At 32.6% G+C, this 72,089-nt stretch overlaps 3 protein-coding genes across 3 annotated transcripts; all 3 read left to right on the forward strand.

Annotated features, from left to right (window-relative positions):
• Nucleotides 1-7,994: 7,994 nt before the first annotated feature.
• LOC114735203 (TMV resistance protein N-like) lies at nt 7,995-36,166 on the forward strand (the record flags this gene model as incomplete). Its single annotated transcript, XM_028922879.1, has 5 exons — nt 7,995-8,031; nt 11,056-11,608; nt 14,456-14,657; nt 14,735-15,026; nt 35,793-36,166. Coding segments are annotated over exons 2-5 (1,380 nt in total), but the record flags the coding sequence as incomplete, so codon positions are not given.
• An 878-nt stretch (nt 36,167-37,044) lies between these two features.
• LOC114735204 (TMV resistance protein N-like) lies at nt 37,045-38,652 on the forward strand. The gene is made up of 2 exons (XM_028922880.1): nt 37,045-37,638; nt 37,882-38,652. Exons 1-2 carry the CDS (start codon nt 37,045-37,047, stop codon nt 38,458-38,460), a joined length of 1,173 nt encoding a protein of 390 aa, XP_028778713.1. The 3' UTR covers nt 38,461-38,652.
• Nucleotides 38,653-56,133: 17,481 nt separating this feature from the next.
• On the forward strand, nt 56,134-57,757 carry LOC114735205 (disease resistance protein RPP2B-like). Its single transcript, XM_028922881.1, has 3 exons — nt 56,134-56,892; nt 56,980-57,060; nt 57,152-57,757. The coding sequence occupies exons 1-3, from the start codon at nt 56,134-56,136 to the stop codon at nt 57,755-57,757; spliced, it is 1,446 nt and encodes a 481-aa protein (XP_028778714.1).
• The last annotated feature ends 14,332 nt before the right edge of the window (nt 57,758-72,089 follow it).

A 72,089-nucleotide genomic window follows, 5' to 3' on the forward strand; every position in this document is an offset into this window, starting at 1 on the left:
GGGCTATTTTGGTCCTTGTATTTTTATACTTATTTAATTAAATATAAAATTACTCATTCCTAGTTAACATACCAAACAAACTTGTGGTAATAAATATTACATTGCATAGCATGACATCTAATTGCATTGTATTATCAGACTGGTCTGTAATTGAACCAAACGGGCCCTTATTTTTTCTTCATAAGTCAATTAGAAAAGAAGTCTATCCAAACAACCTTCTGAGCCACAATAAGTCATAAAAGTCAGTTGTACATTTTTCCATATGCTTTTTTCATCTCCAATAGAGATCCAAACGTGGCCAACATCTCTAACCTTCCTCTTCCCATTGACTGAAAAGTAAAAACCTACTTTAATGTGACTTCCTGATATCTCCATTTTATTTACCAGGAAAAAAAAGCCATTTTCTTAGTAAATAAATTTGCTTCGACTTTGTACAGAGTTGGGCTTTTGCTAATGGTTATTAGTTGAAGAGAAAAAGGCATTTCAATTTAATAAAACTTCTATTTATAAGGTAAAAAAATTTTAAATCTTATTTATAAATCACTTTATTAAATTTTTAACATAAATATATTATTTTATTCTCAATTTATTATTGTATAAATTTTTATTTTTCTTTACAAGTGTACATAAAGAAATAAAGTTATAAAGTTATTAAATTTCAAGGCAAAGGTAATAAGGTTTAAGATTTCTTTTTTTAATTTCAACTTATAAATAGAGTTAAAAGAATATTACAGTGCTTTTTCTCCACGTGTGAAATTCAATTGATTCCTAAATCTTGTAAGTTTGATTCGGGACTAATAATTGGATCACCTTCTTATTCAATTTCTACTTCACAGCTTATGTAGATAACCTTTGCATGGTTCAACAATTCAAAGAAAAGCTAATAAATGGCTTAAAGTTGACTAAAAGGTAATAATACTTTTTTTGTTCTTATTTTTAATATAGAACTTGATAAGTTTTTTACAACAGACTAAGTGATAAGTGTACTTTTGTCTTATTTTCCATTTTTATCAAATTTTCCCATCCTTATTAATATTTTGTCAACAATAATTATACTCCTCTGTTTTTAAATATAAAACTCATCTTGTAGTCCACTTGATATTATAAAATAAGTTTTATATTTAAAATAGAATGACTATCTTACAGTGAGCCTAGTCCATTGCTGAGTTGTTTTGGATTAAACCCTACAAACTCCAGGAACCTCTGGCTTTCTTTTTTAGAGTAAAGGTCCTTAATATTATTTCTCAGATGTAATTTTATTTTTGATTTTTTTAATGATGTAATTTTACCTATTATTTTTTTCCAATAATCAAGGGTAAAATCGCATTAGAAAATCAGGATAAAACTATCAGTAGAGTTGCAACCAAATATAAGGTCAGGATAAAATTGTACTTTTACCCCTTTTTCTGATATAATTCGTTTAATCTTATAATAAAATTGTCCTTTAATAAAAAATGAATTTGTCTTACGCACCAAGGCAAGCAAGTGGACGCATTCGAAGAAACGATGCGCTTTCCGCTTAACACAAGTTTGTACAGAATACCGGCCTGATCGATATTAATTAACACTACATAATTTGAATGGGAAACATTGAATCAACTCATTAATCACATTAAAAAGAAGGATGTTGTTAGGAAAATGAAGAATACTTTATACTCCTCCAGTTCTTAATATAAGACCTAATTATTGAGTTAATTTTGATTTTAAATATAAAACTCATTTCTCGTATTTATTAATTTTTTCTAAATGAACCATATTGATAAGGAAGATTATTATGGTGTTTTAGAAAAAAAATATCATATTTTTTATAATTAACTAATTTATTTATCTTTTTTAATCTAATCAAATTAGTTAAATAGGTCTTATATTAAGGATTGAATGAGTATCAATTAATCAACTCATCAACACTAGTGATTACAATATAAACTCTTCCAAAGGGTAATCTACGCTAAACTCTGGGTTAATGCTTCAGGTGATGAGAACCATTTTTAATAGCTTCTTGACGAGGAGACGACCTTCTTGCATGATATAGTTATGCATGTTCTACATGATATGAAGGAAAGACAATATGAAGAAAATCATTTTGTTTAAAAAGGTCCTTCCAATAGTTTGATTAAAATCGATCGGGAGATCATCAGACAAATACTCATATTTTAATTTTTAGTTTATAATTCATTTTGACATGTATAAGAAGTGTTAGGGAGTTCGTGTGATAATCATGATTTTGAATTCATAATTGATTTTAGCATGTATTAGGGGCATTTGGACATTTCTTGAGAAAATTATAATTTTAGCTTTTCTATTACCCAAAATCAATCTTATAAATCAATTACAACTAATTTTATTCTTAAAATCATAATCATAAATCAATTTTATTTGAAATCTATTTTTATTCTTAATCTTTAAACAGATATGTCACTCCAACCAAACTCACTAATTGATAGTGTTTTCCATTCAAATTTGCTCATAGTACGAGCCTTGGGTTTAAAAAAGAAAAAGAAAAAAAGAAACGGTACCCGCTTTCTATTTATGAAATAAGTAAAACGACATATTTTTTGATTATATATTTTTGGCTTTATTTAATAGTTAAAAATTAACCCGTCAAGTATACTGGAGTGATTCAAACTTGGGAAAATAAAAAAAATATCTCATGAATCTTAAAATCCCAATTAAAAAATTATTATGAAAATGTATTATCATTTATTGTTCAAATATAACCAGTGCTATTAAAACTTAGTAATTGAGGCTGATTCAGAATTTTGAAATTTAAGAAGTGAGCATTAGGATTTTCTTTTCAAACTTTGGGCCAATACTTGACCCTTTTTTACTGTCAATTTCTTTATATTTGTCGCTTTAATCTTATAACCGTAAAATATTTATATATAATTTTTTTTCAAATATATATATATGGGAAAGCTGTTTTTATAAACAGCTCCTCATATTAAAGTTATATGCTTTAACCAAAAAAACATATGCAGTTGGAGCAGCAAAACTAGGAACAACAAATCAGTAGGAAAACAATTGCAAACATCCAAAATTCATATATTATGCAACCAATATTAGCAAATCTTGTCATCTTAAGAGTTAGTAAGTATTGCGAAGTAAAGGTTATAGTAAGATAATTAGTAAATAATAATAAATCCCATTTTATATCTAGTATATTTTCTTAACAATAATAAATATAATACCTTTAGATGTAAAGGAGTGAGGATAATAAGGTTGAGCTGTTCTCTCATTTTGATATTCTTTTTGTATAATATTTTTATTGATTGTAAGAAATTTCTAATAAGGGATAGTTTTAACTTCCAATAGATATGGTTAAAGATGATAGCTTAGCAAAATCTATTTGCTATAAATATTAGGCTTAATTATTTTTTTTAAAATTTTTAAGTTAGCTATCTACTACCTCCGGTCCTTAATATAAGACCCAATTTGAATTTTATTTTGGTCTTAAATATAAGATCCCAATCCACTTTGTTTATCATATTTATACATTTTTTTCAAAGTAGCCTTTTTAATAATGATAGTTCTAGTCAATACACTTGATTAGCAAGGATATTTTAGGAAAGACAACACTTATTTAGGAGAAATAACTAACTCAACTTACTTTCTTAATCTCCTCAAATTAGTCAACTGGCTCTTATAATTATGACCGGGGGTAGTACTTTTTATATTAAGGACTAATATATACCACCATAGTGTATTATACTACTCAAAACTGGATTTGGTGCTCATCATAATGATAAGCCTTATGACATTCATCGTGGGTGAAATCTTATCATTAAAATACAATTTTAATGGTCTAGAAGTAAAAGTTTTAGCTATAATATTTAAATAGACAAATCATATTTTTAAACACTAACAAATAACATATTATTTTTATTTTAGATTTTATGTATGTTAAATTTATCATAATCTTGTTTGTTAGGTATGTTCGATATCTTTTTTTAGTGATATAATTTTAATCATGACTTTTTGGGTACAATTTTACCCATATTTTTTAGGATAAAATTTTACTTTTAATCTTTATATGCAATTTTATCCTTCAAGAGTAAAATTAAGGTATTAGGTATACTTAAAAAAAAAAGATCATGAGTAAATTTATATCCTTATACCTTTATTTTTCACATGAAAAGGGATAAAACTGTAATTTTACTCATAGTCTTGTTTTCTTACATAATTTTATTTAAAATATTTTTAGTAGTGTAATTTTATCTATAATGTTTTTTATGCAATTTTACCCATAATGTTTTGTGGTGTGTACGAGGTAACATGCGCTAAACAAAACATAAGTAAAATTATACTATTAAAAATATTAGAGATAAAATTACATTTAAAAAATAAGATTAAAAGTAAAATTATATTTTTACTCTGAAAAAATCAACTCAGTCATACTGCCGTACATTACTTGGTCTAGATATGCATACTTCTTGTAATTATTACTGTGTGAACGTGGAAAAAGCGATTCAGATTTCAGAGTAGTTCTCTTTCTGTCTTCTTTTGCTGGGGCTTTGCCTGTCCTTTTTGGGCTCGAAACAGTGTTGAATAAAAATAAAAAGGAGAAATTCTTACATGCTCCCAGTGCACCACCGTGTCCATGCTCTGACAAATAAAATCATGACAACTCAACAACTTTTATCTTATGTGTCAGCCTATGTGTCAACCATTCTCTTCCTATTATTTTAATCATTTATTTTTGAGAAACGTGCTGCTAATCTCTTCTCTCCTCTCTCTCATGCGTCACTTTACTTTTACAAAAACTCTCACCCCTCTTTCTTACTTGCCATCTGGTCCCAGCTACACACCTCGGTCTCTCTCTGCCCACCCACAAGCACACCACTCTCTCTCCTCCTTCCTCCCTATCTCTGTCATTCTCATATTCTGTATTCCTTCGTTCCTACTGTTTCCCACACATTTCAAGTCTGATTTTTTTTTTCAATCATAATATTTTATTTACTTTTTCTTTTTTTTAAAAAAAATAGAATTGATGTTTCGTTCACCTCTTATTTTTTATAATATACTCTTGATTCTTTTATAATATCTCTACTTAACTTTAATTTTTTTTATTCACACTTTTTGAACTCCTGATTTTTTTAATAATATCTAGATTTAACTCCAATTTTTTCATTCATATTTTTCTGATCCTATTTATAAATCACTTCTAACATGTTTTATATAAATCAAGAAAAACTTTGAACTTTATTAACTATCATTTAAAATTTAATAATATTTCAACTTTATCCCTATCTAATACTATCCTCAATCCTAATTATAAGACCATATTTATAGTCTATAAATATAAATAGAACCGGAGATAGTATATAATATACCTTATGTAAACAAAATCAATACAATAATAAATTAAAGGTAAAATTATATATCAATATATAAATTTTTTCTCAGTATCCTGTAAATAGGATCAAAAAATATTTTCTTTTTTTGCTTTATAAATAGGACCAAAGAAGTAATATATTGGGAGAATCATCAGGGGTACCAAAACAAATTTAATTATTAAAAAATTCTACTGATAGGTAATCAAGCATGAATCTGTTGTTATTTTTTACTCTGAAATTTGTCATTTTATGCTCTTTAGTTATTAATTATTTTAATTCTATTCCTTAAAAGAAAACGTGTGAATAAAAAAACAGAATTATATATTACTTATACATATTTACCTTTCAATTATATTTTTTTAAAGAAAAAGATCAATAAAATATTATGATTGAAAAAGAAATCAGACTTGAAATGTTTAAGAAATGAAGAAATACAAAATATAAGAATGAGAGAGACAGGGAGGAAGGAGCGGAGAGAGTGGTGTACTTGTGGGTGGGCAGAGAGAAATCGAGTCAGGGAGCTGGTAGCAGATGGCAAGTGAGAAAAGATGAGGGTTTTTGTAAAAGTAAAGTGACGCATGAGAGAGAGGAGGGAGGTGATAACAGCACGCTTTTCAAAAATAAATGATTAAAATAATAGGAAGAGAATGGTTGACATAGGCTGACACAAAAGATAAAAGCTGTTGAGTTGTCATGATCTTATTTGTCAGAGCATGGATACGGTGGTGCACTGGGAGCATGTAAGAATTTCTCAATAAAAAGTATTGCAGATTGTTATTCAACTTTCCCATTTAAATTGATTATTAAATTTAGGAACGGCCCTTGTGTGTGGATTTCCTCTGTATTGCTCCTAATCATTTTCTGGAGAATTTCAGTAAACTAATTAATATTAATCAACTCCAAAAGATTTCAAAATTTTAGTCTGTCCTTTTAAACAAAAATAAAAATAAAATCTAAGAATAAAAATATAATAATACCCCTATATTTATTTTTTTTAAAATGATTAACTGTTAGGGGAGCTTTGGTGTCCAGAGGATTTTTTTTTTTTAATCAAATAAGGTGGCTAGAGAGGAGATTGAATCCCAGATCTCTTGGCAGATTAAAAAAAAGTGACTATCAAACCAATTAAATCACTTAATTATATAACACAAAGAAATATATATATATATATAATACAAGTACCTAAGTATGAATAAATAAGTGAAATTTGACAATTCGCATAAAAAATGAGCAATTCAGGTGTGAATGAGTAAGTAAAATTCGATAATTTACAACCCAAATTCAACTATTTACAAGAAATATAAGTAAATTCACAATCTCAAAATTTAAGCATGTGGGTGTGAAGAAATAAATGAAATTTTATAATTTACAATAAAAATTCGGTGATTTATAACCAAAATCTGGCTATTTGTAAGAAATATAAGTGAATTGAAAATCTTAACTATAAGTATTTAGTTGTGAGTGAACAAGTAAAATTTAGCGGTTTATAATAAAAATTCAGTTATTTACAACAAAAATTTGATTATTTATAAGAAAAATAAGTAAATTTACAACTTCAAAAACAAGTATTTAGGTGTAACTAAGTAAGTAATAATATAATATAATATAATATAATCAAACTTAAAATATTTAGAAATAAAGTGAATTCCACACATGCAGAAGAAACAACTTTATAATATTCCTCGTATCTTATTTATAAGTTACTTTTAACATATTTTATAAAAATAAAAAAGTCTTAAACCTTATTAACTTTATCTTAGAGTTTAACAACTTTATAATTTTATCCTTATGTAATATATTTTTTATAAAAATAATAATTTGTATAATAATAAATAAAAAATAAAATAGTAAATTCATATTAAAATTTGAATAAAATACCTATAGGCAAGACAAAAACAGTTTTTTCTTCATGTTTTATAAATGAGACTCCAGTGAAATTGAAATTCCCTTTTCTCTTAAACATAAACCATTACCAAAAGCCAAACTCCGCACAAAGTCCAAGTAAATTTGTTCACGTTAAAAATCTCTTCTTTTTTTAATTTGTGAAATAAAAATTTGAAAGTATGTACCGGATTTAAATGTTTTCTGGTTTGCATTTTTTTTTTTTTGGTAAAATGTTTGAAGCACACATATGACATATCTGGGGAGGCTCGTAAATTTAGAAAAAGACATTGGTCGTAAATAAGAAGGAAAAGTCATGAAGCCTCATCTAAATTTCATATGTTTGGCCGTTTGGGAAAGAAGTAATTAAAAAAAAAAAAATCAAAGAAAGAGACAAAGGAACACAGGGATTGGGGAGGGACCCACAACCGACAGTTATGGGAAGGAGAGCCCTTCCTGCTAATTCACGCGGGGCAATCTCTTTTTGCAATGTCGGTTAGATAATGTGATGATTTGTGAAATAAAAATTTGAAAGTGTACTAAATTTTTTTCGGTAAAATGTTTGAAGCACACATATTTGTAGAGGCTTGTAAGTAAATAAGAAGGAAAAGTAACGAAGCCTCACTAAAGTAAGTCTTTACCTCTCGTAGGGTGATTTTACGGTATACAAAATAAACATACAGAGGAATTTATCTTTATTTGTAGATACAAACACCCTCTCAGTCAATGTCTCTACTTTTATTGCAGGTCGGCGTCTGTAGATCACAACAACGCATGTGGAGAAGAAAGCAAGATTGCTTCAACAACTTTCTAAGCAGTATGGATCTCTGCGAAATAAGAATTTTTTTGTTTAGATAAAACATATTGAAAGTGGCTAATAAATAAATCTAGAGAAATATTATATTCCCTTTGATCCTTATTATAAGATGTTACTAAAAACAGTTAAAAGTATTAAATTTGTTATAAAATTCAAGTAATTTCTAATATTATCTTCATTAACTATACCAAATTTCAATATCATATTAATTTATACTCTTCTACAACCCTTATTAGATTTGGCTATATGGCTCAAAGTTTACTAAAATACCATAATACTTTCCATATGGTTAGCGTGCACCAACGAGACTACCACCCTATAGCATGTTGCCGACATTTTTAAAATGATTAAAAATATTCAAAATAATGTCTAAACCCAATGACTCAAGAAAAACCTCATTATCTTAGTTTTATTTTCTATTCTTGTTAATACTCTCTTAATAGTAATTATATCCTATAGCGGGCCTAATCCATTGCTAAATTGTTTTGGGTTAGAACCTACATACTCCGATAATCTCGGGCATTTCTTTTTAGGTTAAAGCTGCAATTTTACTCCTAAATTTGTCATATAAAGAGTTAATAAATATTAGCAAGACTTATCTTTAGATTTAAACAAAAAGGAATAAGGATAATAAATAGGGGGAATTGTAATATGATCGGATTTAATTATTATAAAGTTTGTTGACAATTAAAGAACATGTAATGACAAATTCTTATTGAGATTTTTTGATAATTAAATTCTATCTTTGAGATCTCATAATAATTCTTCCTAATAAATAAGGTTGAGGTGTTCTCTCATTGATATTTTTTCCAAAAATATTTCTATTTATTGTAGAGTTTTTACTAAGAAATAATTCCAATATACATGTTTAAAGAGAGTAATTTAGTAAAGTCTATTTGTTATAAATAACTAATTTAACTAAATTTTTTTATTAATTTTTAATTAATTATTTAAGTTTTATATTAAGAATTAGTATATATCACAATACTACTTTCAGTCTTAATTATAAAATCTTATTTATATAATATGAATAAAATCTCACAATTAAAACCGGAAGCAATAATACATTGGACTCAATCGGATTTCGTACTCATTGCGCTATGGTATTCATGGTGGGGCGAAATCTATAGTTAAAACACAATTTCAATAGTCTAAAGGTAAAATTTTTAACTATAATGTTCAAATAAAATTAAACCCAAACCATCTCATTAAATTAGATCCATATAATGCACAATAACAATGCTTTATTACCGAAACTAAATCTGCCAGCAAGACTTATGCCACTCTTGAAAAGCTGGGGTCAATGCGTCTCCCCTCGTTAGTCGAAATTTCCTTTTTGGATTAAGATAAAAATTTAGAGCCGTTTAGATTAAAAATATTTATAAAGATATTTTAAATAAGTTGAGATAAATTTTTTTTTATAATCATACGTCATAAATCATGACTAAAAAAACTGTTTATAAACTATTTTAAATGTCACTTAAAAGTTTTTACTTACAAGATTTGGATTTTGAATACTTGAAAGTTTTTTCTCTCACAGATTTATTTCTAAAGTTTAAAATCATGACATTTTTTTATCATAAACTATCATTAATAATACTCATCTGATCCTATTTATAAGGTAAAAAGAAACAATATTTTTTAGTATTATTTATAGGATATTGATAATTTTTTTTTGTATCAACGTATAATTTCATCATTTATTTATTATTGTATTAGTTTTATTTATATAAGATATAATACATATTAAATAGGAATAAAATTAAAAAATTAAAAAATTTTACTTTAATTTTTTTTTTACATAAAAAAAAATCGGTTCAGTCATATAACTGCCCATTAGTTGGCGTAGTTCAGCTCTACACGTCTGTATATATGTAACTTCTCTAATTATTACCGTGGGAATGTGGAAAAAGCTATTCAAAAAATCTAAATTTCCGAAGTGTTTGAATGAAAATCAAACTATGGTTTCAGAAATGATTTTAAAGTCTACGAGGTAAACATGTGAAATAATTTATTTTGATTTGCAGAAAAATACCTCAGAACTGTTTTTTAGGATATCTAAACACCCTTTCAAGTTGGCTCCCCTATCTCTTCCTCTGTCTCCCCTGTCTCTTCCTCTGTCTCCTTTAGCTGACACTTTTGCCTTTTTGGGATTCCAAAAGCATGTGAAAAAAATAAAGTGTCACGGATGATTCCATTTTCCCCTTTAAATTGACTGCTAGACTTGGTTTTAAATTTTAAATTTTTAAATAAATATAATTCATTTTACAAGCTTTAAATTACATTTGTTCTTAAATCTAATAATTTTTAATTTTGTCTTTAATAATTTTTTTCTTTTATCATATCCTCTCTCATAACAATCCTCATACATTATACTACCTCCTATCATATTTATAAAACCTCGTTTATAGACAACTGGTAGTATTTCATTCTTTTTTTCAATCATTACAAGATGACATATTTAAAAATAAAATATATTTCTAATCTAATTATTATTTTAACTAATTTTTTATTATTTACAAATTAATTATTTAAAGTTTATAATTAATATATCAATTTAGCTTCTACAAACACATCAAGCAATCCTCTTAACCAAGAAAGTAATAATATAATCAGATGTAAAGAGAATTTCACACATGCAGAAAATATAGCTTCACAATATTTCTCATAGCATGTGAAAATAAAAGATAAAGAATTAAAGAATTAAAGCTCATCCCGCTACTAAAGTCAGTATTTGCTTTTCAGTCAATGGCAGTAGAAAGTTGGGCAAAGAGAATGGAAAAAGGTTGGTTCTTTCGTCCTCCACATCTCTCCTTTTATTGCAGTTCGACTTCTGTAGATCAAAGCAGTGAGTGTGGACAAGAAAGTGAGATTGCTTCAACAACTGTCTAAGCAGTATGGATCTCTGCATAATAAGTTTTATATATCTGCACAAAAACTTCTCTTTATTTTACCCCGCTCGTTTTAATTTCATACCTTTGATTCATTTTCTTGTTTTCCTAATATGATTATATGTTGTTACAGATTGTTACTCTTTGGTCAAAACGAAAAGACTGAACCCTGCAATGGCACATGGTGCTAGAGGAGAATCTTCTTCCAGCTCTGATCCTTGTAATTCAACTCATAACTGGAAATATGATGTGTTCTTGAGTTTTAGAGGGAAAGACATTCGCTTGAAGTTTCTGGATCACTTAGATAAAGCTTTGGAAAGAAGTGGCATCAAAACGTTTAAGGATGATAAAGATCTTGAGAGAGGGGGAGTTATAAAACAAGATTTGTTTCAAGCAATCGAGGATTCTCTCTGTGCAGTTGTTGTTGTCTCTGAAAATTATGCAAAATCTACGTGGTGTTTAGAGGAGCTTCAAAAGATCCTTGAAGCTTCAAAAATATTGGATCGACGGGTTTTTCCCATATTCTATGATGTTGATCCAGCCGATGTAAGACACCAACGAAAACGCTTTCGGGAAGCCATGGATGAACATGAAGACAGATTCAGAGAGGACAATGTGAAAGTGCAGACTTGGAGAAGTGCATTGTGTGAAATTGCCAACTTGTCTGGTTGGGACACTAGGGGCAGGTAAGTTTTCTTTTACAATCGTTTAATCATATTTTCTATATTTATTTGAGGCACAGATTCGTTTTGGTTTAAATTGTGTATAATCATTTTAGGCAGAGATGATGATAACATGAAAGTAGCATCCATTATCGGCACAGATGATGGATTTGCATTGGGTGCTCATTATCGTCCAGATCAGATATGGACGGTCCATATTTGATTTTAATTTTATTTTTATTTTTTTAAAATAATTATTTTAATAGGTATAGGATAAAAAATAAAGATAATCTCTTAACTATCATTCTTTAAAAATATAATTTTTTTATTTTAAAATAATTATTTAAAAATATTAAATCTGAACCATCCAGATTAAATCTGGACGGTTCAGATTGCTCATTAGGTTATGAGCACCAAATGCGAACCCCACAGATGATAATCTTCCATTAATAATAAAGTATAGATTTCTCAAATTTCTTAAATTTACATCAAGTTTCACTTTACTCTCCTTAATAAAATTAATTTTAATCATTTGCTTGACAGAAAAAATTTTAGTCCTTTGAACTTAACACTAATAAAAAATATTAACTCAATCATTTTAAAATAATAACATAGTTTTGAAATGCTGGCATATTAATTTTTAATTTAAAATATCTAAATAATATTTAAAATAAAAATTTATTTTTATCAATCATTTTGCAATTTTATAATTATGAAATAAAAAAAATTTTCCTTACTTTTTATCGTGGAAAACATTATCTAATTAATCTTAAAATTTAAATTGAAAAGTTATAATTATTTTAAAGATTAGTGTTAACTTTTATACTAACTCTAATATCATAATTTAAAAAGCTACATAAAAATTAATAAGTTGTAATTTAAGATATTTTTAGATTAATAATTTTATGAAAATTTAAAAGTAAATCTTATAGAACTATGTTAGAAAATTTGATCACAGGAAATAATTATGTTTGAAGGCATCTTTAATTAGGTTTTATTATAAATATTTTTTAATTTACATATTTTAAATTAAAAATTAATATGTCAATATTTAAATGCTGAATCATCATTTTGAAACTGTTGAGTTAGCATTTTATGTTAACAAGGTTAACAGTATTAAATTTAATGGACAAAAAATACACATTTTAAACTTGTAATACTAAACTGAAACTTGAAATAAACTTAAAGAAGTAAATATATACTTTAAGCCTTTTGCCAATATATTTATTATGTTATACTTCAACAAACGTTGTATAATTGGTTCATTGAAGTATGGATTACTGATTGTGTTAATTTTAATTAATTTTTAATGTATTGATTATAAGTAATATTCGTTTACATGCATTTACGTTATATATAATAATTCTTTTATAGCTTACATACATGAGGATGAGAAAATTATGTTGAAGAACCTTGTTCAAAATTTACGTTTTTGGCCAAAAGCTCAAAATTTATTTTCAGGCACCATAAAAACTATAATTATATTGAACGAACAAAATAAACTAACTAACTTTCTTATCGTTATAAAAACTGGTGGCACTTTCATATCCCTTCCCCTATAGTTGTCACTCTGAAATTTAAATCTATTCATCAACAACATAATCAATTGCGTTTAGAACTGCTCATGAAATGGGATCGGGACAGGCTTGGGAACAGGGATGGACGTCCTATGTCTTGTGGGATTGAGATAGTATGGGACGTCCCATTTCTTTTCTTTTGTTTTTTTTTAACTATTGTAATTCTGGGGTTGAATATTTTTATGTTACAATGTTTGCTTTTTCGTTAAGCTTCTAAAGATGAAAGCATTATAAAAAATATTATACAGAAAGCTCAATTATATAATGTAATAAAGGTATAAAAACAATACGGCAAAAAAAACTGTAAAAAAAATTATATAATGACTTTATAAATTATTTTATTGAGAAAGAAGATTTTGTGGAGGTAACATTACAAGTTAAAAGTGAAAATCAAGACAAAAAATAATTATTATTAATAAGTGATTTGAATAATCTAATAATAATTATTAATAAATAATTTTTTGAAAAAAGGTTTTAGAATAGGATAGGACGAGTTGAACACCCCAATTGTGTTATTCCATGCCTAATATACAATTTTTTTTTCTTCCCCCTAAACACCTGTAATATTTATAGCAAAATTGGGCACCCAAATCCCTAATACCACGCTGCTAACATTTCAGTCCTTCAAAATTATAAATTTAATCAAACCCAACAATAATTATCAGTCATCGTTCTTAGTGTAATTTTTTCTATTGTTTATTTGAAATTTCTATAAGCATTTCCCCTAACTTTCAGTTATTTTTATGAGAAATATATTCTCTATAGTGAAATTCCCTGCAGCGCACTATTTAATTATCTTCTCGGTAATATATGAAGTTTCCTAATGATAAGTTTTCTTTTTCATTTGTTTTCTTTATGAAGATTTTTTTTTTGACTTTATATTAGAAGTCCCTTTATTTGTGAACAATATCATTTAAGTTTGTGAGGAGCGCTATTTCCATTGTGACAACAGAAAATTGGAAGGCATTCATTTTGATCTTTTAAGAGAAAAATCAAATTATTAAATGATGAATGGATGAACCGAATGACAGTGCACATTGATAATTAATACGTTGATGAATACAGACACAACAAAATTATGAATAATTCGATTGTCTTTTGGGTAAAATGATCACATTTCTAATTTTAATGAGCAGAACGATCAACTCTTAGATGCTCAAAAATTTACTGTTATATCAAAAAATGTATTGTAGCTTTAGTAAACAATATACGTGAAAAGTCACATTTATTATTATTTTAATTTATTGTGACTATATAACTCGTTAAACAATTTTGTATATATTTTTTTGGATAGGCCTGAAGCAGATCTTATAGAAAAAATAGTCACAGATGTACGGGCTTACATAATTCCTAAATTACCATCTCATGTTGACAATCTAGTTGGGATTGAGTCAAGAGCACGTGATATAATGTCTCTCTTGGAGATTGGGTTGGATGACAGACGTTTTGTAGGGATATGGGGTATGGGCGGGGTGGGTAAAACAACTCTTGCTAGAGTTGTTTTTAAAAACTATCCCACGAGTTTGAAGTGTGTTGCTTTCTTGAAAATGTTAGAGAAACATTCAAAAAGAAGGCAACGTCGTCTCTTTGCAAAAAAGCTTCTTTCTCATCTCCAAATAAAAGACAAGATGATGATGAATACGAAGGAATGAAGATGATAAGAAAGCTTCTCTGCAGTAAAAAGGTTCTTCTAGTCATTGATGATGTAGATAATGAGGATCAATTAACTAATTTGGCCGAAAGTCCAGATTGGTTTGGTAAAGGAAGCAGAATAATTTTTACAACAAGAGATAAGCACTTGCTCACCTCATGTGGAGTAGATGAGCAAAGAATATATGAGATGAAAACCATGAAGAAAGATGAATCTCTTGAACTCTTTTCAAACAAAGCATTCAACAAAGGCCATCCTCCTGATGAGGATTATTGAAGTTATCTAAATCTGTAGTTGAACATGCAGCTGGTCTTCCTTTGGCACTTAAAGTTTTGGGTTCTTTTCTTCACGGAAGAAAAAAATGAGTGGATAGATACTTTAGATAAATTAAAGAAAAGTTATATTGATAAAGATATTTATCAAGTACTTAAAATAAGTTATGATGGATTGGATGAGCAACAACAGGCAATATTTTTAGATATTGCTTGTTTATTCAAGGGTTGGCGGAAAAAAAAAGTGATTCGAATTTTGAAAAGTTGTGGTCTTAACCCAATCATTGAAATAGAGGTCTTGATTGAAAGAACTTTAGTAGTTGAAACAAAAGGCGGCAAATTAGAGATGCATGATTTACTTCAGGATTTGGGTAGGAATATAGTTAAGCAAGAATCTCCCAAGAATGTTGGCAAGCGTAGCAGGTTGTGGGAGTTTGAGGAAATTAAGGAAGTATTGGAAAATAACAAGGTGAGTGCCATATTTTCTAAATATCTCATTTTCTTGACATACATTTAATGTTTTTAATGTTCTTTATTTTCTTATCATTCTCATGTTATTTTTCTTGCAAATGACATTTTTTTAGGGATCTGACGCAATAGAAGCTATTTCTATGCAATTGCAAGGTTGGTTTCGGTACGGGCACGATAAAATAGAAGTACATCCTGAAGCTTTTTCAAAGATGAGTAACCTTAGGCTCTTCTTATGTACGACACGTAACAATCCGTTCATCTTCCCAAGTGAATGGAAATTTTTGGCTGGTGCATTAAAAGTTGTTTTTTGGCCATTTTCTCCTTTGGAAGCTCTTCCACTTGAAACTCAATTGAATGGACTTGTTGAAATGGATATGTCATTTAGCAAAATAAAACAACTTTGGAACAACAAACAGGTAAGATTGATGCTTCATGCATGATTGTTTATCTTAAAATTATATCTTTGTGTTCATGTTTTATTGATGTACTGCTTAGTTAGACTGACTCTACCATCTTTTGTTTGATTCTAGCGCATGACAAAGTTGAAATCTATCGTATTGGAAGACTCTATCAATTTGACTGAAACTCCAGACTTCTCAGGTGCTCCAAATTTAGAACATTTATGTCTTGGTGGATGCACATCTCTTGTCAAGGTTCATTCCTCCCTTGGACAATTGAAAAAGCTTGTTAAGGTGGACATGAATCATTGTTCAAACCTTGAAATCCTACCAGAAAAATTGGAAACAAATTCTTTGGTGAAGTTAAACCTTAGGGGGTGTGAAGAAGTTGCAAAGCTCCCGGAGTTTGGAGAAGGTATGAAAAAACTATCATATCTTAATGTGAATGCTACTTCTATAACTAGACTTCCTGAATCAATTGGATCCTTGACGGGTCTTGAATATTTAAATTTGAGCGGTTGTAAAATTGAAAATCTTGACAAGTTGTTGAAGACTCACATAAGTCACCAAATTTCCGGCTGGAATATAAGGTCCTTAACAGAGTTATATTTAAGCCAGTGTGGCTTAGATGATGGATCGATTCCTGATTTTGACAGTTTATCATTGCTCACTGTATTGGATCTAAGCTTTAATGATTTTGAGAATCTACCTGACTTGTCTAGTCTTTCTCGACTTGTCTTCCTTTCATTGAATTACTGCAAAAGGCTTAAGTCGTTGCCAAGGCTCCCACCGCGATTAATTCGATTACACGCCGCCGGTTGTGATTTAATGAAACCATTATCATCAGATCAACAATTATGGGATTTGGTTGCTTCACTTAACCATGAGGTATGCGTTTCTCTTCCTACAACCTCTAATGTGTATTTTTCCCCCTTAAAACTGCAATTACATAACATGACTAATTTTTTATTTCAGTGTCGTGGCCAAACTATCGATGATGATTGGGATGAAGATGGGCTGGAAGCTGTTCCTTCTGTGCTATATGAGGTACGTGTGTCTTATTTTTGTGTTTTTTTTTTTTTCACATATATGCTCCCTTCATGGGTAATTAATATTAATAACATATTATTTGATATGTTTGCAGGGAGTTAAATGGCCTTCCAGAGATTTCTGTGCAAGTCTTCCAGGATACAAAATACCATCATGGTTTCTAAAGAGAGAATATTGCCCTTTGGATAAGCGGAATAGGAAATATAAGATTGAAGTGGACATGCCTCCATATTTTCGTGACAGTGAATGGTGCGGAATTGTTGTGTGCTTCCGTATGTCAAGTTACAATGATGGTTCTTGGGACGTTGGTTGGAGTGTTAAAGCTGCAGAAGGTGATGATGATTATATACTCGAAGAGTGGGAGTGTGCTATTCCTTATCCCATTCGCGGAGAGCAGTGCATAATAATGGTGTTGGAATTAAATGAGGAAACATGTTGGCGGCACCTAAGAGCTCTTAACAATTCCCTTCACATTCTATTTTCTTTTGCATCACTTGATCAAGATTATTGGGAAGCAGAGGAATGTGGGTGGAGAGTGATACGTAAAGAAGAGATACAAGATTGGCGCCATCTAAATGGTTTCTTCAACCAAGCCAACCAACCCAAGCTTGCTTCTTCTGATGAGGTCAAGCTTCCGCTGAGAGCACTTGTAGAGTTCTTTTTGGGGGAGTGGTTTTTGACTCGCTGATTCAAGAACCAGAGAAAAATGGACGAGAATAGGTAACAATGACTCATCGTCTTCCTGCTCCTTCCATTCTAATATGATAGTTGTCACTCCAGGATATTTGTCTTTGTTTCAAAAAATTTTGTCATTTGATGAGGTTTTCAGAAAGAAACGGAATTTAATTAATTACATCATCATAAATGAAAACTGAGCGCTTGTTAACATGAATAAAGGCATTTAATGAAGTGATATACCATTGCATTTCGGTAAAATTTAAATCTTTTGTTATTTTCGTCAACACAAATCGAAAGTGACAATTCACCAGTAAAGAAAATCATTTTCTCTATAAAAAAGAATATGTCAAGCTCCATGTGCTTTACACGATGAGGTAGCAATGGATTTCATGAGAACAGTAACTAAATTGTAAGCGACATGCATGAATCATTCCTCTCATATACTTGTGGGAATGCAAACACAAGTGTCAATAACATAATCATATCACTTACCATAATAAACTAGAAAAAAGAGGACAATAAAAAGAACCAGATTTACGAAACAGAATGAAGCTTGGAAATTTTCAATTTGGCTGGAAACACCCTCCCCTATTTCCAATTTTGAAAGAGAATAGGATCCAAGTTCCATGCATAACTACAAATTTAAGTTAGTACATAAAAATATATGACTTGGCTAGACAAATTAGATAAATTGATTTAATATTGATCATATCAAATGGCAATAAAATATTTTGGTATATAACGTGTTGATGTATCACTTGCAAAGAAACAGAGTATTTAAAAATAAAGTGAAGTAAAAAGACACGCCTCAATGCAACAGAGTATTTAAAAATAAAGTGAAGTAAAAAGACACGCCTCAATGTGCATGAGCAATTTGTTCGCAAAATTAATTATGTGTTGATATTAAAACCCAAAAAAAAAGAAGAAAAATTCTATCATATGGATATGTTTATTTCAGGAAGAAGAAAAGAACAAATAAATAATAAACAGTTCAAGAAGAAGAGATAAGTAGCTCATAGTTAGACAAACATAAACATATGTTTGGCATGAATTATATTTTTATGATGAAATCAAATTACAATAAGAATATATAAATATATTTATGTATGTATGCATGCACATAAAATTGGTGGAAGCCATTTAGTTTACGATGAGTAATTAAGTGGCTCACCTATTGATTACTTGTTCTATTTGTTTATTGTGTATATAATATAATAGGAAGTATATCATAAATAAAATTCTATTCTTGATCACAGTGAAACAAAGGGATGTGGGTGGGGAGTGATGTGTAAAGAAGAGATACAAGAGTGGTGCCATCTCAATCATTTCAGCCAACTTCCTTCTCTTGATACTGACGACGTCAAGCTTCCTAGAAGAGTGCTTGGCAAGTTCGCTGAAGCAATTCATTTGTTTGACCAAGACGAGGACTTTTGACCTCAAAATCATTTATAAATTAATCGTTGAAAAGATGATTTTCAATTTCACATTCTAAAATATTTATGTAATTCGATATGTTGCCTAAATTTCTTGCAAACAACCAAAAGAATAAACAACTTTAGGGACAGTAATCAATCAAGAGAATTCTAGACATACTTAATTGGTGGAGGAAATTTTTCAAAATAATTAAGGGTTAAATCTAACAAAATATTTTTTTCAACAACATTCAAAATATTTTAAGATGTTGAATACACTAAATATTACTAAAAAATTAAGATTCTTAGTGATACTGAAAAAATAATTTAGGTTGTTGAATGAAAATTTTATGATGCTGAATGTATTTTAACCCAACAATTAATTTAATTTTCCTTGAAGAGATTTCAACACTTTTGCAGATGCATACGTTTGCTTAGACAACTTTTTTAATATATATATATATGCATATAGGGAAAAGAAAAAATAATAATAGATGAATAAAATACAAGCACTAGTTAATTAATACTACCTCAAATCCTTAATGTAAGATCTCATTTGACTTTTATTTTGGTCTTAAATATAAGACTTCAATCTACTTTGTCTATCATATTTATGCATTTTTTTCCTAAAATAATCCTTCTAATAATGGTAGTTAGTTATAGCCAACATATTTGATTAGTAAGGATATTTTAGGAAAGATAACCCTTATTTATTACAAATTACTAAGTTAACTTATTTTCTTAATCTCATCAAATTAGTCAACTAGCTTTTATATTTAGGACTGGAGGTAGTTCTTTGTTTACAAAAGTTAACAAAGAACTTACTACATCTAAATAGACAAAAAATCTAAAAAATGTTAGATTAATTTAACCAAAAGTAAATTCCTTAACCAATTCAAATAAGAGATTGAACTGTTCTTAGTAGATTACTTAAATTTCATCTGAACCACCAAAATAACCAATAAATGAAGGATTAATTGGTTAAGTAAGATTTGTAAGAAAAGTGAAGGAAGTTTAAAATTATCTATGCTGTTAAAACAAAAATTTGGCTAGGTCAATCATAATTATCTCCAACAAAAATATAGATTTCATTTGCATATGTCCACTAGCTAGTTCTGCGAAGCTAATTCATAATGACACGAACTAAAAAGACCGCTAATCATCATCATAATGAAGGGAATAATAATAATAAACTCAAGTTCTCCTCATCAAAATTATATCAACTGCGACAATCCACTGAGTATAGTATCTAATTCGTTTCACTCAGCTTTGACATATATATTTTAATTAATTTCACACCCACACACACACACACATTTTAATTACACAAGTGTTTCCACTCACTTTTCATATCACTCATCAATAACGTTATTAGATAGGCAGACTATACTTATCCTGAAGCATCGGTGATCAAATGACAATCCTCTATTATCCCTCCTACTATTCTGCTCATAATGTTTCAACTGGAAGATTAGATTGGCCACCAAGCTAACAATAATGGATCCCTCCTTCGTTGGTTCTGTCTATCACGGTTACTGCTGCTACTGACATTCCTTCTTCCATGGGTTCTACCATGGAAATTACCGTGTCTTAGAGGTGGCAGCTCAGGACAAGAGTTATGCTGAACCAACAAATTAAAGGAACAACACAATCAAAGTGATAAATATGGTTATCGCACCAGATACCTTCAAAAATTACGGAGTATGGAATTACAGTTAAAAAACAACAGGGGCATCACAATGACAAAAGTAAATAGTCATATCAGATTACGTGCATCAAATTAATACTCATCACAAGTTAAAAACTCAGTTATCAAATGGTTGAGAAAGATTAATTAAAATTAATATCAGAAGGACCAACCTCTGCTTGTGTTAACTTGTTGAAATCAATGATGGGATTGCCCGAGTCTTTAGATAGCACCCGTTACCCACATTTTAATCGTGGGCTTTTAGAATATTGACAAGTGACGCTAAGTTTGATGTGAAGACAGTTACCATTTCCTCTTAAATGTTGCCAACATGTTTTCTCATTGAAATCCAAAAGCATTAGGCAGAGGTGAGGCCGCCAGCTGTACATAAGTGAAATTTCATTCTCCCATTCCTTGCAAATATAATAATCTTCACGAGCTTTACAACTCCATGAAATGATAAGTTCATCATAGGTTGACCTGTCTTTTATCTCTAGGCATACAGCAAGTCCAGACCATTTACTTGCACGGAAATATGGAGGGACGTCCACCACTAATTCATATTTCGAAGTACCACTTTCATCTGAAGGAATAGTACCCCTATTTGGAAACCATGATGGTATCTCAGATTTTGGCATTATTGCAAGAAAATCTGCCTCAGGTGCATATCTCGACTGTAACAAAATTAATATAACTTTAATTGCCAGTAATTGCTTTAAAAATGGGAATGAAGAATACAAAGGAAGACATCACAAACATTTATACCTGAATCGACTGGAGCATTCTTTTCTCATAATTAGTTTGATAGCGATACGAAAACAAGGAATAAAAAATCATGTTATATGTATGTAGTTAAAAGAAAAGGATAAATAAATTGATATATTTATCAGTTATAGTTAAACATACCTCATGGTCAAGTGATGAAAGTAGATTCCACATTCCATCTAATGATAAAGGCTCCATTGAGTCACAACCAGTTGCATATAATTGAATTAACCTTGGTGGGAGTTTTGGCAGCAACTTAAGCCTCTCACAGTTTTTCAAATAAAGATGAAGTAGTTGAAAAAGATTTGAGAAGCAACCAATGGGTAAATTAGCAAAATCATTTCCTTCCAGGCGTAAAGTAATTAATGATGACAAACTACCTAAATCATCAGGAATTGATCCATCACTAATGCCACAGTAGCTCAAGTCTAACGTGGTTAATGATGTTGGATTAAAGCTAGACATTTGAAGAACAAGTTTTCGGGGGCCTCTTAGATTCAAATCTCTAAGACCAGACAAGAATCCAAGTGATTCTGGAAGTTTGGTTATAGCAGTTTTCCTTGCATCAAGCACTGTTAATTTTTTCATACATTCCCCAAATTGTGGAAGAGTTGAAAGTTTATCACACCAACTAATATCTAACTTTATCAAAGAGTTCGTGTCCAATGTTTTTGGAACGATTTGAAGATGGTACAACACAAGTTCACTTCAACAAGCTTTTTCAACTCTCCAAGTGAATGATGAACCGTAATGAGAGATAAGAACCCTTCAAGATTCAATTTTTCGAGGTTCGGAACTTCTGAGAAGTCTGGGGTTTCAACCAAATGTTTGGAATTGCTTAGATCAATAAACTTCAACTTCTTCATAAGCTGATCAAATGAATAAAAATGTAGGAGAATTAGTCTCACAAAACAATTGTATCGGTATCAATACAAATATGCAAGAAAACAATGACGTATGAAGTGTTTCACCTGCATGCCATCATAAAGTTTTATTTTGCTGAAAGGCATTTGAATGTGGATTTCACGAGAACAGTGAATAAATTGTAAGCAACATGAATCATTCCTCTCATATACCTGCGGCAAACACAGGTGTCAATAACATAATCATATTACTTACCATAATAAACTAGAAAAAAGAGGACAACGAAAAGAACCAATAAATAAAAAGAACCAGAGTTATGAAATAGATTGAAGCTTGGAAACCTTCAATTTAGCTGAAAACTCCCTCCCCTGTTTCCAATTTTGAAAGAGAATAGTATCCAAGTTCCATGCAAAATTACAAGTTTAAGTTAGTACATAAAACTATACGACTTGGCTAAACAAATTAGGTAAATTGATTTAATATTGATGATATCAAATGGGAATAGAATATTTTGGTATATCACATATTGACGTATCACTTGCAAAGAAACAGAGCATTTAAAACTAAAGTGAAATAAAAAGACACGCCTCCTTGTGCGTGAGCAATTTGTTCGCAAATTTAGCTGTGTTTATACTAAAACCAAAAAAAACAAAAAAAAGTCTATCATAGGGATAGGATTATCTCAAGAAGCAGAAAAGAACAAATAAATAATAAATAGTTCAAGAAGAAGAGATAAGTAGTTCATAGTTAGGCAAACATAAACATATGTTTGGCATGAGTTATACTTTTATGATGAAATCAAATTGCAATAAGAATATATAAATATATTTATGCAGGCTTGCACGCACGCACATGAAATTGGTGGAAGCCATTTGGTTTACGATGAGCAATTAAGTGGCTCATCTATTGGTTACTTATTCTATTTGTTTTTTTGTGTATATAACATAATAGGAAATTTATTATAAATAAAATTTTAGTTTCTCTGAAAAAATAATTGAAATTTAATTGGAAAATATGAGAGAAATTTGGAATATGATAATGTGAAAAAATTAAGGAAAAATGACAAATAAAGACCCTTGAATTACCAAAATTACAAGAAAGTCACCTGAATAAGTCAAATTACTAAGAGGGACTTGGTCTCAAATTGCAATTAGCAAATCACACCTAAAAGACTAAAACACCCTTCAGTTACTCAAATTCAATAACGAAAGCAGACACTGGCAAGAGACCTCTTCTTTCCTTCTTCTCATTGGACTTTCTCTCCCTCTCTTCTTCTTTCTCTTTCTTCCTTGGGTCGAAGCGGCGTCTTCGTTGGGTCTCCTCCATGGCGAATCGTCTCGTGAGAGGCGAAGAGGGCTTTCGCAACTCCTTGCATAGGATATTGGAGGGTGGAGACAGGAAGGTGGTCGGTGATAGAGGAATGGAAGACTGGGGACAGTTTTCTGCAATTCTGAAACAGGGAGTAATTGCGATCTTTTTGTTGAATAATGGCGGTCAACCTTATGGATCGTTTTCTCTGTTAGCACAGAAGAAGAAGGATGAGTTCTCTAAGCTGTTGATAGAAGCTACAGGGTTCGTTGGTTTGAATATTTTAAAGATTTTGAAGATGGTCTGGGTGAATACTGTCTTTCTTTTGTTTACTTGTATCTGGGAATCGATAATCTCCTCATTTGATTTAGAGTTGCTGGTTGCTGTCAAAACCCCTATGATTTTTTGTTATTTGACTTACTATTGTTGTAACTTTACTTAGTAGTGTTGTAACTACAGATTGGTTAGTTTGATCACAGCAACATGGCATGACAATATGAAAAATGTTGGTATTTTGTTTATAGGTAGAGTAATGTTAACATTTAGTATTTATAATTGTAAATGGTATCAATGTAGATCCATTTAATGTTCTAAAATTCATGGCTGACCTCCTCACTGACTTATAATTTCATTTACCACAGTTGTTATTTGGCTTTCCACTCTTGTCAATTAATTTTCATAACTTGTCGTTCGCCTTACTCAACTTGTCATAAATTCTGTTATCTGCTAAAGAAATATGAAAATTCTGTCATTTGAAAAGAGAAAATTAAATTTTTATAAATTGTTTATCATAAGTTGTTATTCATCTTACTAAACTTGTCATTCGTCTTACTCAACTTGTCATTCGCCAAAGAAATTTGGAAATAAATGAAGTTATAATTTGATATACTTAACTTGTCATATATTATACTTAAGTTGTGATTTTCTAAAGTCAAAAACAATCATCTTGTGATGATAGAAATGCAATGATAAAAACATAGAATTTGTTACATTACGTCCATGTTGGTGGACATTCTGAAGCAAGTGATGAAGGGGGAGTTAAATATATTGGAGGGAGTATAATGATCACTATTGTTATAATTTTGCTTGCTAGTGTTGTTAATGCAGACTTTTAACTATTATGACAATAATGCAGTGATAGAAACACATGACAATCTGATAATGATGGTCTTTTTATATTGTGTAGAGGAATGTTAATATTTTTTGTTAATCAGTTCTATATTGTAATAATGTAGAGCTATTTAATATTGTCTACTTAAGTAAAAATGTGGTGACAGAAATGCAGTGACAGAAACACAAAAATTCTATCATTTACTTTACTGAACTCGTCATCTACTAAAGAAATCTGGAAATTCTGTCATTTGAACAGAGAAAATTAAATTTGGATGAAATGCTTATTAGAAGTTGTCATTTGCCTTACTAAAATTGTTATTTGCCTAACTAAACTTGTCATAAATTGTTTATTAGAACTTGTCATCTGCTAAATAAAACTAAAATTGTCATTCGCCAAGGAATTGTGCAAATTGTCATTTTAACTCAGAATCTTAAATTTTTATGAGTTGCTTATCAGAAGTTGTCATACATCTTGCTAAACGTTCTTGGCAAATGACAAGTTGAGTAAGATGAATGACAAGTTTAGTAAGGTGAATGACAACTTCTGATAAGCAATTCATAAAAATTTAATTTTCTCTTTTCAAATGACAGGATTTTCATATTTCTTTAGCAGATGATAAGTTCTGATAAGTAATTTATGACAAGTTGAGTAAGGCGAATGACAAGTTATGAAAATAAATTGACAAGAGTGGAAAACCAAATAACAACTGTGGTAAGTGAAATTATAAGTCAATGAGAAGGTTTGTCATGAATTCAGAACATTAAATGGATCTATATTGATACCATTAACAACTATAACTACTAAATGTTAACATTGCTCTGTCCATAAACAAAATACTAACATTTTCATATTATCATGTGATGTTGCTGTGATCAAACTAAACAATCTGTAGCTACAACACTACTAAGTAAAATTACAACAATAGTAAGTTAAATAACAAAAAACCAAAGGTGTTTTGACAACAACTAGTTTTTACAAGATTCAGTTACAAGTGTATCTCAAACTAATTATAACATCCTCCAACTAACATTTTCCATCATTAACTTCACGTTTCATTCTCTTCCACCATATAACCCAGTGACCACACTACAACTCACCAAGATGATGCCACGCCAATCATGAAGTATATATACCTGTAGTGTCTTAGGTAGCTTGAGTCTCATCCTCTCCAATATTGATTATGTATACCATCTCCAGAATACTATTGCTATTAACTTGAATCTGATTACTTCTGCTAACCACCATTAACGATGGGTCACCATATTTTTTGTAATAGGAATCGATGGGAATGGCCACAACCTTAATCATATTGATAAATGCATAGGTGGGAGATGAATGTTTTTGAGAGGGAGAGGAATAGAAGGAAGAAGAGAGAGAGGGAGATGAAGAGGGAGAAAAGGACGAAGACGGAGAAAAAGAGAAGAAGGAAAGAAAAAGAGATGGGGTGATGGAAGAAAGAGAAGAAGGGCATTTCTGTCTTTTTAGCCTGATTTCATAATTACAATTTGAGACCAGGTCCTTCTTAGTAATTTAGCTTATTCAGGTGATCTTCTTGTAATTTTGGTAATTCAGGGGTCTCTATTTGTCATTTTCCCAAAAATTAAAATGAAGAAGCAATAATTTGAGCCTTTTTAAATCATTTAATTTATTAAATATAATAATCCCATTTTATCCGATGAATTCGCAATTTTAATGTTATTAACATTAGTTAAAATATTAAATATTAGATACGATTCATAAATCATGGGTTACATATTCTCCTTCTAATTAATCCGTATTATTACTCTATTGTTTGAAGTTGGTTACAGCAAAGCACGGAGGCAAAAGAAAATATTATATATAAAGTTTAGCTTTTAAATCTTTCTTCCAATAACTGCTGGTATCCCAACCCGATAATTTGCCAAGTTGCAACAAAGCATCTCTCCATCTTTGAACCTTGTCTTTGCTTTTTTTGAACTTTCTTCATGTTTTGCTAAAGCTTTTCCATAACTTCCTTCTTGATATCTTGCATTAGAAGGATTTAAATCAAAGATTGGAAACACCTGTTGGCCCAAATTATTTTTACATTTAATAATCTCTTGAATTTCATCCAAACACCAAGTAGAATTTGCATATGATTTTTAGGAAGAACGACTATGGCAGAAAGAGAATTTTCAGTTGCCTGAAAAAAGTTGTTATATAACTTCCCCTCTCATTTCTTTTCCTTCGTTATCTATAAAAACTCTAAGGATGTGAAGGAAATAGTGGGGAGAAGAAGAGAAGGGAAATTTTAATAATTTGATTGAAAAAATTGAAAAAGTAAGATTAAAAGCTTTTAATTAATTTTTCTTACTCTTCTATTTTACTTATTCTTTTTATTAAAATTTTATAACCTCATTTTTCTAATTTTTTAAATCAAACTCATTAAAATTTTTCCTCATATTTCCTATCATCGGTTTTCCTCTTACCAAATATGGGGTTATGCCACTTCTAAATAAACGAGCGTGTAATATATATATTCCACTAACAACCACCCCTTCATCTTATTATTAAACTCTTCCGGTCTTTAATATAAAATTTATTTAATTAATCTGATTAAATTAAGAAAATTATGTAAGTTATTTAATTATAAAAAAATATGGTATTTTTTTCTCTAAAACACTATAATCATCTTTCTTAATATTATTTTTTCTTTTCCTACTTGATTATGGTTGAGAGAGTATCAATAATGATAATTTAAAAAAAATATTAAATATGATAAATAAGTCTTATATTTAGAACAAAGATTAGCCTAACAATTATGTCAAGTCTTATATTTAGGATTAAGATTAACTCAACAATTATGTTTTTGATTAAGGATAGGAGGAATAAATATTTTTGCTTTTTATTTTTTTAATTTTCTCTCCACGGCTTCCCTTTTCCTAGCTCCACTTTCTCTTCCCAGCTCTTAATTAAAACCTTAACATTTGGGATATTGGGAAAGGTCAGGTCACTGCCAAATCTTCCACCTCTGCTAAACCCGTTAGATCATGCAATGGGTTGTGATTTATTTGTGTGTATATCTTTAAACTATGCATCCTCCCTAGTCCCACCACTCCTAATTCTAACACACCCTTTAAGAGAAATAAGTTTTCCTTGTCATAACTTATAAATCACTTGACAGGATATTGATTAAGTTTTTCAATTACTATGTATACATTTAAAGTGATTAACTATAAAAGAAAATGTAATGCAAATTTGAAAATTTTCTATGTTAATATGAGCGAGTGAAATCAAAAATGTATTTCATCTTCAAATAATTTGAATAATTTAACTATAGTTTCTTGGTTCTAATGAAATGATAAGGAAGTAATAATATAGTAAAATAAAACTCAAAATGTTAAGGAGTAATAATGGTCAGCAAAAAATAAAAAAGAAAAAATGACAGAAAAATGATTGTCCAATTAAAAAATTTCTAAATAATCATCTGAATAAGGAAAATTCCATTTCAGTCAAACACGACCTAATAGGAATATACTTGTAATTTGATAGAATGATTATATTGTCCTTATGAATTAGAAAACCAATTGTAAAAAATGGCTCTTCTTTATTTTTCTGTAGATAACTAAGTCTTTTCCTCTTAATTTTCCATCAACGAAGCTCACTAAATACAACCTATTTATCTATGTCTTCACATTAATTCAATCTAATCATTTTTATAAATCGAGCTTATATCAAGATATATTTATCTAAACATTCACAATCTTATTATCCGTTAATTTAACCTTATTTTATGGTAAACTTTTACAATTTTATTAATTTACTGACTCATGAACTAGATTAGAAGTGGATTTTGTTTAATTTAATTTAGGAAAAGTAATATTCGTTGTGAAACGTGAGAACCAAGGAGGAGGATGAAGAAGAGAATAATGGAGCTCGAAAACCTTCAATAATTTAGATTAATTAACCCTCGTCCACCTGAAGACAACTATCCTGTTTTGACGTTTAAAGAAGATACCGCCTGAGAAGAAGAAATTGCTAGTCAATAATAAAGAAAAGTCATGAAGCCATGCTAAAGTAGGCCTTTGCCTTTCACTTTACAACTACACAAAGCCAAATAGAAAAGAAAGTTAAATAAAGAAAATAGGTTTTGGTGGTTCTTTCGTCCACATCCCTTCACATCAAAGCGGTGAGCTTCGAGGAGAAAGCAGAAGACCGTTTCAACAACTTTCGTAACAGTATATATTAATAATTGTATAATGAGCTTTATGTGATTATTTTACCCACTAGTTTTAATTTCATACCTCTAATTCCTTTTCTTTGTTTTCCTGGGCTATCAGTTATATGATTATTTTGTTGCAGATGACGCTTTGGACAAAGATGAATTTTTTTATATCAAATATAACATTTTTCCTCTTGACTTCTGACCTCAAAATCATTTATAAATTAATTATTGAAAGACTGTGTTCAATAACAAATGATTTAAAAGTTAATTATCGAAGGACTATGTTCAATAACACATTCTAAAAAAAAATTATGTCATTCGAAGTATAGCTTAAATTTCATGCGAACACCCAAAAGAATATGCAACATATAGGAAAGTAACTAATCAACAGAATTCATTACATACTTAATTGGTTGAGGAAATTTTCCAAATTCTAGGAAGAAAAAAAAATTTCCCTCGGCATTCGCTATCTTAAATCACTCCTATTTTTTGGTCAAATAATTAAGGGTTAAAATGTATATAGCAAAATGTTATTAAAAAAAATGTATACAGCAAAATATTGTTTTCAATAACGTTTAATATTCTAAACTAAATTGTGGATTATCCGGTGCTCTAAAATATATTTCAACAGTATTCAGTATTCTAAAATATTTTTTTGTGTAATTTTGTCCTTAAAGATTTTTCTTGTGAGTAATGAGCACCCTAAATTTAAGATTTTTCAACTCCGCGCATGAAATGACAAGTTTATCACCGGTTGACCGGTCTTTTATTTCTAGCTAGGCATTCAGCAAGTCCGGACCATTTACTTGCACGAAAGTACAAAGTGATAGAAATGTTTTATATGAAATTAATAATATTTTCAAGATTTAGTTAGGATTAGTATTTTTTTTAAAATTTGGTTTAAATTTTTATAATGAATTTTTCCTTTCCTCTCGTTTTTTGTTTAGATACATATAAATCATACATATACATTTAAACCATTGGTCACTTATTTATTGTTTTGATAGGATACGATTATTATTCGAAAATTCTGCTAAACCTTTATCCTGACTTTCAGTTACTTTCAAGAAAAATATATTCACCATAATATATTCCTTTATGCCATATAATCTCCCAAGGACGCTAAATGCCATTATTGCAGGTTTTTGACCTCTTGCTTTGTCGGTCCCAATGCTGATTTTCAACAACATGATCATCTATATTACTTACCATAATAAACTTCAGAAAGGGGGAAAATAAAAGGAACCCAGTTATGAAATAAAACCATGCAGGATCTAAAATAATATACAATGAACAAAATTAATTATAAATAAGGATGACAAAGGATGTTAAATTTATGATATTGATGACTTTGGTATTTTTTTCAAAAAAAAACAAAAAAAGACGTTTCACAGCCAAAATACTCCTTTGCATCAACAGCTGAATTTGGATGTGTCATTTGGTCGTAACTTTTTTGTGCGACTTGTAAACCCCTTTTAGAGAAAAAAGTTCGTTAATAAATTAATTTAAAGAACTCTGAATTGTGCAAAATAAAATTTCTTATCTTTTTCCTCCCCTTTAACGGGGAAGCATGCATGCCATGCATTATCTTTACAATGAGCTTCAGTACATAATCACATGCGAAACGGAGCTCCAATATCCGAAAATCTTATCCAAATTTCATGTATTTAGGAATAAGGTTTTTTTTTTCACTAATACTTAATATTTTAAAGTAATTTTTAGCGTAATTTTACTTTGGAAATATTTTCAGATTAATTTTTTTTATCACTTATTTTCCTTTTCCACATCTTTAGTATCAATTTTCCATATTTTTTGTACTGAGTTTTTTAATTTTTTCATTTGTCATCTTGAAACTTTTTTAGACTTATCTTTCATATTTTCAACTATAATATTTAATTGTTTTCATTGCTTAGTAAAGACTTCCCAATTTTTCAATAGTCATCTTAAATTTTTTCAATATTTATCTTCCATATTTTCAATGCAAAAATAATTAAAAATTATGATTAAAAACATAGAAGATATGTTTAGAAAATATTTAAGATGATGACCAAAAATTAAAAAACTTAATTCTTAAAAATACTATAAAATAGAAGTCTAGTATTAGAAATATGAGAAAAATGTGGTAAAAATTAATTAAAAAGTACTTTAAAAGTAAAATTGCACCAAAAATATTATTTTAAGGTGTTGAGTGCTACTAAAAGAAACTCAACGGTGTTAGATGTATTTTTACTTATTGAATTTTTGGGAAGTTAACGGTAAAGTTAAAATTGCTGTTTTGGAAATATAATTAAAATTAATAATAAATAAATAAAAATAGATTCTATTCTATATTCATATTCATTTATATAGGGTTAAGGTGTAATTTTGATCTTGATTTTATTTCTTAGGTATAACTTTACCTCTGATCTTTTTAGTGATGCAATTTTAATCCTGATCTTTTTTTTTTTGCACCCAAAGATTAGGGATAAGATTGTACTTTAAAAAAAAAGATCTGCACCAAAGATCAGGGTCAAAATTGCACCAAAGATTAGGGATAAAATTGCATCCAAAAAAAATATTAGAGACGAAATTGCACTTAAAAAAATAAGATCAAGGGCAAAATTGCACCATTGAAAGACCAGGAGCAAAATTGCATCTGAGAAATAAAATCAGGATTAAAATTGCATCTTAACGCATTTATATATTTTATATTTAGATATTTTTATTCCAGTATCTTGAAGTTTTTTTTAAATGTGTTCAGTACCTTGAAGTATTTTTTAGTGCATCTAGCATTCTAAAATATTTTTTTGGGTGCATCCAGCACCAAGGCAAAAAAAAAAAAATTCGGAGTGCTAGATGCATCTGAAAAATACTTTAGAATATTTAATGTATCACAAAATATTTTAGGATGTTGAATGCACCTAAGAAAGTACTTCGGCGTGTTGGATGCAACTTAACCCAATATAATTTAAGGACAAAATCAAACCACAAAATATTTTATGATACTGAAGAAAAATGCTTTCGGCTACTATAATTAATATATCAATTTAGCAATTTTTTCCCACGAACACACAGAATCAATCCTCTTAATCAAGTCTTTAGCCTACTGCGTGGAGCGAACGCTATGCTTTTTGGAATATTGTGAAGGGTTTAAGTCCACTGAAATGGGTTGTGATCTTTCATTTTCCATTTTTTATTTTTTGCCATCAAGAATATGCTTTCATATTGATTTTTTTTATTGATTTATGCGTGCGTGAATTATACTGTATAATCTTCCCGGTCCTAATTATAAAACACCTTTTAAAAAGAGATAAATAGTCTTTTCTTTATCATAAATCACTATAGGATATTAATTAGATTCTGTCAATATGTTACCCCGAATTAGAGCTATTAATTACGAAAAAGAATGTAATAAATTTTAAAAAAATTTCTTTAGACACGAGTAAAATAGAAAATTTATTTTATTTTTAAATAATTTTAATGACTTATAGTTACCTTTTATTCATCTTAGAAATGTTCAGAGGCAACTTATAATGGTAATGGAAAATGATCAGAGAAGTATTTCCTCCTGTTCCCATACAAAATATAAGTTATTTTCAACCATTTTCTAATAACTTCAGAAGATCAGTGGTTAACTCATTAAATTTACTATATATTAAAAAATTCAACTTTATCTTTATTCAAATTTATTTCACCTTTGTTTTCTCTCTTTCTCGATATTACCATCAATAATTTTTCTTTGCTTTTCGGATAAATATTTTTGAGAGCTCTTCCTCAGAAGAAACCTTACGATTGTTCCCATTTTTGCCTTAGAAAAAATAATGAATTTCAATTTTCACACAAGGAAATAAGCAGTAATATAATATCTCTGAAATTGGAATCCTCGTTTCTCTCTCCAACATCTTATAAAGTCCAAGTAAATTTGTTTATAAAAAAACACCCTTTTTTGGTTATATCGGTTAGATGATGTGGTGATGCTTTGTGAACTAAAAATTTAAAATTTGGCCAAAAAAGTTAAAAATATATACCAGATTTAACTGGTTGCTTCTTCTTTATTTTGTTTTTGGGAAAATGTTTGAAGCACCAGTATTTGTATAGGCTTGTAAATTAAACGAGAACATTGCTCGTAAAAAAAGAAGGAAAAATCATGAAGCCACACTAAAGCAAGTATTTGCTTTTAACTCAATGGAAAAAGCAGGTTAGGAAAAGAGAAAGGAAAAAGGTTAATTGGTTCTTTATTCGCCCACATCTCTCGTTTTATGGTAGCTTGGGGTCTTCAGATCGTAGCAGTGAGTGTCCAGAAGCAAGCAAGCTCAATAACTTCAATAACTTTCGTAACAGTACAGTATCGATCTCTGCACAATGACTTTTATGGATCTGCACAAAAGCCTCTCTCTGCTTTCCTCTATTTCTAATTTCATACATCTGATTCCTTTTCTTGTTTTCCTGCGTTATTACTGATATGATTATGTTGTTGCAGATTACTCTTTGGCCAAAACGAAAAGATTGGACCCCTGCAATGGCATATACTGTCGGAGGAGAATCTTCTTCCAGTTCTGATCCTTTTAATTCAACTCCTAACTGGAAATATCATGTTTTCTTGAGTTTTGCAGGAAAAGACACTCGCTTGAAGTTTACAGATCACTTGGATGAAGCTTTCAATAGAAGTGGGATCAAAACTTTCAGAGATGATGTAGATCTTGAGAGAGGGGGAGACATAAAACAAGATCTGTTTCAAGCAATCCAGGATTCTCTCTGTGCAGTAGTTGTTATCTCCGAAGATTATGGAAATTCTACATGGTGTTTGGATGAACTTCAAAAGATCCTTGAATCCCGAAAAACATTGAATCGACAGGTTTTTCCAGTCTTCTATGATGTTGATCCAGCCGATGTAAGACACCAACGAAACAGTTTTGGGAAATCCTTGGCTGCATATGAAAAGAAGTTCATAGAAGATGGGACCAAAGTGCAGAATTGGAAAGATGCTTTGTGTGAAATTGGCAACTTGTCTGGTTGGGACACCAGGGGCAAGTAAGTTATTTTTTTTTTAACAATCTTTTAGTCATATTTTCCATATTTATTTACATTTTATATTTTCCCCCTATGATCTTTTTAATTTTGGTTTAAATAGTTTATCAGGATTTTTATTGTCTTCCTTTTCCTTTCCTCGAGCTTGTTTGCCAGCCTCGGAATAATTACATGCAATATAATGTCTCGTGGATAATAATTCATTTATAGCTTATTTTATGTTTTTATATATTATCATGAGAAAATTATTACCATGAAACAATTATATTGAAGAACTTCTATCTGAGTCAAGAAAAAAAAAAAAATCTTTGACCTGACCCAAAATTTATTTTTAAGGTTCCTGGATTTGGTGGCACTTTTATATCCCTTCACCTAGCAGTTGTCACTCTGCAATTTAAACTTACTCATCAACAAAATACCAATCAAACTTTTATTTCTTTTTAAATCTTTTAACGGCGTAATCAATTGTGTTCCATACCTAATATAAAAACTCTTTTTTTTTTCGTTCCTTTTTTATTATAACTAACAATCATAATATATCACTCGCCCTTCGTTGTGAATTTTCTATTATTTATTTGAAACTTCTATAAGCGTTTCCCCTAACTGCAGTTAGTTAATTTTACGAAAATATATTTCAATAATAAAATCCCCTATAGCCCACTATTTAATTATTTTCTCCGTAATATATGAAGTGTCTTAACCATAAATTTTCTTTTTCATTTTTTTATTTCCCGGAGATTTCGTATAGCTTGAAATTAAAAGTCCATTTATGTTTTGTGTGCGAGATCATTTAAGATTGTGAGGACCCCTTCCACTGTGGCAACGTAAGGAAAATTGAAAGGCATCCATTTTGATCTCTTAACCCCCGGGGGGGGGGGGATCAAATTTTCAATGATGAACGGCTTAACTGAACAACAGTACACATTGATAATTAATAGGTGATGAATTTATATCTATCAATAAAACGAACTTGTGAATAAGTTGAATTTTTTGGTATAAAATGATCACGTTTCTAATTTTAACATAATGAGCAGATGGATAAATTCTTATTTACTCAACAATTCCCTGTTATATAAAAAATGTATTGTAGCTTTAGTAAACAATACTCGTTAAATGTCACATTTTTCATTATTATTTTAATTTATCAGAACTATGTATAAATCATGCATGTTAAACAACGATATTTTTTCTTTTGGTAGGCACGAAGCAGATGTTATAAAAAAAATAGTTGGAGATGTGTGGACTTATTTAGGTTCTAAATTACCATCTTACGATGACAATCAGCTGATTGGGATTGAGTCAAGAGTGCTTGATATGATGGCAATCTTGGAGATTGGGTTGGATGACAAACGTTTTGCAGGGATATGGGGTATGGGCGGTGTCGGCAAAACAACTCTTGCTAAAGTTGTTTTTGAAAAACTATTTCACAAGTTCGAAATGTGTTGCTTTCTTGCCAATGTTAAAGAAACCATGCAAAGAGAAGGCCTAGTTTCTTTGCAAAAAAGGCTTCTTTCTCATCTCAAAATAAACAACATGGAAATTTGTGATGACTATGAAGGGATGAAGATGATAAGAAAGTTTCTCTGCAATAAAAAGGTTTTTCTTGTTCTTGATGATTTGGATGATTCGAGTCAATTAAAGAGTTTGGCTAAAAGTCCGAATTGGTTCGGCAATGGAAGCAGAATAATAATCACAACAAGAGATAGTCAGTTGCTTAGATCATCTAGAGTGCAAAGAATATATGAGATGAAAACAATGAATAAAGATGAATCTCTTCAACTCTTTTCAAACAAAGCATTCAACAAAGATCATCCTCCTGATGAGGATTATTTGAAGTTGTCTGAGTCCGTAGTTGAATATACAGGAGGTCTTCCTTTGGCACTTGAAGTTTTGGGCTCTTTTCTTTGTGGGAGGAGTAAAGCTGAGTGCATGGATGCTTTAGATAGGTTGAAGCAAATTCCTGATAATGATATCCTTCAAGTACTTAAAATAAGTTACGATGGATTAAGGAATGAGGAAGAAAAGACAATATTTTTAGATATTGCTTGTTTCTTTAAGGGCTGGCAGAAAGAATATGTGACTCAAATTTTGGAAAGATGTGGTCTTCATGCAACAATAGGAATAAATGTCTTGATCCAGAAAACTTTATTAGTTGAATCGGAAGATTGCAGATTAGAGATGCATGATTTATTTCAAGAGTTGGGTAGGAATATAGTTAAGCAAGAATCTCCCAATAATGTTGGCAAGCGTAGTAGGTTGTGGAAGTTTGAGGACATTAAGGAAGTACTGGAAAAAAACAAGGTGAGTGCCTTATTTTCTAAATATATCATTGACATACATTGACTGTTTTCAATATTATTATTTACTCTGTTACCATTCTCACGCTATTTTTCTTTAAAATGACATTTTTATTAGGGATCTGAGGCAATACAAGCTATTGTTATGAAAGATGATTGTTATGGGGAGCCAGAAGTAGAAGTACATCCTGAAGCCTTTTCAAAGATGAATAACATTAGGTTATTCTACTTGTCCATCTTGTTCGCGGAGATGTTAGGTCACTTTTCAAATCCTAGATGGTTCATCTTACCAAGCGGATTGAAATCTTTATCTGGTGCATTAAAAGTTTTTCGATGGCCATCATTTCCTTTGGAAGCTCTTCCACTTGAAACTCCATTGCATAAAATTGTTGAAATTGAAATGCATCATAGCAAAATAAAGCAACTTTGGAATGACAAACAGGTGCAATTGATGCTTCATGCATCATTGTTTATCTTGAAAATATATTTGTGTCATTGTTTTATTGATACATTGTTTAGTGACATTAACTCTATAATATTTTGTTTGATTCTAGTTTATGGCAGAGTTGAAATTTATCGACTTGAGAAATTCTCTCAATTTTACGGAAACTCCAGACTTCTCAACAGTTCCAAATTTAGAACATTTACGTCTTAGTGGCTGCAAATCTCTTGTCAAGGTTCATCCCTCACTTGGACAGTTAAAAGAACTTGTTGAAGTGTACTTGGATGGTTGTGAAAATCTTGAAAACCCTACCAGAAAAATTGGAAACAAATTCCTTGATGAAGTTAGATCTTAGTGGGTGTAGAAAAGTTACAGTGCTCCCAGAGTTTGGGAAAGGTATGAAAAAATTATCATATCTTGATGCAAGTAATACTGCTATACGTACACTTCCTGTATCACTCGGATCCTTGATGGGTCTTGGATATTTAGATTTACGGTGTTGCAAAATTCTTCATCTTGACGAGTTCTTGAAGACTCACATAACTCGTCAAATTGCTGGCTTGAATGTAACGTCATTAACAGAGTTATATTTAGAGTGGTGTGGCATAAATGATGGATCGATTCCTGATGATTTTCACAGTTTATCATCACTCATTGTATTGGATCTATCAGGTAATGATTTTGTTAATCTACCCACTGGTTGCTTCTCTGGTCTTTCCCGACTTGTCTTTCTTTCATTGGATTTTTGCGTGATGCTTAAGTCATTGCCAAGGCTTCCACCACGGTTAATTCGATTAAATGCCTCCAATTGTGATTCGATGGAACCATTATCATCAGATGGACAAGTATGGAATTTGGTTGCTTCACTTGACCATGAGGTATATGTTTCTCTTCCTACAACCTATAATGTGTATCCCCCCTCTTAAAACTACAATTACATAACATAACTATTTCTTTATTTCAGTGTCGTGGGCTAACTAAATATGTAATCCCTTATGATGAGGAAGAAGAGGCTGGTATATATATGTTCAATGTATGTATGTATGTATGTCTCATTTTTGTGTCACATATGCTCCCTTCATGGGGTAATTAATGTTAATAACAATTTGGTATGTTTGCAGCTGTTTGAATGTGTTGCCCCGAGAGATTTCTATGCAATTATTCCCGGATGCAAAATGCCATCATGGTTTCAAAATAAAGAAGATTATCCTTTGTCTGAGAAGAGAGGGGAATATGAATATGTGATAAAAGTGGACATACCTCAGCGTTGTTTCGATAGTAAATGGTGCGGAATTGTTGTATGTTTCCTTATCTCAGGTTGTGGTGACATGGAGATTGATTGGAGTAGTAAAGCTGCAGAAGATGATGATGATTATATACACAACTTGGGGAGGCATTCGATTTTCGTCTTTAATTATCCTATGGCTAACCAGTGCATAATGGTGTTGGAATTAAATGAGGAAACATGTTGGCAGCACCTAAGAGCTCATGATAGCAATTCCCTTCACATTAAACTTTCGACGTACGTCGGTGAGATGGAAATAAAGGGAAGTGGGTGGAGAGTGATATGTAAAGAAGACATACAAGAGTGGTGCAATCTCAGGGATTCCGACCAACTCACCCGACCACAACTTGCTGCTCCTGATGATGAACTCAAGCTTTCTTGGAGAATGCTTCGCAAGTTCATTATGAAGTTGTAAAATTAGCTAGATTATATTTGCAAAATCCTCAATTGCTTTAGAATTGTTGTGTCACAACTTATCCTCTCTTTTTCTTTCATCACTGAACACTACGATACCACTCTACCTACTTACAGCTAGATTATATTTGCATACAAGTGATTTGTAAAATAAAACTGATAAGATGGAAATAAAGGGTATGCCATTGTAGATTTTTGACCTCTTGGTCTATCCCAGTAGTGATTTTCAGCAGCATAATCATATCACTTACCATAGTAAACAGAGAAGAAAAAAGGATAATAAAAAGAACTAGTTATATGAAATTAGACTTATATGAAATTAGACTAAGGGACATACTGAGTTGGTTTTTTTTTTCAAAAAAAAAAAGTGCAGGGTCTCTAATTACTTATATAGAAGCTTACAGGGAAATGGTGAAAAGAAATATCTGAATTCAGTGGGCAAGATTGAAAGTGTATTTCGCTTTTGTTTAAATTAATGTAGGAAAAGCAACCAGGCAACTGTGAAATATAGGAGCTAGAGAGGAGGATGAAGCAGAGAATATCAGATAGAATGAAGCTCGAAAACCTTCAATTAATTTGGATCAATCCTTCAGCAGAACACAATTCCCCTGTTTCGAATTTTGGAAGAGAATAGGATCCAGGTTTCATACATAATTACAAGTTTAAGTTAGCACATAAGACTATACAACCTCGCTGAACAAATTAGATAAATTGATTTAGTAATGATTATATAGAGAATTAAAGAGACATAACTCAACGTGCGTGAGCAATTTAATCACATATTTAGTTCTACGTTGATACTAAATCAGGAAAACAATTAAACCATAAGGATATGGTTATTTCAAGAAGACAAAGAGACAAATAAATATATATAGTTGATAGTTAGACAAACATACCTCATGGTCAATTAATTCGGATTAAGACATTTGCAAGAATCCAGAAACAGATCACAGTGTAGATGAAAAAGTTTAGAAGAAGCAACTAGAATGTAATAACGAATGCCACATTAGCTTAAGTCTAACTCTGTTAATGATATTAGGTTACCAAAGATATTGAATGAAGTTGTCAAAAGCTTCTACAAGCCCAGATGTTTGTTCAGAAACTCTTTGAGAGCGTTACATGTGACACCAACCATATATGAAATTACAACTAAAAAAAGACAATGGAATTATCACAATTCACAATGACAGAAGTAAAGAAAATAAAATGAATATGAGAAACATATTTCCTATTATTCCGTGCATCAAATTAATACTCATCACAAGTTATCAAATGGTTGAGAAAGATTAATTAAAATTAATAACACAAGCAGCAACCTCTGCTTGTGGTAACCCATTCGCCCGCCATCCGCATTTCAACTGTGGGCCCTTAGAATACTGACAAGGGACTCTAAGTTTGGTTTTTATAATGAATTTTTTCCTTTCTTCTCGTTTTTTGTTCAGATACACGTACATTATACATATATATATATATATATATATAAACCATCAATCATCACCTATATTCTTAAAATCTTGTAATATCCAGTTCATTTGAAAATGAGTTAGATATAATAATATAGGATCTGAATATATTCAATTAATAAGATTTGAATAATATCTTGATTGGGATTTAAATGTATTGAATTAAATGGGAAGCACTATAATTGAATAGGATTTCAACTAGAGGCTCAGATGAAAAAATTAATAATTAATTTTGGATTTGAATAATATCTTAATAGAAATTTAAATATATTAAATTAAAAGTAAATATTGTTTAATTTCATATCTAATTAAATATAGTAGTCTGTTCATCACACGAGAAATTTCTAGTTGGTCACTTATTTTACGCGGTGATATAATGCAATTATTATTCGAAAATTCTATAAACCTTTATCCCTGACTTTCAGTTACTTTCAAGAAAAATATATTCTCTACAATATATTCTTCATAACTTCTCTTTATTTCATCACTCCTAAAGTGAAAATTGTGATACCACTTCTACGTACCTAAGATTGACTCAAGTGTCTTGCCTTGTAAAACTCAAGAAAAGATCATATTTCCACTTAGGAGAGCTTGAGGACTCCTTGATATGCCATTATTGCACGTTTTTGACCTCTTGGTTTGTCAGTCCCAATAGTGATTTTCAACAACTTACATAATCATATTACTTATCATAATAAACTAGAAAAAAGGGGAAAATAGAAAGAAACAGTTATGAAATTAAACTATAATCAGGATCTCTATATACTTATATGCAAGCTTAGAGGGAAATGGCGAAAAGAAAGAGTTGAATTCAATGTAGGAAAGTTAACCATTGTGAAATGAAGGAGCTAGAGAGGAGGATGAAGCAAGAGATCGTTAAACATAATGAAGCCCGAAAACCTTCACTTTGGCTCAACCATCTAGCAGAACGCCCCTCCCCTGTTTCAAATTTTGAAAGAGAATTGGATAACGAAGTTTCATAAAACTATACGACTTGACTGAACAAATTAGCTAGATGGATTGATTTAATATCGATGATATCAAATAGCAATAGAAGATTTAGGCAAGTAACATATTGATGTATGGATTCCAATGAAACAGAGCATATAAAAATATGGAGAACTAAAGAGACATAACTCAATTTGCATGAGCAATTTAATCTTATATTTATTTCTACGTTGATACTAAATCAAGAAAACAATTACTGCATCTAGCTCTTAATACAAGACACAATTGACTAATTCAAAAAAATTAAGAAAGTTAATAAAGTACTTTAAACTATTTATATTTATCATTTTTATTTAAATTAATTTGTCTCACTTATAAATTGATATATAATATAATGGTCCGGATAAATATTTTAGAGAGATCATGTAATATGTGCTATAATTAAATAATTTACTAACTTTCCTGATATCTCTAAACTAGTCAACTAGGTCTTAACTAGAGAACTAGAGGTAGGTGATACATCACAAGGATATGGTTATTTCAAGAAGATGAAGAAGACAAATAAATGTAGTTGATACTTGGACAAATATATACCCCATGGTCAATTCATTCAGATTAAGCCATTTGCAAGAATCCAGAAACAGATTAGTGTAGATGACTGTATGATGTTCCTCAAGAAGGGCAATGGTTTACTTGGTCTAATAATAGAGGTGGTCGCCAGCGGGTTTGGGCCAGATTGGATAACGCCTTATATAATCACCTTTGGTTTTCCATGCACTAAAATACCAGAATTGTTGTTTTCCTTAGAGCTGGTTCTGACGATACACCTATTTTACTTACTTCAGAAGAAAAGAATGGTATGAAACGAAGACCTTATTCTAAGTATGAAGTTATTTGGGAATCTTTTCAGCAGGCTCATGATATTATTCCTCAATGCTTGAATACTCACATAACGGGTTCTGCGGCCTTCCGACTTAAGACTAAACTAGCCAGAACTATGAGGTCTTTGGTTAAATGGAGTGGAACAGAGCTTTTACGATGACAGATTTTCTAAACCATCAAGAGGAGGAGATTCAATTGAGGCACAATTTCGAATTTCTCTATGTATGTCTGGAAACTTTATGGGGACAACGTGCATAAATGTCATGGTTTAATCATGGTGATGGAAATACGAAATATTTTCATTCCCGTGTTAAACGAAGGCAGGCCGCCAAGAGTCTCATTCGAGTTAAGGATAATCAGGGGAATTGGATTGAGGATGAGCAAATCTTCATTGAGCAAGCAGTTACCTATTTTTCCTCTATTTTTGCAGTGCCTGTTCCTTGGCTACAAAATATTCCTATTCCTGTTTTATCTTAATCTCATAAGAATTTTCTGCCAAAAGAATTTACGATGGATGAAATTCAGGAAGCGGTTTTTCAATTGCCAGCAGAGAGTGCTTCGGGAGTAGAAGGTTTTTATGCTCGTTTCGTTCAAAGGAACTGGGAAACTGGGATTTGTTGAAAAAAGATATTTGTTCTATGGTTCAGCATCTGGTTTTTTGTTGAAGGAGCTAAATCGGTCCATTATCACTTTAATTCCCAAATGTTTGAGTGCTGTCTTTTAGGGACCAGAGGCTTATAAGCTTATGCAATGTCAGTTATAAGATCATTGCAAAGCTACCCGTAACGGTTTGCAATCTTTTTCGGGGATTATATTGCTCCATAGCAAAGTGCGTTTTCAAATGGGCGTTTGATCTCTGATAACTTTTTTATTGTTTCTCGAGTTCTTCATAAAATTCACTGCATGAGGAGAGGGAACACTTGCTGGGCTGCTTCAAAAGTTGATTTCACTAAGGCATATGATTCCATGGCTTGGGATTTTCTTGAATATACTTTAAAGAGAATGCAATTTCCTGAGGTATGGGTACGTTTAATCATGCAGTGTGTGACGTCTGTATCCTATCAAGCGAATTTAAATGGTGTGTTTTCTAAACATTTTCTCCCACAAAGAAGTCTATGGCAAGGGGACCCGTCGTCGCCTCATCTTTTTATTATTTGCGCAAATGCTCTTTCGTGGACTTCAATCACTACAGAACCAAGGCAAATGGAAGGGTATTAAAGTAGCCAGGGATTCGTTGGCATTGTCTCATTTGATGTATGCAGATGATACAATTCTCTTCTTTCAAGCTAACTCCAGTCAGGTTGAGCAAGTTTCTCAAATTTTAGATGACTTTGGAAGGGTATCGGGTCTTACGATTAATCGGGCAAAATCAAACTTAATTTTTAGCGCCAATACTTCTGCTGTTTTGAAGTATCACTATTCACAATTATTAGGGGTTAAGCATTCCACTCGAATGGGAAAAAATCTGGGAGCATCTTTGCCGTCTCTTAGAAGGAAATGGTAGTCGGTTATTACAAGATATAATGGGTCCCAAGATTATTTCTTCAAAGGCTGGGGTCGACGCCGACGCGTCTCCCCTCGTAAGACGTAATTTCCTTTTTGGGTTAAAGATGAAAATTTAGAGCCTTTTAGATTAAAAATATTTATAAGTAGAGACAAATTTTTTCTTATATATTTATTTTTTACGTTAAGTCATGATTAAAAAGCTGTATATAAATCATTTCAAAAGTTTTCTTAAAAGTTTTTACTTACAAGATTTGGATTTTGGACACTTTGAAATTGTTTTTTTTACAGATTTATCTCTAAAGCTTAAAATCATAACAAATTTTTTAATCATAAATGATCATTAATAGTACTCCTCTGGTCTTATTTATAGAACAGAGAGAGAAAATATTTTTGGTCCTATTTATAGAGCATTGAGAGAAATTTTATGTAGATGTGCAATTTCACTATTTATTTATTATTATATTGGTTTTGTTTAAATGGGGTATAATGTATATTAAATAAGAATAAAATTTAAAATTTATTAAATTTTAAATTATAATTAATGAAATTTAAAATTTTTTTAATCTGTATAAAATATATTAAAAATAATTTATAAATAGGACGGTTATTACCGTGTGAATAAGGAAAAAGCTATTCAAAAAATCAAAATTTCAAATTCGTTCTCCTGTCTCGTCTTCCGTCTGCTTTAGCTGACACCATCGCCTTTCTCTCTTGGATTCTAAAACCGTGTTGGAAAAAATAAAGTGTTGCAGATTATTATTATTATTATTATTGTTGTTGTTATTATTATTTTTGAAATAATACTGAATAACATTACTTAACAAAGGCAAACACCAATACAAAAGAACTAAACTTAATCAAGACCCACCCCTTCGATCCAAGGTAGAGATTGATTAAAGATATAAAAGTTTTCTTCTAACCTAGCAGCTTTCGCTAAACTCTCATCATCAAATAAATGACTCCTGTCCATATGTCTAATTAAGACTTGGCAGTTCATATTGAATATGGCCCTGTGTCATATATAATATCTCTAAACGGGTGTCCAACGCCACAGCTACGAATACAAAAATTAATGGCCTCTATGCAATCCGACAACACTAGGATTTTCCTATACCCTCTGTTCCAGTATATTTGCAATCCATTAATGATCCCAATTAGTTCTGCTATTGCCGGCGGGACTGAGGTTAATTTGCAAGAAAACCCACAAGTCCACCTTCCTTCCTCACCTTTTATAACTCCTCCACAGCTACTTCTTCCGTCCATGAGCACCGAACCATCTACCTTCAGTGTGACGTGGTTTTCCAGAGTGTGAATGGCATTACTCCCCTGCAAGGTAGAATTAGATGGCTATTGACTGTGCTCAACAATTTCTTTATCCCAACAAGCTCTATGGAAGGAGTCTTGAGCGTTTGTTGGAGCATTGATAGTCTCTGTCTCAAAAACTTTATCGCAACAAGAAGACCATATATCCCAGCAAATATATCCAAACAAGATAGCCCATTGAATTTTCTTTGTGTTTGCAGCTCCTGCTTCACGCTTGAGGTTCCAACCGATCCACTCTCGTCCTTGAAGTGTGAAGAAATATGGCCACTCATCAAGTGAGACCACTGATCTCCATCTGTTCACAGCATTCTTACAATTTCGCATTAAATGCATTGCTGTTTCTTCGCCATTGCATCCAAATGGGCAAGCATCATCTTCTTGAATGCTCCTTCGCTTCCAGAGTTCAGCCGTATGGAGCCTACCATGTGTAAACAACCACATGATTGACTTAATCTTCTCTGGAACCTGCCATCTCCATAAACTTTTCCAGATGTTGTCCCCTTCTCGTCCATTCCCTCCAAAAAGGAAAGAATAAGTAGATTTGATGTTAAAGGACCCATCAGTAGATGGTTTCCAAATAAAGTTATCCTCTCCTCTCTCCTCACAGGATGGGTGTGCACTCATGATACGCTCCACCTCTGTACGAGACAACCAGGCACTTAGTTTCTCATGGCTCCAATTCCCACAAGAATCCACATAATCCACTACTCTCTCATTACAGTCTACTAGTCCTTCCCTTCCTGGAATGAGATTGATTATAGGGGTATTCATTTCAGACTAATTCTCAAACCAAAAGGAGGTTGTTTCACCATTGCCAATTTTCTTTCATACCCCCGCTTTGAAAGAGTCCCAAACAGCACAAATACCTCTCCAAGTCAAAGATGCATTCTGTTTTTTCTTCACTTCCAATTTGTGCAGGCTTTCACAATTATATTTACTTCTCAACACTTTAGGCCACAAAGCTTCCTTATCAGTAAGGAGCTTCTAGCACAGCTTGAAAATGAAGGGCTCATTTTCTCTTCTTAGATTCTTGATACTAATCCTACTCCCACGAAATGAGGTGTAACTTCTTCCTATCTTCCTTCTCCCCCATAGAAATTTTCTGCTTTGCTTTTCAAGTTCTTTGATAAGACCCTTCAGGAGCAACATTGTTTGCATGTGATAAGCAGGCATACTATTCAAAACTGCTCTGATAAGCGTGGCACGGCCAGCCATTGTAAGATAGTTCCTTTTCCACCCTTTGAGTTTTTTCTGTGTTTTTCCAGGATAGGGGCAAAGCTTGCAGATTATTCCACTTTCCCCTTTAAATTGACTCCCCTTTAAATTAAATTAACTACTGAATTTGGTTATAAGTTTTAAATTTTAAAATAAATGTAATTCATTTCATAAGCTTTAAATTAAATTTGTTCTAAAATCTATTAATTTTTAATTTTTTTTAATTTTTTAATGATACCCTCTTTTATGACATTCTTCATATGTTATACTACCTCCGGTTCTATTTATAAGACATTATTTATAGACAACCAGAGGTAGCATTTCATTCTTTTTTTCAATTATTACAAGATGGCATACTTAAAAATAAAAGTATATTTCTAATCTAATTATTTTAACTAATTTTTTATTATTTACAAATTAGTTATTTAAAGTTTATAATTAATACCTCTCCGGTCCTAAATATAAGACCCTTATATACGAGAGTATATAAGGGCTCGTATATAAGGGTCTTATATTTAGGACCAGAGGAGTATATCAATTTAGCTTCTCCAAACACATCAAACAATCCTCTTAACCAAGAAAATAATAATATAATCAGATGTAAAGAGAATTTCACACATGCAGAAAATATAGCTTCATAATATTTCTTAGTATGTGAAAATAAAAGAATTAAAGAATTAAAGCTCATCCCGCATTCCTTGCTCATCAATTAACGCGCACTTGGACACTCGCTGTCGTGATCTGAGGACACGGAACTAGATGATTCTCGTAAATAAGAAGGAAAAGTCATGGAAGCCACGCTACTAAAGTCAGTCTTTGCCTTGCAGTCAATGGCAGTAGCAAGTTAGGTAAAGAGAAAGGAAAAAGGTTGGCTCTTTCGTCCTCCAAATCTCTCCTTTTATTGCAGTTCGTCGTCTTCAGATAATAGCAGTGAGTGTGGAGAAGAAAGCGAGATTGCTTCAACAACTTTCTCAACAGTATGGATCTCTACATAATGAGTTTTATAGATCTGCACAAAAACTTCTATATATTTTACCCCACTAGTTTTAATTTCATACCTTTGATTCATTTTCTTGTTTTCCTGATATGATTATATGTTGTTGCAGATTATTACTCTTTGGTCAAAACGAAAAGACTGAACCCCTGCTATGGCACATACTGCCGGAGGAGAATCTTCTTCCAGCTCTGATCCTCGTAATTCAACTCCTAACTGGAAATATGATGTGTTCTTGAGTTTTACAGGGAAAGACACTCGCTTGAAGTTTCTGGATCACTTAGATAAAGCTTTCGAAAGAAGTGGCATCAAAACATTTAAGGATGATAAAGATCTTGAGAGAGGGAAAGTCATAAAAGAAGATCTCTTTCAAGCAATCGAGGATTCTCTCTGTGCAGTTATTGTTATCTCTGAAAATTATGCAAAATCTACGTGGTGTTTAGAGGAACTTCAAAAGATCCTTAAAGCTTCAAAAATATTAGATCGACGGGTTTTCCCCATATTCTATGATGTTGATCCAACCGATGTAAGACACCAACGAAAACGCTTTCAGGAAGCCATGGATGAACATGAAAACAGATTCAGGGAGGACAATGTGAAAGTGCAGACTTGGAGAAGTGCATTGTGTGAAATTGCCAACTTGTCTGGTTGGGACACCAGGGGCAGGTAAGTTTTCTTTTACAATCGTTTAATCATATTTTCTATATTTATTTGAGGCACAGATTCGTTTTGGTTTAAATCGTGTATAATCATTTTAGGCAGAGGTGATGATAACATGAAAGTAGCATCCATTATAGGCACAGATGATAATCTCCCATTAATAATAAAGTATAGATTTCTCAAATTTCTTAAATTTACATCAAGTTTCACTTTACTCTCCTTAATAAAATTAATTTTAATCATTTGGTTGGCAAAAAAAAATTTTAGTCCTTTGAACTTAACACTAATAGAAACTATTAACTCAATCATTTTAAAATAATAACATAGTTTTGAAATGCTGACATATTAATTTTTAATTTAAAATATCTAAAAAATATTTAAAATAAAAATTTATTTTTATTAATAATTTTTCAATTTTATAATTATGAAATAAAAATTTTTTCCTTACTTTTTATCGTGGAAAAAATTATCTCATTGATTTTAAAATTTAAATTATTTGAAAAGTTATAATTATTTTAAAGATTAGTGTTAAATTTTATGATAAATCTAATATCATAATTTAAAAAGATACATAAAAATTAATAAGTCGTAATTTAAGATATTTTTAGATTAATAATTTTATGAAAATTTAAAAGTAAATCTTATAGAACTATGTTAGAAAATTTGATCATAGGAAATAATTATGTTTGATGGCATCTTTAATCGGGTTTTATTATAAATATTTTTTAATTTACATATTTTAAATTAAAAATTAATATGTCAATATTTAAATGCTGAATCATCATTTTGAAACTGTTAACATTTTATGTTAACAAGGTTAACACTATTAAATTTAATGGACCAAAAATACACACTTTAAACTTGTAATACTAAACTGAAACTTGAAATAAACTAAAAGGAGTAAATATGTACTTTAAGCCTTTTGCCAATATATTTATTATGTTATACTTCAAGAAACGTTGTATAATTGGTTCATTGAAGTATGGATTACTGATTCTGTTAATTTTAATGAATTTTTAATGTATTAATTGTAAGTAATATTCGTTTACATGAGTTTACATTATATATAATAATTCCTTTATAGCTTGCATGTATGAGGTTGAGAAAATTATGTTGAAGAACCTATATCTAAGTGAATATTGTTTTTCTTTGACCTTGTTCAAAATTTATTTTCAGGCACCATAAAAGCTATAATTATATTGAACGAACAAAATAAACTAACCAACTTTCTTATCGTCATAAAAACTGGTGGCACTTTCATATCCCTTCCCCTATAGTTGTCACTCTGAAATTTAAATCTATTCATCAACAACATGCCAATCAAATTTTTTTTTCTTTTAAAAATCTTTTATAAACATAGTCAATACTGTAAAAGAAATACTACATAATGGTTTTATGAATCATTTTATTGAGGACGATTTTGTTGAGATAACACTGTAAGTTAAAAGTGAAAATCAGTACATAAAATAATTATTATTAATAAGTGATTTGAATAATATAATAATAATTATCAATAATTAATTTCTTTAAAAAAGGCTATAGGATGGGACTAGACGAGTTGAACACCCCCATTGTGTTATTCCATACCTAATATACAATTTGTTTTCTTCTTTTTTTTCCTTCCCAAACACCTGTAATATTTATAGCAAAATGAGGCACCCAACTCCCTAATAGTACGCGGCTAACATTTCAGTCCTTCAAAATTATAAATTTAATCAAACCAGATAGAAAAAGCTAGGGTAAAAGGAATTGAATAATCCGAAGCACAGTGCTCTGCGTTCCTTTATTGAATATATAGACAAGAATACAATAGCTAGAGGACAAAACGCATTACAAAGAATCAGCAGAAATAATTGAGAGCCTATTGAAACTAGACACGTGTAAAGGTGAGAATATTCTAGACAACCTATAGCTGATACAATATCGGACTCTTAATACAAAATATGATATAACATGTTATGCTTTAACATTCCCCCTCAAACGAGAGGGTGTGATAGACAGCCCGAGTTTGCGCCTGAAGTGGGAGAACTGAGAGTGAGCAAGAGACTTTGTTAGGCAGTCTGCTACCTGATGACTTGAAGGTATATATCTGATGTCAATACATCGAGAAGCCAGCAGGTCTCTAACAAAATGAATATCAATCTCTATATGCTTGCTCCGACTATGTTGAACTGGATTTGAAGCTAGAGCTCGTGCACTAATGTTGTCACACCACAGCACAGCAGGTTGTTTTAAAAACAAGCCTAATTCAAATAATAAAGATGTGATCCATTTTACCTCAGTAGCTCCATCAGCTAATGCTCGATATTCAGACTCAGTGCTGGATCTAGAGACCACCCTCTGTTTGCGAGAAGACCAGGAAACTAACGTATTACCCAGATAAATACAAAAACCCCCCATGGATTTTCGGTCATCAAGATCAGTAGCCCAATCAGCATCAGTATATGCCATAATTTGTAGAGATGATAGAGGTTTTATGTGCAAGCTATAACTGTATGTTCCTTTCAAATATCTCAGTATACGCTTGACAGCTTGAAAATGGTTTACTGTTGGATTTGATAAAAATTGACTTAGCTTATTTATAGAAAAAGCAATATCCGGCCGAGTAGTTGTTAAATACTGTAAAGATCCTATGGCTCTTCTGTACAGAGTGGGATCTTTCATCAATTCACCATCATCGAATGAAAAATGTCTACCTGTAACCATAGGTGTTGGGACAGGGGCACAATCTAGCATATTAAATTTCTTTAACAGGTCCAATACATATTTCCCTTGATTCAGAAAAATTCCAGAACTGTCTCTAAAGACTTCAAGACCCAGAAAATAGTATAGCGGTCCAAGGTCTTTCAAGGAGAACATAGAATTCAGTTTTTGCACAAAACTTCTCAGATAATCTGAATTGTTTCCAGTGATCAAAATGTCATCCACATAAATCAAAACAAAGACAGTGATGTTACCCTTTCGAAGCAGAAATAGAGATGTGTCACTTCTTGCATTATAGAATCCCCACTGCTGCAAAATGAGTCTCAAACGATCATACCATGCTCTTGGTGCTTGCTTCAACCCATAAATGGCTTTGATTAACCGGCAGACATGATTGGGACGACTCTGATCTACAAAACCCTCTGGTTGCTTCATGTATACACTCTCTTGGAGAAAACCATTTAAGAAAGCATTATTTACATCTAACTGCCTAATTTCCCAGTTAAAACTTACAGCAATGGTAAGTACTACTCAGACCGTCGAAGGTTTGATTACTGGGCTGAAGGTTTCTCCATAGTCAATTCCGGCAGCTTGTTGGAAACCTTTCGCAACCAGTCGTGCTTTATGCTTCAGTATAGAACCGTCTGCACAAAACTTGGTCTTAAAGACCCATTTACAATCAACAAGCTTCTGTGAACCATCGTATGGCACTAGGACCCAGGTTTTATTTTTCTGCAAGGCGTTGAACTCATCCACCATTGCTTGCCGCCATTGAGGAAGAGAAAGAGCCATAGGGATTGAAGCGGGTTCAGATGCCTTTGACAAGGATTTTGGGTCTTCCGCTTGCATAAGCCCAATAAATGGATGCTTGGGCTTGTAAATTCCGTCCTTGGCTCGGGTAACCATATGATGTCTATTTAATGGATCTTGTGGTGGATTTTGGGCTTCAACCTCAATATTGGGCCTGTTACTCATAGACTGATCTGCAGAGGGTACTTCATCATATGGGCTTCGAGGTGGAGAGCCATTTTGTAATACACTGTCAGTCCTTGAGAGTGAATCAGTACTATTTGAAGAAGAGCTCGTGGAGACTTCAATATTTGCTTCAGGTTGCTGATTTTGTGTTAATAGATTCACAGAGTGCATTGGTGGAGGCATTATCATCGTTGCATCATCTGATTCTCTTGCACCTGCTCTTTTATTTAAAAATCCTGTGACAAAAGGGAAGGAAGATGGATTAAAAACCACATGTCTGGACACAAATATTTTCCCAGTGGAGCTCAAACATTTATACCCTTTTTGTTGATTTGCTACACCCAAATAGACACACCTTTGACTATGAAATTGAAATTTGTGCTCATTATAAGGTTTCAAGCAAGGATAACAAGCACACCCAAAGGGTTGTAAAGATTTGTAATCTGGCTCTGTTTTAAACAATTCAAACAGAGGAGTTTTGCCTTCTAATACTGGTGTAGGCAATCTGTTTATCAAGTAGACAGCCACTTGGAAAGCATCCACCCAATATGTGAGTGGCATATGTGCTTGAGCTAGTAAAGTCAGTCCCATCTCAACTATGTGACGGTGCTTTCTCTCTGCGCGACCGTTTTGAGGAGATGTATATGGACAAGTAAATCTTAAATTGATGCCAGCAGACTGAGCTATAGGGACAAAAGGCTTGTACTCTGAACCATTATCACACTGCAGAGCTTTAATTTTCTTGTTGAATTGATTTTCAACGAAAGCCTTGAAATGATTAAAGGCATGTATAGCTTCCCCTTTGTGTTTTAGTGGATAAATCCAAGTATAGCGACTAAAATCATCGACAAAATGAATATAAAACCTGTGTCCATGAACAGATTGCACTGGAGAAGGTCCCCACAAGTCAGAGTGAATTAAATCTAAAGGCTCAGAAGCATGAGAGACAGAATGAGTAAATGGTAAATGTTTTGATTTCCCAAGTTGACAGGCTTCACAAAAGTATTTTTCATTCACAGGAATTTTCATATTACACCTGTTCAAAATTTCTTTCAAAATTCTAAAGCTAGGATGTCCTAATTTGTGGTGCCAATTTCTAACTTCATCTTCATCTCCGGTAAAACGAGCAACGTGCACTTGAGGTTGAAACTTAGCCTTACTGCCCATTGGATACATTCCGTCCCTGGGCGTTCCTTGCATCAGCAATTCCCCTGTCACTTTGTCCTTCACAGTACACCCAGAATTAGTGAAGCTCACATCAACAAAATTATCTTCTATAAGTCTATTCACACTCATGAGATTTTTAGTGGCATTAGGAACTAATAAGACATCCTTGAGAAGCAGTTTAGTGTTAGAGGTAGGGCAGGGTATGAATTTTGAGCCAATACCCAAGATCCGACTCTTTTCACCAGTACAAGTAGAAAGATGAGACTTACCGACCGGAGCTACTTGATCAAGGTTGTCTGAATTAGGAGTCACATGGTAATTAGCTCCGCTATCCATGTACCAATTTGGATCTGAAACAGAGTAAGGGGAAGCATAGTAGGCATGAGGATCAACAGGTCGACCATAGTTTGATGTGGGCATAAAGTTTCGATCATTTCTATAGTAGCAGTTCGCCATGATATGTCCTGGTCGCTGACAGTAGAAGCAGTAGGTTCTGCCATTGTTACCCCCTCCTCGACGACCACGTGATCTACCACGTGCACCACGACCTCCACGCCAACCATTGCGTCCAGAACCAGAGTCGGAAAAACGACGATCAGGTGAGGCACCAGTCGGAGTATCTTGACGTTGAGCTACATTAGCACTCGGCTGAATAGTGAGGGAAGCAAAATGGCTAAGTTGTTCCAAGCGACCTTCAAAAGAAAGAAGGGAGGCTTGTGCATCAATCCAAGTGAGCCCAGTTTGATCAGCAAGCTTGACAACGATCGCGTTGTATTCTGCGTCTAGACCATTTAACGTATGGAGAAGTAATTCCTCATCACTGACAGGTGCTCCAGCAAGAGCAAGCTTATCTGCAATATTTTTCATTTTGCTCAGGAACTCTTCCATCTTCATTCAATTTTTCCTGGTGTGATGCAGCTCAGTCTTGTACACCATTATCCTTGCCTTAGTCGATGCACAAGTTAGTCCACGAGCACCACTCCACAGCTCTGAAGCGGTTTTGCAGTGAAGAAGCTGTGCTCCAACATCTTGAGTCATAGTGTTTCTTAACCATCCTACCAGCATTCGATCTACCGCAAACCATTCCTCGTATTCTGGATTCATCTTCGTCCCTTCAGCTTCAGGGAGCAAGCGAGGCGGGATCCTGGCAGAGGCATTGAGGTGTCCTTCTAAGCGGTTCCCTTCAATCAGCGGCAAGACAACGGACTCCCACACAAGGTAATTGCTGCGATCGAGCTTAATCGCAGACGTTTGGCTTGAAGAGCTAAAAAGGCTATAGGTTTTTGAAGCAGAGGAGGTAGAGTCAGCCGCCGCCATGGCTCTGGTACCAAGATAGAAAAAGCTAGGGTAAAAGGAATTGAATAATCCGAAGCACAGTGCTCTGCGTTCCTTTATTGAATATATAGACAAGAATACAATAGCTAGAGGACATAACGCATTACAAAGAATCAGCAGAAATAATTGAGAGCCTATTGAAACTAGACACGTGTAAAGGTGAGAATATTCTAGACAACCTATAGCTGATACAATATCGGACTCTTAATACAAAATATGATATAACATGTTATGCTTTAACAAAACCCAACAATAATTATCAGTCATCCTTCTCAGTGTAATTTTTTCTATTGTTTATTTGAAATTTCTATAAGCATTTCCCCTAACTTTCAGCTATTTTTATGAGAAATATATTCCGTATAATGAAATCCCCTGCAGCCCACTATTTAATTATCTTCTCCTAATGATAAGTTTTCTTTATGAAGATTTTTTTTTTTACTTTATATTAGAAGTCCCTTTATACTTGTGAACAACATCATTTAAATCTGTGAGGAGCGCTATTTCCATTGTGACAACAGAAAATTGGAAGGAATTCATTTTGATCTCTTAAGAGAAAAATCAAATTTTTAAATGACGAATGGATTAACCGAATGACAATGCGCATTGATGATTAATCAGTTGATGAATACAGACACAACAAAATTATGAATAATTCGATTGTCTTTTGGGTAAAATGATCCCATTTCTAATTTTAATGAGCAGAACGATCAATTCTTATTTCGTCAACAATTCCCTGTTATATCAAAAAATGCATTGTAGCTTTAGTAAACAATATACGTGAAAGGTCACATTTTTCATTATTATTTTAATTTATCATGACTATATTACTCATGTTAAACAATTTTGTATATATATTTTTTTTTTATAGGCGTGAAGCAGATCTTATAGAAGAAATAGTCATAAATGTATGGACTTGCATAATTCCTAAATTACCATCTTATGTTGACAATCTGGTTGGGATTGAGTCAAGGGCAGGTGATATGATGTCTCGCTTGGAGATTGGGGTGGATGACAGACATTTTGTAGGGATATGGGGTATGGGCGGTGTGGGTAAAACAACTCTTGCTAGAGTTGTTTTTGAAAAACTATCCCACAAGTCTGAAGTGTGTTGCTTTCTTGATAATGTTAGAGAAACATTCGAGAAAGAAGGCAAGGTCTCTTTGCAACAAAAGCTTCTTTTTCATCTCGAAAAGAAAGCCGTGAATATTCCTAATGATTACGAAGGAATGAAGATGATAAGAAAGCGTCTCCACAATAAAAAGGTTCTTCTAGTCATTGATGATGTAGATCATGAGAGACAATTAAAAAATTTGGCTGAAAGTCCAGATTGGTTTGGTGAAGGAAGCAGAATAATTTTTACAACGAGAGATAAACACTTGCTCACCTTATTTGGAGGAGATAAACCAAGAATATATGATATGAAAACCATGGAAGAAGATGAATCTCTTCAACTCTTTTCAAACAAAGCATTCAGAAAAGGCCATCCTCCTGATGAGGAGTATTTGAAGTTATCTGCATGTGTAGTTAAACATGCAGGTGGTCTTCCTTTGGCACTTGAAGCTTTGGGTTCTTTTCTTCACGAAAGGAAAAAAGCGGAGTGGAAAGATACTTTAGATGGATTGAAGAATAGTTATCTTGCTAGGGATATTTCTCAAGTGCTTAAAATAAGTTATGATGGATTGGATGAGCAACAACAGGCAATATTTTTAGATATTGCTTGTTTATTCAAGGGTTGGCGGAAAAAAGAAGTGATTCGAATTTTGAAAATTTGTGGTCTTAACCCGATCATTGAAATAGAGGTCTTGATTGAAAGAACTTTAGTAGTTGAAACAAAAGGTGGCACATTAGAGATGCATGATTTACTTCAGGATTTGGGTAGGAATATAGTTAAGCAAGAATCTCCCAAGAATGTTGGCAAGCGTAGCAGGTTGTGGGAGTTTGAGGAAATTAAGGAAGTATTGGGAAATAACAAGGTGAGTGCCATATTTTCTAAATATCTCATTTTCTTGACATACATTTGATGTTTTTAATGTTCTTTATTTTCTTATCATTCTCATGTTATTTTTCTTGCAAATGACATTTTTATTAGGGATCTGAGGCAATAGAAGCTATTTCTATGCAAGGTTGGTTTCGGTACGAGCACGATAAAATTGAATTACATCCTGAAGCTTTTTCAAAGATGAGTAACCTTAGGCTCTTCTTATGTACGGCATATAACAATCCGTTCATTTCCCTAGTGAATGGAACTTTTTTGGCTGGTGCATTAAAAGTTGTTGTTTGGCCATTTTCTCCTTTGAAAGCTCTTCCACTTGAAACTCAACTGAATGGACTTGTTGAAATGGATATGTCATTTAGCAAAATAAAACAACTTTGGAACAACAAACAGGTAAGATTGATGCTTCATGCATGATTGTTTTTCTTAAAATTATATCTTTGTGTTCATGTTTTATTGATATACTGCTTAGTTAGACTGACTCTACCATCTTTTGTTTGATTCTAATGTATGACAAAGTTGAAATCTATCGTATTGGAAAAGTCTCTCAATTTGACCGAAAGTCCAGACTTCTCAGGTGCTCCAAATTTAGAACATTTACATCTTGGTGGATGCACATCTCTTGTCAAGGTTCATCCCTCCCTTGGACAGTTGGGAAAGCTTGTTGAGGTGGACTTGAATCATTGTGCAAACCTTGAAATCCTACCAAAAAGATTGGAAACAAATTCTTTGGTGAAGTTAAACCTTAGGGGGTGTAAAAAAGTTGCAAAGCTCCCAGAGTTTGGGAAAGGTATGGAAAAACTATCATATCTTGATGTGGGTGCTACTTCTATAACTAGACTTCCTGAATCAGTTGGATCCTTGACGGGTCTTGAATATTTAAATTTGAGTGGCTGTAAAATTGAAAATCTTGACAAGTCGTTGAAGACTCACATAAGTCACCAAATTTCCGGCTTGAATGTAATGTCATTAACGGAGTTATACTTAAGCGGGTGTGGCTTAGATGATGGATCGATTCCTGATTTTGACAGTTTATCATCGCTCATTGTATTGGATCTAAGCGGTAATGATTTTGAGAATCTACCCATTGGTTGCTTCTCTGGTCTTTCTCGACTTGTCTTCCTTTCATTGAATCACTGCAAAAGGCTTAAGTCATTGCCAAGGCTCCCACCACGATTAATTCGATTACATGCCTCTGGCTGTGATTTAATGGAACCATTATCATCAGATGGACAGTTATGGAATTTGGTTGCTTCACTTGACCATGAGGTATGCGTTTCTCTTCCGACAACCTCTAATGCGTATTTTTTCCCCTTAAAACTGCAATTACATAACATGATTAATTTTTTATTTCAGCGTCGTGGGCGAACTAGATGTCAAGTCGATGATGATTGGGATGAAGATGGGGAGGAATATGTTCCTTCTGTGCTATACAAGGTATGAGTGTCTTATTTCTGTGTTTTTTTCTCACACATGCTCCCTTCATGGGTAATTAATGTTAATAACATATTGTTTGATATGTTTGCAGGGAGCTAAATGGCCTCCCCAGCTGAGAGATTTCTGCGCAAGTCTTCCAGGATGTGAAATGCCATCATGTTTTCCAAATAAAGAAGATTGCCATTTGGATATGTTGGGAAGGAAATATGAGATTGAGGTGGACATGCCTCCATATTTTCGTGACAGTGAATGGTGCGGAATTGTTGTGTGCTTCCGTATGTCAGGTTACGGTGATGGTTTTTGGGACGTTGGTTGGAGTGGTAAAGCTGCAGAAGGTGATGATGATTATATACTCGAAGAGTGGGAGTGTGATATTCCTTTCTCCTTTTCCGAAAAGCAGTGCATAATAATGGTGTTGGAATTAAATGAGGAAACATGTTGGTGGCACCTAAGAGCTCATCATAGCAATTCCCTTCGCATTCTATTTTCTGCTTACGCTGAAGGTTGGGATTGCGATTGGGAAGTAAAGGAATGTGGGTGGAGAGTGATTTGTAAAGAAGAGATACAAGATTGGTGCCATCCCAATGGTTTCTTCAACCAAGCCACCCAACCCCAGCTTGCTTCTTCTGATGAGGTCAAGCTTCCGCTGAGAGCACTTGTAGACTTCTTTTTGGGGGAGGAGCATTTGACTGGCTGATTCAAGAACCAGAGAAAAATGGACGAGAATAGGTAACAATGACTCATCGTCTTCCTACTCCTTCCGTTCTAATATAATAGTTGTCACTCCAGATATTTGTCTTTGTTTCAAAAATTTTTGCCATTTGATGAGGTTTTCAGAGAGAAACAGAATTTAATTAATTACCTTGTCATAAATGAAAACTGAGCACTTGTTAACATGAATAAAGGCGTTTAATGAAGTGAAATACCATTGCATTTCAGTAAAATTTAAATCTTTTGTTATTTTCGTCAACACAAACCGAAAGTGATAATTCACCAGCGAAGAAAATCATTTTCTCTATAAATTAAAAAAGAACAAGTCAAGTTCCATACACTTTATGGGATGATGTAGCAGTGGATTTCATAAGAACAGTAAATTGTAAGTGACATGAATCATTCCTCTCATATACTTGCGGGGATGCAAACGCAAGTGTCAATAACATAATCATATTACTTACCATAATAAACTAGAAAAAAAGGACAATAAAAAGAACCAGTAAATAAAAAGAACCAGAGTTGTGAAACAGAGTGAATCTTGGTAGCCGTCAATGTGGTTGAAAGCACCCTCCCCTGTTTTCAATTTTGAAAGAGATCCAAGTTCCATGCATAATTACAAGTCTGGGTCAGTATATAAAACTATACAACTTGGCTAAACAAATTAGATAAATTGATTTAATATTGATGATATCCAATGGCAATAGAATCTTTTGGTATATAATGTGTTGATGTATCACTTGCAAAGAAACAGAGCATTTAAAAATAAAGTGAAATAAAAAGACATGCCTTAATGTGTGTGAGCAATTTGTTCGTAAATTTAGTTATGTGTTGACACTAAAACCCCAAAAAAAAAAACTATTATATGGATATGTTTATCTCAGAAGAAGAAAAGAACAAATAAATAATAAACAATTCAAGAAGAAGAGACAAGTAGTTCATAGTTAGACAAATATAAACATATGTTTTGCACGAATTATATTTTTATGATGAAATCAAATTACAATAAGAATGTATAAATATATTTATGTGTGTATGCATGCACTCACAGAAAATTGGTGGAAGCCATTTAGTTTACTTTGGGTAATTAATTGGCTCACCTATTGATTACTTATTGTATTTGTTTATTGTGTATATAACATAATAGGAAATGTATTGTAAATAAAATTCTATTTTTTATCATACTGAAAGAAAGGGAGGTGGGTGGAGTGTGATATGTAAAGAAGACATAAAAGAGTGGTGCCATCTCAATCATTCTTGACCAAGATGAGGACTTTTGACCTCAAAATCATTTATAAATTAATTGTTGAAAAGATGATTTTCAATTTCACATTCTAAAATATTTATGTAATTCGATATATTGCCTAAATTTCTTGCAAACAACCAAAAGAATAAACAATTTGTAGGTACAGTAATTAACCAAGAGAATTCTAGACATACTTAGTAGGCAGAGGAAATTTTTCAAAATAATTAAGGGTTAAAATGTATCTAACAAAATATTTTTTTCAACAACGTTCAAAATATTTTAAGATGTACAACACACTAAATATCACTAAAAAATTAAGATTATCAGTGATACTGAAAAAATAATTTAAGTTGTTGAATAAAAATTTTATGATGCTGAATGTATCTTAACCCAACAATTGATTTCAATTTTCCTTGAAGAGATTTCAACACTTTTGCAGATACATATGTTTACACACATGTTTACTTGGACAACTTTATATATATATATATATATGTATGTATGTATGTATATAATAATAATAATAATGATAATAATAAAATGAATAAAATAGAAGCACTAGTTAATTAATATTTTGTTTAGAAACGTTAACAAAGAACTTACCACATCTAAATAGAGAAAAAAATCTAAAAAATGTTAGATTAATTTATCCAAAAGTAAATTCCTTAACCAATTCAAATAAGAGATTGAACTGTTCTTAGAATTAATATATATTGCTTAAATTTCATCTGAACAACCAAAAAAAAACCAAAAAAATGAAAGATTAATTACTTAAGTAAGATTTGTAAGAAAAGTGAAAGGCATTTTAAAATTATATCATAATTATGTCCAACAAAAATATAGATTCCATTTGCATATGTATACTAGCTAGTTCAGTGGAGCCAATTCATAATGACAAGAATTAAAAAGAGTGCTAATCATCAACATAATGAAGGGAACAATACTACTTTCGGTCTTAATTATAAGAGCTAGTTAACTAATTTGAGAAAATTAAGAAAATAAGTTACGTTAGTTATTTGTAATAATAGATGTTATATTTTCTAAAATATCTTTGTTAATCAAGTGTATTATTAACTAGAACTATTATTATTAGAAGAACTATCTTAGAAAAAAATGCATAAATATGAGAGACAAAGGGAATTGGAGTCTTATATTTAGGATTAAAATAAAACTCAAACGAAGTCTTATATTAAGAACCAGAGGTAGTAATAATAAACTCAAGTTCTCCTCGTCAAATTTGCATCAACTACGACAATCCATTGAGTATAGTATCTAATTCGTTTCACTCAGCTTTGACATATATATCTTAATTAATTTCATATATATGAACAATATCCATACTAAAAAGCTAAAAAACACAAGTGTTTCCACTCATTTTCCATATCAATCATCAATAACATTATTAGATAGGCAGACTATACTTTATCCTAAAGCGTCGGTGATCAAATGACAATCCTCTATAATCCCTCCTACTATTCTACTCATAATGTTTCAACTGGAAGATTAGATTGGCCACCAAGCTAATAATAATGGATCTCTCCTTCCTTGGTTCTGTCTCCTTCAACCCTCGGTTACTGCTACTGATGACATTCCTTCCTCCACGAGTTTTACCATGGAAACTACCCTGTCTTAGAGGTGGCAGGTTAGGACAAGAGTTATGCTGAACCAGCAAAGGAAAAACACGGCCAGAGTTATAAAAATGGTTATCACAATAACATAACATCACAAATTACAGAGTATGAAATTACAATTAAAAAACAACAGAGTTATCACAATGACTGAACTGAAGAAAATGAAATGAACATGAGAAACATCTCTGATACTATTCCATGTATCAAATTAATATTCATCACAAGCTAAAAACCCAGTTATCAAATGCTTGAGAAAGATTAATTAAAATTAATATCACAAGTAGTGAAGCACCAACCTCTGCTTGTGTTAACTTGTTGAAGTCAATGGTGGGATTGCCCCACTCTTGCATCTCTTCTTTAGCACCTCCCACCCACATTTCAATTGTGGACTCTTGGAATATTGACAAGTGACCCTAAGTTTGATGTGAATTATACTACCTCTGATCTTAATTATAAGACTTTGTCTGTAGTCTATAAACAAAATTTTATAATTAGGACTGGAGGTAGTAGCTTTTATTTCCTCTTAAATGTTGCTAACAAAGATTATCCAATTCAAATGATGCGGGACAATAAATGCCCATTTGTGTTCGTCATTTGTTGATAAAATTTTATTTCTTGAAAAGAAGCAGCTCCTACATCTACATATATTTCTGGATCTTAAAATTACACTTCACAATATGAGTAGATTTTGGAACGTCCCAATTTTTTTTATTTTTATGACCTGAAAAAAGGACATAACAGTTATGGGAATATTAGGAGTTGGATAAACATTGAAGGAGACCAACTTTACAATCCTCCACCAACCAATCAGGAAATTAAAAGGAAGGGATTATAAACTCAAGTTCTCCTTCATTAAAATCTACATCAACTGCAGCAATCCACTAAATTTAATATTTAATTGTTTCACTCAATTATCACACATACACACACATGTATATTTTAATTAATTTGATACACACACGCACATGTAGATGTTTCAACATCATCGATACTGGGGGGACTAGTATTTTAAGTCATTTTCCATATTATTCTTTAAGAACATTATTAGACAGCCAGACTCTACTTATCCTGAAGCACTGGTCATCAAATGGCCATACTCTATAGCCCGTCCTATTATTCTGGTCATCACTAGTAGAAGAGCTGCTTACACACTGGTCTGAGCATAATGACTAGCGTTTCAACTGGAAGATCAGAATGGCCACCAAGATGATATAATATATTTCTCCTTCCTTGGTTCTGTCTCCTTTATCTATAATGGGTACAGCTGCTACAAACATTCTGACTTCCACCACAGGAACTACCCAGTCCTAGAGGTGGCAACTCAACGAGGCAAACGAGACAAGAGTTATGCTGAAGCAACGAAGGAACAATACAGTCAGAGTGATAAATATGGTTACAAGACATTTGCCTAGCCTCAGAGCCTAGCTTGAATTTTTCTTGACAAAGCGGATAGTGTGAATCAGAGCGAAGATGGGCTTGCATGATCTTAATGGTAGCCATTGCATCAATTAAAGAATGTGAGGCTGGAGGAAGACCTCTATGATCATTCATGGTGAGCTGGTGAATAAATGCTTCCAGTCCAGGGGCTATCAATAAACCACCAAAATCAATAGGCCTAGGTTCCCCTCCACTACCATGAAACATGAACGAAGGGCCAAAATTGAAAAAATCCTAACCCCATTTGGGAAACAGGCAGTATCAGACCCTTGTCTAAGACCAATGTTGGGGAATTGCCCAGCTATTCTCTGCCTCATGAAATTGTCAAAAGCACCCACAAGTCCCAAATCTTGGTTCAGAAACTCTCTGAGCCATAAAGGCATGCGTGGCATAAAAAAGATCAGGCATGCGGAGAAACTCGTCAGGAGCATCGTACAGTTGAAACTCATGCCTCTAATCAAGATCTTGCACGAAGCTTCATGACAGTAAGGGCAAATGACTTCTATCCCTTCATGCGCAACTGGATGTCCATACTCATACCACCAGTGTGTTGCTCCACTTGGCATCCTTGCTGTTTTGCCAGACTTCTAATTGGTAAATCTGCAGCTAAAAACCTATGTACTGTGCCAGATTATATTATTATACATGTAATTAGGGATAGAAATAGATCAGGTGGCCTGTCAGGGGCCTATAGCCTGGTCTGCTTTTGGCCTATTCAGGCCAGGCCTATTAAAAGTTAACTACAGGCTTAGGCCTTTTTCAAGGCCTATTTCACTTAACAAACCAAGCTCCGGTTTTGTGAGAAGCTTACGAGACCTGTCAGGCGACCTGAGCCTGTTATATTTTTATGAATATTATGTATATGTATTGTGTAAAATGTATGTATGTCTTGAACTCAAGACCGATAGATGAGTAAGAAGTTAGCAATTTCACCACTGTACCAATATGTTTTGTCATTGCTTTCATACATAATGTATAATTTTAAACCCAGTTAGATAAATTGACAAAAAAAGAATATTTGCTCCATGGACCATAGATTAGGTTTTCCCTTCTCATCATTTCGAACTTTCCACTTCGCAGACTACAACCACATTCTGCATTTGGTACCATTCATTTCAGCTTTAGTTTGTGCCCGCCGCAATCGCTGCTCACTCTTCGGCCTCCATATCCGATTTTGCCGCAAGCGCCGCTCACTCTCTGGCCTCCATATCGGAGTTCACATGGTCAGACTCCACAGCATCGGTGTCGCTATCTCCTCCTCCTCTTCCTCCTCAGTCCTCACGAGCCACGTCGACTCCCAACTCCCAAGCCACAGCTCTGAGCTTGAATAGTCGGACCTCACCAGCCACAGCGTCACCGGCGTCGACTCCTTTTTCTCCTCAATCCTCAATCCTCAATCATCAATCCTCATCTAGTTTATGGGTCATTAATAGGTAATCTTCCTAGCTCCTTAAAAACATCAGTATATGAAACTCTGAAGCACGGCGTTGGCTCCCTGTTACTCTGTTAGTCATAAAACTAGTCATCCACCCCTTGTCTCTAAGCATTCGGCCACCAGCCTTTCCACCTTCATTAAATTTGATTTAAAAATCAATATATGCGAATCAATATTAAACTTTGTTCGCTATTACTTTCGTCATAGAACTGATTAATTTATACCAATATTAATACATTAACCTTTGGCTATGATCGTGAACTTCTCCATTTGTTGTCGTTTGCGTGCTATATAAAGAAGGATCATGTCAACTAAATAGTAAGATTAAATTCAAATAAACTGGTATGGGTTTGTAAAATTCTAGATATGCTACCACAAAATTAAATCGAATAGTAGGATTAAATTTGGATAAAGTAGTATGCTGTTGACTTTTTCTGGATTGGCAACAATGATAAAGAAGGTAGATTTGGTGCTATTAGAGGTCATACAGTTTTTTCCCCCAAAAATGTTATGGGTTGTTACATTTTTCATCCCTTAATGCTAGGTGCTGATACATGATTCTTTTCTTTTCCCCAATAGATCTGGTGCTCGAGCAAGATAACAAAAATAGGTTAAAAATTTGATGATTTGCAACTGGTGGCTATACTTTTATATGGTTTAATTGTAATCAAACTTGTTTTGTTGTTGCATTTGGTATTTTCTTATTGGCTAATTGGATTGTATCAGTTTGTGTGTTGTATTTTAGGTACTTTTGGATTGGCATTTTATTATTTTGAGTTTATTTATGTCATTGTGGCCTGTTTCTGCCTCTTTAAAGGCCTAGGCCTGTTTTTTGTGAATGCTTGTTATTGGCCTATTTGAAAGCCTAGGCCTATTAACTTGTTTGTAGTTTTTTTTTTTTAAAAAAATATAGGCCTATTAACAGGTTTCAGGCCAGGCCAGGCCAGACTTTTGTATAAGCCAGGCTAAGGCCGAAAAGAAAGCCTTTAACAGGCTACAGGCTAGGCTCAAGCCTATTTGTCACCAGTTAGGCCTAGCCTATTAAGGTGATAGCCTAGCCTGGCCTGGCCTAGCCTGTTTCCACCTCTAAATGTAGTAACAACCAAATTAAAAATTTATAAAATAAATGTCAATAAAAAGGAATTAATTTAGAAGATTCATCATGCCATTGCCTCAGCCACTGGAATTTTCATCCATGAGACGCAAGGGAGTAAGTTATTATGACCATTCTATTTCCAAGTATTTTAATAAATATAGGCACAAGAGAAACTATGAAGCGCAGGTTCCACAAGAGAAAGTGATCCAATTCAAAAAATGTAATTGACATACACGCACACACACGTAGAGCACTACAAATATCAACACCCTTGTATATTTCCTCACATCAAATGCTTAGTTCTTGCCATAACCAATGCCCATGTGTTCATCATTTGTTGATATATTTTATAATTTATTCAACGAAGCAGCCTCTCCATCTATGACAATTTTGAAGCTTTCAAGTTACACCTCACAATTAATACGAGCAGCTTTTGGATTGAGGAGAATAAGCAGGAACAAATGGAAGTTCCTTTTTCAAAAAAAAAAAAAAATTTGATACTCGAATGTACCACTTATTTATTTTTATGATTTGAGAAAAGGGCAATTATGGGAATATTCGAAGGAGCTGGATATAAACATTGAAGCAGACCAACTTTACAATCCTCACTCACCAAGAAATCAAAAGGAAATCAATCAACAAACTATACTTGGTAAAAAAAAAAAACAACCAATATTCATGAATTTTAAGATTTTTTTTTTGTCATTAGAGAATTAGAAAAGATCAACTGATTGGGTGGAAGTAAAATGGGTCCTCTTAATTTTATTTCTGGCCATCCTTATCTCCTTGTTTTTCTTTTTATTTCATCCGCATATGAAAGAAATTTGGTAATAAGTTGAATCTGTGAGAAGAATGAAAGATACTTAGAAAGCATCCTAGTTGTTAACAAAACACCCAAAAGTTGGTTGGCTTTAAGATAATTCTCCAAGAATAATATAGATTCCATTTGCATATGTTTCTTCATAAGGATAAGAATGAAAAAAAAGCCACTGATCATCATCATAATGGAGGGAACAAATACAAACTCAAGTTCTCGTCAAATTTGCATCACTTGCAGCAATCCACTATGTATAGAATCAAATTCGTTTCACTCAGCTATCATATATTTTAATTAATCTCATATATATGAACAACGTCCATACTAAGAAGCTAAAAAATAATGTTATTAGATAGGCAGACTATACTTGTCCTGAAGCATTGGTGATAAATGACAATCCTCTATAATCCTTCCCACTATTCTAGTCAAAATGTTTCAACTGGAAGATTAGATTGGCCACCAAGCTATCAGTGGATCTCTCTTCCCTAGGTTCTGTCTGTTGGGCTCCCATCTCCTTAAGCTATCACGGTTACAGCTGCTACTGACATTCCTTCTTCCACGTGTTCTACCATGGAAATTGCCCTGTCTTAGAGGTGGCAGCTCAGGACAAGAGTTATGCTGAACGAACAAATTAAAGGAACAACACAATCAGAGTGATAAATATATTTGTCACAATAAGATACCTTCACAAACTACAGAGTACGAAATTACAATTAAGAAACAACAGAGTTATCACAATGACAGAAGTAAAGAAAATGAAATAAATATGAGAAACATATCTCATACTATTACGTGTATCCAATTAATACTCATCACAAGTTAAAAACTCAGTTATCAAATGCTTAAGAAATATTAATTAAAATTAATATCAGAAGCACCAACCTTTGCTTGTGTTAACTTGTTGAAATCAATGGTGGGATTGCCCCAATCTTGCATCTCTCCTTTAGATAGCACTTGCCACCCACATTTCAATTGTGGGCTCTTAGAATATTCACAAGTGACGCTAGGTTTGATATGAAAACAGTTACTATTTCCTCTTAAATGTTGCCAACATGCTTGCTCATTGAAATCTAAAAGCATTAGGCAGAGGCGAGGCTGCCATGTGTATGCAAGTGAAATTTCATTCTCCCATTCTTTGTAAATATAATAATCTTCCCAAGCTTTACAACTCCATGAAATGACATGTTTATCACAGGTTGACCTGTCTTTTATTTCTAGGCATATAGCAAGTCCAAACCATTTACTTGCATGAAAATATGAAGGAACGTCCACCACTAATTCATATTCCGAAGTACCACTTTCATTTGAAGGAATAGAGCCTCTCTTTGGAAACCATGAAGGTATCTCAGATTTTGGCATTATTGCAAGAAAATCTGCCTTAGGTACCTATCTCGACTGTAACAAAATTAATATAACTTTCATTTCCAGTAATTACTTCAAAAATGAGAATGAAGAATACAGAGGAAGACATCACAAACATTTATACCTGAATGGATTGGAGCATTCTTTTCTCATAATTAGTTTGATGGCGATACTAATACAAGGAATAAAAAACCATGTTATATGCATATAGTTAAAAGAAAGGATAAAGAAATCGATATAGTTATAGTTAAACATACCTCATGGTCAAGTGATGAAACTAGATTCCACATTCCATCTGATGATAAAGGCTCCATTGAGTCACAACTAGTTGTATATAATTGAATTAACCTTGGTGGGAGTTTTGGCAGTGACTTAAGGCTCTCATAGTTATTCAAATAAAGATGAAGTAGTTGAAAAAGATTTGAGAAGCAACCAAAGGGTAAATTAGCAAAATCATTTCATTCCAGGCATAAAGTAATTAATGATGACAAACTGCCTAAATCATCAAGAATTGATGCATCACTAATGTCACAGTAGCTCAAGTCTAACATGGTCAATGAAATTTGAAGAACAAGTTTTCGGGGGCCCTTAAATTCAAATCTCTAAGACCAGACAAGAATCCAAGCGATTCTGGAAGTTTGGTTATAGCAGTTTTCCTTGCATCAAGCACTGTTAATTTTTTCATATATTTCCCAAATTCTGGAAGAGTTGAAAGTTTATCACACCAACTAATATCTAACTTTATCAAAAAGTTCATTTCCAATATTTTCAGAAGGATTTCAAGACTGGTACAACACGATAAGTTCATGTCAACAAGCTTTTTCAGCTCCCCAAGTGAATGATGAACCATAATGAGAGATGAGCACCCTTCAAGATTCAATTTTTTGAGGTTTGGAATTTTTGAGAAGTCTGGGGTTCCAACCAAATGTTTGGAATTGCTTAGATCAATAAACTTCAACTTCTTCATAAGCTGATCAAATGAATAAAAATGTAGGACAATTAGTCTCACAAAACAATTGTATCGGTATCAATTCAAATATGCGAGAAAACAACAAGGTATGAAGTGTTTCACCTGCATGACATCACAGAGTTTTATTTTGCTAAAAGGCATTTGAATGTGGATTTCATGAGTAACAGTGAATAAATTGTAAGCGACATGAATCATTCCTCTCATATACCTGTGGCAAACACAGGTGTTACCAGGACTAAAGCTTTGGATATCAGACTATGTTAGCTCGGTCTGGTTTCAGCTAACACCCTCTCAGTGGTATCAGAGCCAGCACAATTCTGACAGAAGTGAGATATTATTTGTGAAGGTGAGTAAGAAGATATCACAACATCATGAGTGAAACCTCAAACAGTCTTGAACCTATTCGACTCTCTACCCCTTTGACTCCACAAAGACTTCCTTCCTCTGTTCGTAGAACTCTTTCCAGAAAAATAGAAAACCTCGTTGAGATAGATCATATTCCTAAAGATGCCAGAATCTAGGAAACAGATCTACCTCTCCTCAGCCCTTATAGTCTTTACCATTGAACCAACCGTGTTACTAGAAATGTTAGGAATCTAATATCTACCTGGAGGCCCTATGTGAAAGAAATTGTCCAGTTTACCAGTCTAGAGAACTGTGGTATTCCTGCCTCTTCTTCCGAGCAGTATGTTACCATTGATATACCTCAGCCTTTGATCAATGAGTGGAAGGCTCAAGGTTATACTCATCTCCATATTGGGGCTGTATGCCTTATTCTTACACTTCATGGAAGAAAAGGAATTCCAGCTACTGCTAAAGTTACTCTAGTAGATACTAGCTACACTTCTTATAGTAATGCTTTGATTGGTGCTGTTTTGACCACTCTTAGCAATGGTAGTGTCATCCTGACCATGGCTTCAGATTTCAACATCAAACTTACAGATCCAACTTTGACAGACAAACTGAAAATCCAAGTCTAGATAGTTGGAGCAGACCAAGATCCCAGAGCTATTGTAGCAACTCTTCATCATCAAGTTATCTACAGACTCCAGAATCATGCTCTTGATCTTCATTTTCAAAACTCAACTAAAGATGCTCTTTATGTAGTCTCTGATAGAGCTGATGATACCTCCATCATCCAGATCCCCCGAAAGATTCCTAAAGAAGAACTCTCTCAGTTGATGCCCTTAGAGTGGATCACCAACTATGAAAAACACTTTCATGGTGTTTAAAGGGATATCCACACTTCTGCTCCTCCTGAGATAAAAAGACTTCCAGATGGCACAGTCAAAACTGTCTTAACTAAGCCAGGCCAAGAAGGTCCTTCTGTACTTTCGGGACAAATTCTGACAATTACCCCAGCCTATGTTCCATCCAAGCGAGACCCTCCAATTGCGTGGGTATATCATAATGCTAAACCATGTTATGTGTCTCACATAAATAGTCATTTCATTTGGGATCATGCACCAGAAGAATGTGATCTTGACGGTGAATATGATACACCTTACTGGTGGGAAGCATCAGACGATGAAGATGAAGATGGATGGTCTTATCCCATCAGGTATGTTGCAAAGAAGAAAAAGGAGAAGAATACATCTCCTTGCGCCCACAAGAATTACTATAATCACCATGATGATAATGATCATGGCTCGAAGCAGAAGGCTAGAAACTGGAAGGTTCCTATTCCTACTATTTCTTCTAGTAAATTATCTCTATATTATTTGCTTAAAGAAACAGGTCATGAAGATCTCCTTCCTAAACAAAGGCCAGACCCAGTGATTCCTGTTATTCAAGAATCCATCCCGTGCATAGCAATGATGGATCCTTATGAATAGGATTTTCCTCCACTAGAAAGAAGAACGAATAGAGATACAAAGGTTTCAACAAGACCTTTCTCTATTCCAACAGAAATCACTCCTACTGGTGAAGCCAGACTAGTTCCAGCAGCAAAAGAAGTTCTTAATAGGAAGACTCAGAATGCTATTGGCCAGAATAGAACTTTGACAAGGATTGACTCAAAGCTTGATCTGCTAACCCTCAGAACAGATACTTTGACAAGCAGGCTTGATCAAGTCTCTGATCAAGTCAAACAACTTTATATGACCTTGTCTTCACAGGCTTATCAACTGGATGCAGATTTGAAGAGGTTTATCGAAAAGGGATATATTGGACCAGAATTCACCAAAAAGGAGCAAGAACTGTCACAAATCTGAAAAGATTTACAGAGAATTGAGTTGGATATTGCAAAGGATCATTCACACACTATCTATGGCCTTTATCCAACTTACCCCTCTAGTTTCTGACTTCTTACCTACCCATCTTCACCTCCCTCCTATCCCAAAGAATCTGATTATAACAAGGTTTTCAAAATGTCTTATCCTATCTTAAGACAATTAAGAAAACATCAACCTTCTCTTACACCTGTACAACCAAACCTTCTTCCTAGATCTCCAGTAAGACCACCTCATTTTCCTTCTACTGAAAAGCCTTTCCCGCCATCATCCTCCTATACTAAATCTATTAACCCAACACCATTCTCTCAAGGAATTGTCATAGGAACTCCACCATCATCTCCACCAAAACAAACTCCTCCTCCTCCAGACAGAGAGAAAAGAAAGGAAGTTGTCGATCCAAACACAACCATAGCCACTTTCCAATCCTTGATTAAAACTCAACCATCATCAGATAATAGTTCTGAAATTGAGTCTGATCCTTCTATTGAATATAGCTCTGATTCTGAAGCATACCATGCAGATATTTCTAAGGTAGCAATGGTCCAGCCAATCCTACAGTCGAGGATCCTCTTGATGAAGAACCATTTGTTCCTCATACATTTGAACCTAGAAGAACATATTATAAGCCTACTACAGGTCTATGGTTCACTTTTGATGACCTCCCTCCGGAGAAATGGAGAGATAGACTCCATGAGTTCAGAGCATGGATTGATTTGCAGCTTGCTAGGCATGATACAAATCTTGAAGAAGTTCTCACAGAATTTCTTTTGAGCTTAACAAGAACACTAAGAGAATGGTATCAAAGTCTCAATGACTGCCAGAAGATTGCAGCAGCCAGAGTTGATAATGCAGGAACTCTTCTGGGACTCATTGACAAAGAATTTATTGGTGATTTTCAGATTATTGACAAAAGACATCGCCAAGAATACTTTAAGATGAAATGTTGCTCTCTGGATAAAAGAGACTTACAAAAATATTTTCAAAGAATATCTGGAAAATACTACATGCTTGGAGGAGCTAATGATGTTAATCTCAGGCATACTTTTATTGCCTCTCTCCCAGATAAACTGCAATCAGAGCTTCATAGAGCTATCAATGCACTCCATAGAAATATGTCTGACATTTCTATAGGAGAAATCTATCAGTTGGCATTAGCAACTATGGATAAGCTCTGTGAACAGCAAAAAATTTTCAAGGAATGATGAAAGGACAGTCAAAATTGAGGCATGCTTGCAAGAAACCTCATCTGAAGATAAAGTGCAAAGATGATAAAGATTGCTCTTGTTCTACCAAGAGAAAATCTCATTATCACCATTTCGGATATCCTAAAGGATCTTTTTCCAGAAGAAGATCTAGAAAACCTTTCCTAAGGTATTTCAAAAAGCGTAGGCCTTACTAAAGAAGTCTGACAGATGTTATGTGTGTAGAAAGAAAGGACATTTTGCAAAAAATTGTCCTAATAAGAAGAAAAGGGATGTGAAGATGCTAGAACATTTGCAGACTGTTCTAATGATCAATAAAGATGAAGATATTGAATCTGTTATCGAAGAACAGAATGCCCAGGATGAAGAAACCCAGTATGTTCTTCCTTTCTTTGAAGATGAAGAGACTGACTCTGAGTCCTTATCCCAAGAAGATGATGATTCTCAAGGATATTTATATTCCCTTGAGCAACCTGTGCATCCGTCTTTCCTTGGTTCCCTGGCTTCTCAGCCAGACCACAACAAAGTCACTCCCAAGCCAAATGTCAAAATTCATATCCTTCTAGGAAGGTATGAAAAGCCAATTCCTATTATTGCTTTCATAGATACTGGAGCTTGCAAAACGATCATGAATCCTGATATCCTTCCTTCTGAAGCATGGATCCCTTGTGATCAACAATTCCTTATTGCTGATTCAAAGACATTCAAGATCGAATGGATTACTCGAAGGAAGATTGGTATTAAATTCTTTCCAGGATGTGTTTTATAGATGAAAGTGCTTGGAAGTGATCTCCTTGGGAAAGATATCCTTATTGGATTTGATGCTTATTTTCATACCAGGAATCTCCAGGTATTGCCTAGAGGAATTAGATATAAAAATTTCTTTAG

The sequence above is a fragment of the Neltuma alba genome, unplaced genomic scaffold (genome assembly GCF_004799145.2).
Source record: "Neltuma alba isolate B1F8T4 unplaced genomic scaffold, ASM479914v2 tig00013182_pilon, whole genome shotgun sequence".
NCBI classification, from domain to species: domain Eukaryota; kingdom Viridiplantae; phylum Streptophyta; class Magnoliopsida; order Fabales; family Fabaceae; genus Neltuma; species Neltuma alba.

What these genes read in the sequence shown, in the direction of transcription:
- LOC114735204 (XM_028922880.1), top strand. Translation starts at nt 37,045, where the DNA reads ATGGTTGTGAAAATCTTGAAAACCCTACCAGAAAAATTGGAAACAAAT. An exon ending in TTGCTTCACTTGACCATGAG is followed by an intron (nt 37,639 to 37,881) that starts GTATATGTTTCT and finishes GTATGTTTGCAG; the next exon opens with CTGTTTGAATGTGTTGCCCC.
- LOC114735205 (XM_028922881.1), top strand. Translation starts at nt 56,134, where the DNA reads ATGACAAAGTTGAAATCTATCGTATTGGAAAAGTCTCTCAATTTGACC. An exon ending in TTGCTTCACTTGACCATGAG is followed by an intron (nt 56,893 to 56,979) that starts GTATGCGTTTCT and finishes TTTTTATTTCAG; the next exon opens with CGTCGTGGGCGAACTAGATG. An exon ending in TTCCTTCTGTGCTATACAAG is followed by an intron (nt 57,061 to 57,151) that starts GTATGAGTGTCT and finishes ATATGTTTGCAG; the next exon opens with GGAGCTAAATGGCCTCCCCA.